Source organism: Macadamia integrifolia, unplaced genomic scaffold, assembly GCF_013358625.1.
Source record: "Macadamia integrifolia cultivar HAES 741 unplaced genomic scaffold, SCU_Mint_v3 scaffold1794, whole genome shotgun sequence".
NCBI lineage: Eukaryota > Viridiplantae > Streptophyta > Magnoliopsida > Proteales > Proteaceae > Macadamia > Macadamia integrifolia.
This window is the reverse complement of record NW_024868355.1, coordinates 56415-122690: the sequence shown is the minus strand read 5'-3', so window position 1 is coordinate 122690 and position 66276 is coordinate 56415. Positions and strand designations below refer to the sequence as shown.

Below are 66276 nucleotides of genomic sequence, written 5' to 3'. Positions count from 1 at the left end.
GTGGTGCCATTCTGTACTAAGCTTTAGACACTGGTGCTACTCTAGGAATCAAATCGATTGCAAACTCTAACTCCTTGTCAGGCGGAAGTCGGGTTAAATCATCTAGGAAGATATTGTGAAATTCCCTGACTACATTTAATTCCTCTAATGGTGTGACTTTTGCTTCTACATTTTGTACTGAAGCTAGGCAGCTCTGACATATGTCTTCCAATAACTTTACCGCCTGTAACGTAGAGATGAGTGCATCTCTAGGTTGTTTCATCTTATCCGCCTGATACACAAGCCCTTCACCATCATCATTCATCACTTAATTTGCTTCTCGGCACATATAACATTTGCCCGATGAGTAGATAGCCAATCCATGCCCAATATAATATCAAAATTTTGCATATTAAATTTAATAAGTTGGGCATCCAACTTCTTCACACCTATTTCAACAGAACATGGCCTATACACTTCATTCAACTGTGCTACCTTACCCATAGGTGTGCTAACAATCAATTTACTTTCTAGAGCCCTAGGTCATATCAATCTTTTTAGCAAATCTTTTTTATATAAAAGAATGTGATGCACCAGAGTCAAGTAATACATAAGCCGGTATACCCGAGATAGATAGGGTACCTACTACGATATCGGGGCTTACTACAACCTCTTCAGTTGATAATACATACATTCTTCCTTGAGGTGGACCACCTTGAGTCAAAGTAGGTCTAGGAACAAGAGGCTGACTCTGCACCACAGCTGGCTTGTATGGGTAATTCTTTACAAAATGCCCAAGTAAATGGCAACATAACACCTGTTTTGAGAGGCTAGCACTGGTGCTAGTGCCATCTGTATCTAGCCTTGTGCAGTAGGAGGACGAGGTGGCACCGGGACCGTAGGCACCGTGCTAGTATTCAGGCAGAAGAAAGTAGTACCCGGTCTACGGGTTAGCTGACCGGGGCATATAACCTTATGACCTATAAGGCTACTGATATGATGGGCCATAATTATACGGCCCACAAAAACTCTTATTCGGGCCTCCCCAATCTGTATAGGGATTGGACCTCTTCCACAGTCCAGGTGAGGTGGAAGATTCTCCCTTCTGCTTGTCTTCTATAGTTTGGCCTTCTAGACAATTTGAACAAAATCATTCAAGTCCATGGCCCCCAAAATTGTACTAATGGATACTTTAGCCCTTTTAGAAACTTCGTTGCCTTTTCCTCTGCTGTTTTCATTGTGGAGGGGCAAAGTAAAACAACCCCTCAAACTATTGCTGGTATTCAAGGACAGACTTGTTTCCCTAAGTCAAAGCTAAGAATTCAGTCTCCTTTCGATCTCTGAAGCTAGTGGGGTAATAGTTTAATAGGAACAATTCCTTGAACTGTTCCCATGTTGGTTCTAGATGGGTTGCACCAAAATGGGCTTAAAAGCCTTTCACCATGAATCAACTTCATTCCTTAACTGTAACCCAACACATATGAGTTTTTGACGTTCTGTACATTCTATCACCTCAAATATCTTTTTCATTTCTTTATTACCTACCTTGGTGAAGATAGGTGGCAAGTGTCTCTTAAATTATTCCACCAACCTCGCAGCAGTGGCTGCTAGTGGATAGTACGGAGGATAAGTTAGGTAATACTAGTACGGCGGTGGCACCATATATGGAGGAGTGCCATAAGGAGGGAACCATGGAGTAACCCCAGGTGGAGTACCTCCTGGTTGGTCCTGTGGTGGTACTACAGGTAGTACACTCCCTTGTGTCTCAATAGGTGGAGCCCGAGGAGAAACACCTCCCGATTGAACTCCAACACCGAGTACAGTAAGAGGATCTTGTGGAAAGGGTATTCCACGAGGATGCTGACCCATATGCATAGGGTGCAATTGTTGTTGCACAACATTCATGAAAGTCTGTTGTTATTGGAGTAATTGTTGGTGGAATGCCTGTTGTGACTGTTGGATAAGAGCTAAAACATCATTGGGAGTAACAATAGGAGGAGGATACGGAATTTCAGGTGTAGGTGAGTCCCCAACTACATCTTCTTGTCTAAGACTCACCCGTGGTCGAGGTTCCCGAGGGTTAGGTGGTCCTCCAATGGGACGTGAAACACATGAGGCCCCTCTTGCACCACAGCCGGATCTAGTACATACCATGACGCTTCGTACCTGGATTGCATCAAGATTAGGTACAATTAAGTGCCACATTCGTCTCATGTAAGTACAAGATCAAATCACATCATACCTCCCATTACACAATCATAGTGCATTCCATCATCATAGCACGCATCCCAGGCATTGAGTTCTATGAGGTAGCATAATTATTCCACATAAGCATGCATGAGGATTAGTTGCACATCAGCCCATAATTCTCATAAAAATGGGGTTTACGAGGCTTGAATATCAAATCCCCAAAAACTGAGGATTTTCGGCCCAAAACTCCATACTGGCGGGTTATACCGACGGGTGGGTCATTTTGATGACCCGCTGGTAGCGACCCCTAGGTCTTCGCGCGATTCTATTTTAAGGGCAAAAAAGCCCTTATTTTTAAAAACTCTTCGCTTTTCTCTTTTCTCTCTCTTCTCTAAATCGTCCAAGGCACCAAGAGAAGACCCAAAAGCACCATTACAAGCCCTACACACGCCTCTCACTTGGATTCAAAGCCTCTACACTTCATTCTCAACATCAAGTAAGTAGAGTTTCCCTTTTTCTCTTTGGGATTTTGGTTACTTTTTGTTCAATAACCTCAAAAACTCCATTTTCTTTTGATTTCCTCCAACTAAATTGAATGTAGTATGTGGATTTGTCATTTCTTTGATGTTTCTCATCTCTAACATCACATATGCCCTCTCTATGGATTGCTTAACCCCATTTTCTCAAAAAATTTGTTGTTTTAGGGTTTCTCTCATTTTCTCTTTTATTTCTTATGAAATGTTTGATTCAATGAGTCTATACACTCACATTTGATTACATAATAGTGGTAGGAGTGCCACATTGTACATATGCACCACTTTTCTCACTTTGGTATAAATTCTCCTTGTTTCTAGGTTAGTGTTCTTGGGAAATTTGGGGCTTCACTTGTTTGACCTCAATATGCCAATTTGTACACATTTTCTTGAAATTAAACCTCTTCTCATTCGTTATTGCCAGTAGTTTCCTCAATTCCTTTGATATGCTAGGTTTATGCCACTCTCTGTGAAATTTTACATTTCTTCTTCTTTTGAAAAAAAATCTATTAATTTCCTCAAATGGTTGGCAGCCTTGGTATTTACATGTATCCATGCCTTAAATAATGTCTCCATCTCTTGTCTTTTATTAGTGTATTACCTCAAGCATCGAAATTCTATAATGTTCATTTTTCCACATATGGTTCTTGCCATTTACCATTTATATATAGTTTCATTATGTCAATAGCATTAAACTCGTAGGGCTCTTCTCCCTCATTTGTCATGCGACATGCATTGCTCCCCTCATACACTTTTCCTGAATGTCATTTCATTTACTATCATTCTTTTTTTTTTCAATTTCCTCCAAGTACCTTTTCAGTTTCTCTTACATCTTTCTTTTCCAACACTTCAGGATGTCATCCCGAAAAGACAAAGGAGCAGCCTCCTTATCTAGAAGTGGCAAGCTTCTAATAGGAAGAAGAGGGGCTCTGCCTCCAGTTCTTCTACTTCCCAGGCTTGAACCACATGAGATCCCTCTGAGGATTTTGAGGATTATGACGATAACGTGTTCCGTAGTCTTAAGGATGCACGTTCTTGGGTCGACTTCACCAAGAGACCCGTATTGATGGAGATGTCGGTTGTGATGGAGGACTTTGCTCGAGTTCAGCTACTCAAGCAATTCACAACCCTGGGTTGGGAATCCATGTTAGCATTCTACCGTCAGGGCTACCCTAACCTTGTGTGGCTATTTTATTGCAACCTTGAGGTGGCCTACGACAATCAGATGTATACCCTCACCATCCAGGTAATGGTTCAGAACATCAAGCTCCCCATTGACTTACTGGCAGAGATCTTGGGCATCTCCTTAGAGCGTACATGGTACTATTTCCCTCCTAGGGGTAGGGCTTTGGGTCCCCACATAAGCGAGAGCTTCCAAAAGCACGTATACCAGACCATTTGTGGTAGCGAGGTCCATCCCGAGTCTGAGACATCATTCCATGCTGAGGTTCAAGTCTTCAGTCGCTTGGCACAGTTCAACCTGCTTCCCCGGGCTGGGCATTGGAACCAGGTGAATTCCATGGCTGCTTATGTAGCATATTGCCTCTACATTGCCTTGGAACATCCCCCCGCCTGTGCCTTCTATATATAATCATAAAGATAATAGAATACCATGCAGCTCACCCCGCAGACGGTAACTACCCCTACTCTCAGTCACTCACCAAGATTTTTGAGTATTTTCACATAGACCTTGAGGGTGAAGTGGGTAGTGCCCCCTCGGACAGATTTGCCTAGGGCATCTTACATAAGATGGAGCTACTCCATCTGATGGAGCCGGCGATGGGGGAGGCAGCCCAAGAGGAGGTTGATGATGAGGAGGACTATATCCTTGAGGAGGAGGATATAGATGTCGATGTAGAGATGGAGGATGAGGTCCCCATCAGAGCAGTTCCACCATCTCTGGGTGGAGCCTTTGATTTTCAGGGTATAATGGGCGGGTTGAAGGCACTACAGGAGGGTCAAGAGAAACTCCTGACAGGGCAGGCAGCCATGCAAGAGACTCAAACTAGCATGGTCATGGACATAGATGACTTGGATACTAACTTGGACTCAGCTACTAGAGACACAGTGAGGAGCCAGAGATACCTACAGGAGGATATGGATTTGGTGCACCACAGGTTTGATTACTATGACCAACACTTGGGTATCAACTCAAGGTCTCGGCTGGGGAATGTCATTGACATCGATGATGATTGAGTGGGGCATGGTTTTCTTTTCTTTTCTACCTTATGGGATGAAATTTGGGGGTTATGTCTTCTTCTCCTCTTTTCTTGGAAATGTGGTTGTGGAACTCTATTTTCTTTCTCGTTTTCTACTTATTCTCTGCTTGATTGTACTTTTGTGGATATGTGAACTTTTTGGTACCCCCAACATATGAATACATCAAGGAAAAATTTTTAAATTTTGTGTTCTTTTAGATTTAATTGAAGTCTTTTATAGTTTCCCCAACCCCTTGTCTATTTTTGGGTTCCTAAGAACTTAGTCTTCCAAGATGTGTGTGATTAGAGCATCGCGCTCTGATACCACCATTGTCATGCCGCATTCACATAGAACCGGATCGGTGACTGGGTTCCCTCCGGGTAACCTAAAACCACCAGGATCATCAGACACAGTAATCATAACACAACAAGCCACAAGTAATCATGAAATATAATATTCTAGTTTAACAAAAGTCTTGTCATAAATGATTATCTGTAATTTTTCATATACTCTTGATACCCAAATAGTTATACATAAAGTATTTACATGTGGGCCCATAGGCATTATATTTATACAAGAAACAGTAATGTAACTACTGAGAGTGCAAAAAGAAAATATACCTAAAGAATAAAAAAGAGTACAATAAATGGAATCTGTCACTGTTGCCCTGCAACACAACCCTCACATAGGCAGTTGTCACCATGTTCGAATTCTTTGGGGACCCATCAATCCCCCACTAGGGTTTCATCGGTAGGACCCGGCACAGGTTCCTCTACTTAATAGCCTGTAAAATCATCTAAAAAGGTATGTGCACGAGGGGTGAGCTCACTAGCTCAGTAAATGGAAAGAAAGATGCACACAAGCAAATGCAAAACAAATGATATTAGATGCATGATATTCATTTTAATCCTATTCCACCTAAACAATCATTACTAGGTCATAGGTAACATGCTACTCACAACCACAGTATGCGTATGCCTTGGGTTCAAGAGGCGTTCTCTATCCCGTGATACGCCCATAGGGTTGTCAGAAAAGGCCCGCCGTGAGCACTCAAAAAAATAAATCGTGGTTGAACCACAGCAGAAATTAAAAGCAGTATGATTGGCCCTCTTAATATATCACCAAGGTTTCCAACTATCCTAATGATCAGCCAGGCGTACTTCTAACCACCACGGCAGTCCGTGATCGACGCTTCCCCCCAGTGATAACCTAACACATAAACCCCTGTTGGGAAGGGTCGTAGCATGAGGGAATATAAAATCCTAACCACATGCTCCTACATGAGATAGTACAACTGCATAGTACTTTCGTGTCCCATTCCACAGTATACCAATGCATTTGTTTCTAAGTCGACTATGGCATCTAATATAGAAATCCCACACATGATCGAAAAACACCATCATCATAATCCATCATATAATAAATCTATTCTCAAGATTTCAAGCAAGTAATTATGCATATAGAATTTAAGATACATCATGTTCAGTTCTAAATGCATCATTCATTCATCAATCATATGCATGGAAATGGTCATAACGCGTATAATAGTGTGAAGAAGTTCATTGGTGAGTTTGAGTTCCATCGGAGCTCATTTGGGCAACAGGTGGGTCATACACATGGGTAGGAGAACCCACCTGTGAAATCTTCCTAGATCGATGGGTCATACTGGTGGGTGTGGCACCCGTCGGTCTTACCCTTCGATTGACCCAAAGGGAATAGGCGAGACTGGTAGGTTGCACCGGCGGGTCAGGCACTCGTCGGTCTTACCCGCCGGTTGACCCAGAGGGGACAGGTATGACTGGTAGGTCACACCGGTGGGTCAGGCACCCACTAATCTTACCCACTAGTTGACCTAGAGGGAATAGGCCAAACTGGTAGGTTGCACCGATAGGTCTTACCTGTCGATTTTTCTCGGGTTTTGTTATTCTCCTTCTTTCTTTCATTCCAACTCTTAGAACCCCAATAATGTGGTTCCCACTTCATTTCCCACACATTCTAAACCCCATCTACTTGATTGTACCATGGATCTAAGCTATTAACAAGATTTGGGGAAGAAATCATACCTTTGCTTAAAAACCCCAAATCTTAGGATTTCTCTCCTCCCAACCTCAAATACCACTTCAATTACTCCCAAATCCTTGTTTCCTTCTTAAATCCTTCAAGGAAATCACAAAGGGGTTTCATTATTCCCTAGATTCAACCGTACATACAAGGGTTTCATCATATTTCAAGGGTTTATGGCGATACTTTCCTTAAAATGTAGATCTCAAAACATTGGTGAAGATACCGGAGGTGGAAAGGTAAAACGTGTCTAGGGGATCCAAGGGGGAAGCCTCTTCCCTCTTCCTTCTTTCCTTCTTCCTCTTTTCTCCGTCTTCTTTACTCCACTCACCAAACTTAGCTGAAATCATAAATGGGAGAGAGAAAGGGGGTTTAAGTGCTATTTATACTTTGGTTCATAAATATCTTGTAAGATCTATTTGGTTTTGCCCATTTATTGACCAAAACACATTAATTTGCATTTTTGGTGAAGTACCAGACACCTTCGGGCATACAAGACCTCATCCATGCCGGGCATGTTGGGGTCCACGTTACCTCAACAAGTGAGCCACACTGGTGGGTCTCGCACCTACCAATGACACCCACCAGTTGGCCAAAACAAGCCAACCTTGCTGTATTTTTGGAGAAAAATGGAGTCTTAACATGTATCCTACACTTGCCATGTGTTGTGGACCAAGTTCCTATCATTCAAATATGATAATGTACCTTTCCTATCCATATATTGCCTCATGATATGTGCACGGGCATGGCTTAAACATGCAAATCATCTCGGGTACGGGGTCAATCTTATCCGACCACCCCGCATTTGTCGTCACCCTTGATGTCATGTACCATAAGGCACCAGCATCAACCATCTTCGATTTGGACCTTGCAAAACCAAACCAAACCGACCAGTCAATAAATCGGGTTTAAAGAGCAGGGCTCTACATTCAATCTAACTAAGATGTCAGAGCCAAATCTTTCCTGAAAACATATAATAGCAATGCCACCAGTCAAAAGGTATGTCAGCAACCTTAAATCTTTCCTAGAAAAATATTAGAGCTTCTAGGGCAGTGCTTCAACTTAGAAAAAAGCAAGATGTTCCTAGGAAGGATCCCTTCAAACAGAAGGCAGTAGCTTGCAGAGGAGCTAGCTATTCCTATTTGAAATTTTCCTACCAAGTATTTGAGTGTGGAAATCTTCCAAGGAAGCTTCCAAGGAAGAGTCAAGAGGGACCCCCTTTTATTTGTGATGGACAGAATCAAGGCAAAATTCGCTGCCTGGAAAGGTAAGCTCCTCTCTTTGGCTAGAAGGGTTGAACTTGTTCGATCAATGGTCTCTAGGCTGCCTTTGCATAACTTCTCAGTTTACTAGTGGCTATCATCTCTAATAAAGTATCTTGAGAAATGGATGAGGAATTTCATATAGACAGGGAGATTGATACCTCAAAGGCAATTATTGTGAGATGGGATATGGTGTACAAGCCTAAAAGGGAAGGTGGTTTGAGTTGAGAATAAGGAGACTCAGGGATGTTAACAAAGCTTTACTTGCTAAGCTAACTTGGAAGGTAAAACATGAAGACTCATATCTCAGTAGACTCCTTAGTGCTAGATTCTTATCTAGTCATGGGCGACTCAAGAAAGGCTACAAAGGTTCCTCTATTTGGCCTGGAATCAAGAGGATGTGGAATTTTGTTGCTAATAATGAGAGATGAACCATGGGTGACGGGAGAAATATTTGATTTTTGGAGACAGAACTGGATGGGTCCCGAATCTATTTATGACATATCTCGTCTTGGGGAGGATATCTTCAATAATCATATCCCTTTTGTGGCTCAGTTCATAGACAAGGGAGAATGGAAGCTGCCTTCGGTTGAATCAAGACTTATAAAGCTTGCCTTTAAGTCAATTAGAGCTATGCCTTTGAGTCAATTAGAGCTATGCCTCTCCCATCTGTTCCCTTGGCAGATAAATGTGTATGGAAATTAGATCCGATGGGGAGTTTTTCTGTTAAGTCTGCTTGGGAAAGAATCAAGGATCCGCCAAATTCAATCACTGACGAGCTACACCTAGATGAAGCAAGCCGCCCACGTTTCAGATTCTACAGATAGCGGTTGTGAGCCTCTGCTGATGGCAATGCCAAGGGTAGAGGCTCACTCCGTTTTTTTTTTTTTGGTTTTATCATGTACTTCTTTTTTATTATTTTTTCCCTTTTTTAATAAAATTTTGATCTTCTAGCCAAAAAAAAAAAAAGATTAATGTGGTGATCTTTAAATTTATTATACATACACCTCCACCAAATGTCGATCAAGGCATATGAATTTCTCTCTGTGCCACCAGTCAAAAGCCACATGTACATTTGCATGTGCATATTTTACTAGTATACACACACACACACACACAAACAGAGGTAAACAGAGAGATGGAGAGAATGGTGAGGAGGCACACCATTAGGATTTGAAAGCTGAAACGAGCAGATTCCTTGAGAGACCCTATGAGACTCCTCGAGACACCGGCCTTGAAATCTCCGATGCTGCTGATGAGACACTTTCTTCTTCTACTGATTTTGGGGTCTCTGATCTAGCTTTCCGACAACACTACGAACAAAGGCGGGAAGAAGATGGTTAGTGTTTGCGTGTCGGTCAGAAATTATATAGAATCAACAAACTTAGTCTTTTCCCAAGTTAAATGGGTCAGCCAAAAGTTACATAGAAATTTTTATTGATAAAAGGACTTTATTAATGACGGAGAACAACGTTACAATAAAGTCAGCAGGCAAAAGAGAAAAAGGGCAAGGGCAGGGGAGGAGAAAAAGAAAGGGATAAAAATCGTCTGTTTTTCCCTTTCCTGTTTTTCTTGTGTTTTGCTAGTTGCAGATGATGACACGTGTCATCAACGGTCAAGATTAATTCAGTTGGATGAGGGTTATTACATTTAGTTTGGTTTTTAACGTAATCTTGACCGTTCACTTAAAATAATACCACATGTCGTCTTCTGAAGGTAGCAAAACAAGAAAAACATGGATAAAGAAAAACAGACGATTTTTTTCCAAAAGAAAGGGGGGTCGTCCGGACGTCACTCTGCCCTCTTATATCTAATAAGGGATACCTCTCATTTTCGCTACCCTACCCCATAGAACAACTTTTTAGTTAATAGAGGTCCTGCGACTGCTGTTTAGGGCCCAAGCCTTTCAAGAAAAAAAAATTTTTTGATAGTTCTATTTGGAAATCAAAATTAGGCCTTCATCATATTCATGTGATCACAAAAATCAAAACTTATCCTGAAAGTAACACATTAATAAAAGCACATGATTCACTGATCTTCCCATTTAACATGATTAACATCGACAACATCAACGCAAAATTTATAAGGAAATTAAAAATCATCAATTTTTGAAAGGCTAGTAATACTGTGTAATAGCCACTAAAAACAAGTGGCAAGACTCCTCAATCATGGCCAAGTGGCAACCCCTTTTTGTACTCGAACGGGCCCACAGTGTACAAGTGCATCTTGTTATGGAGAAGGCGAGGGCCTGAAAGAGGGCATCCGGTAATCCCCTTGTTGACATTAGTGGGAATGCTGCATGAAATCGATGAAGACATGTCAAGGTATCCCTTGCACTGTGTGATGTTTCCCACTTCTTTGATCTCTGTCAAGGACATCTTTGCTAAGAAGTATCCTGATTTGTTTGTGTCACTCATCACAGTGTAGCTACCTGTCACAACTCCATGCTTGTCTACTGCCTTGCATGTTATCCTTGCCACAGCTCCTACAATATGATGATCAAGAATTAATATTTTATGCATGCGAAGAGTCTCTACTGATCATCAAATATACTCAGTAGGTTTGTGAGGGGTTTTTTTTATGGTAAACAAAACTTTACTCATGTATTGCAATGTATCAAATCAAAGAACAATGGATACCTTTATTCTAACAGTTGTCTTTCTTATGCATAGATTTTCTATTCCTAATTGTTGTGATTGTGTAATCGAAAACACTGCGACGAAAAGAATGGACAAAAAATAAAAATACCCCCTATTTTAATGGGAGAAAAAACCGCATTATACCCCTTACCTTCGGCCAAGGGTGGGGGGAGGGAATTGTCTGAACCATTTTAGTTAAGCGCAAGTCTGTCGGGAATAATATCCTACGACTAGAACACATTTTTTTTTTTAAACCTACCCTCACTCCTTACAAGGGCCTGACCTTAGATCCTAATTCAGCTAAAATAAATATCTATAAGTACCTTTAAGGGCCGTGAGGTTAGATCCGGCTTTGCAATAAATCATTCCCTGCACGCCAATCGACTTCACATCATTCTCTTCTTCTGGCGTGGGCAAGTGAAAGTGGTAGTGGGGTGGAGGATGGTGAGGAGGAGGTGGAGCATGATGAGGAGGTGGAGGAGCATGGTGAGGAGGTGGAGGAGGAGGGTGGTGAGGAGGAGGTGGAGGGTGGTGAGGAGGAGGTGGAGGGGAAGTGTAATAATAGTGTTTGGCATTGACTGTGAGTGCCAAGAGAGCCATGAAGGACAATAGGAGGATATGGTTCAAGCCTGCCATGACTGCTTGTTATCTTTCTTCTCTTCTACACCTTCTTGAATAGTTGGATTCTTGTTGATGATGAGATGACAAGTTGATCTATCCTGAGCCTTTTTATAGGGGATTGTTTGGATGACTAAATTAAGTGTCATAATGTATTCATAATTAACGAGGATGCACGATGGGGGAGGAAACATTTTGTGTCAATTGGTAGCATGCACGTTTGGGGCTTATAAGAGACAACATAAATAAAGAAGCACTTAAACTTGACCTGACAGAACGTTGTAACGCACTACTCACCGTCCCGTATGGAACCAATGTTTTGTTAAAAAAAGACCGGATTAGGACTGGTTCTTGTCTTGACCATTTAGGACTGGTTCTTCTTTTGATCTCTCTCAACAGTACTAAGAACGCCTACGACCTTGGACAAGGTCGTTGTTGACTTGTTGAGCTTAAGCCAAAGGGTCAACCAGTTCTGCGGTCCCAGATATGAACCGCCACGAATGGTCCACCGTCCACCGTCCAACCTTCAACGTCCAAATATGACAATCAATGAAAATTAATTAATAATCTTGAATTTGAGGCTAAACTATCTGCATTTCTGTCATGTGATATAATTGGTGGCTTCAAAATTTTGAGAGGTGGGTGAGGTCCGAAGTTCATGGGAGTGGCGGAGATCACGGGAAGAGCTGGTATAGGAGTCAGGTTTCCAGAAAATTGTTCTCTTAGATTCGCCATTTGGGACCAAAGAAATGAAACATGGTATCGAATATTTTCATGTTAATCATTGTCGATACGGATACCCAATGGAGGAGGGGTGGTCCTGCACGAGGGAATAGGTTGGGAGAAGGAGCCCAGGGTGGGGGTTGCGAGAGCCGAGAGGGAGGAGATCGGGTAAGTGGGCTGGGAAAGTAGCAAAGGGAAGGGTTGCAGGAGGTAGGAGAGGGCAGGCTCCAGGCAGGAGTAAACATCATTGCAAAGCCTCCCTTTTCTTACTTCTTATTCATGATGCACATGATTCGGATTGGTTTAGCATGCCCATGGTTGAAGTCTAGATTAACTGAGTGAGCCGTGATGTTTAACACCTTCCTCTGACTACAATCTGATATTTACCTGATCTTTGATTGGATCAGTTTGGAGAGGAATTAATAGGTTTCTTGTTTGTTATTATGTTTGGGTCTTACACACTAATTTAGGTGGCAATTCTTTGTCATTGAGACCTAGAGCAAAATCACTCCCGGTTCGGTCTAAGCCCTGTTTCCTGTAGTTTGGTCTAAACCTCCAAACCGGATCCCCCATCGTTTTTACACACACTACATACAAAATCATGCATCTCTCTCTCTCTCTCTCTCTCTCCAGATTTTGAGAGGTAGGGTTTGTAAAACCCTAATTCATGAAGAACATCTCTATTGCGTTGATTTCTATCGCCCACGCAAAGTACTTAGATCCTTCAGAGCACCTGTACTTATAGGTTTTGACCCCCATTGTATATATTTAATTTATTAAACTTGTAGCACATTTTATGGTGTGAAAATGCAAAATTTTTATTAAGCATTCCCCAACGCCAATAGGAGAAAAAAACTGAATTCATGATTAACATTCATGGTACTATGGCTTCTCACCCTAATGAGGTGGTTGATCATGTGGTGGAGTACTATGAGTCTTTTCATAAAGCCAGCCCAGTAGTTGAGCACGGTGAGCTCTTGGACTGCATTCCTCGTGTTCTGGATGAGTTGGATGTTAGCGGGTTGGAAGCCATTCCAAGTGATGATGAAATCAAGCTAGCAGTGTGGGACCTTGACCCTGACAGTTCTCCAGGGCCTAATGGTTTCTCTGGTGCATTCTTTAGACACTGTTGGGGGCTAGTATGTTTTGATGTTTGTAGAGCAGTGAAAGGTTTTTTCAGGTCTGGCATCCTTCCTAAAGGGATTAATAATAGCCTTTTGGTCGTTATCCCAAAAATTGAAGGTGCTAACTCTCTGGATAAGTTTAGGCTGCTTTGTATGCATAATTTTTTCTGTAAAATTTTGTCTAAGATTATGGCATCAAGACTCTCCTCCCTCCTTCCTAAGCTTATCGTAGAAGAGCAAGGAGCCTTTCAGAAAAGGCAAGGTGATCCAATCCAACATTTGCCTGGCTTCGGAGTTAGCTAACCTCATGTTTGATTGTACTAGAGGTGGCAGTAAGGGCATCAAAATTGATATTCAGAAAGCTTGGAGCTTTCTCTTCCAAGTTCCGAAAAAGTTCAGATTCTCTGACATTTGGATTGCCTGACTGCATCAAATACTTGTTTCTTCTAGGATTTCAGTGCTACTTAATGGTGGTCCTGTTGGCTTCTTTGGTGTTGAGAGAGGACTGTGCCAAGGCGACCCCATTTCCCCCCTTTTATTTATTCTTGCCGAGAAGGTTTTGTGTAGGGGGATCTATCTTATGCTTAAGAAAAAGAAGTTGCAGTCTCTCAAAGGCCCGCAAAGAGTTCAGATGCCTGGTTTTCTTCTTTTTGCTGATGATATTTTTTTCTTTTTGAATGGATCTATCAGATATGTCAGGCAGCTCCATAGTTTCTTTACAAAGTATCAATGGTTCTCAAGGCAAAAGATCAACCTGGACAAGAGTCAGCTTTTCCTTGGGAAAATGTGTTTGGATAGGAAGTAGCTCATCTCTGGAACGACATCCGTCACAGAAACCCTAAGGACGCTTTTGGTTGTGTAAATCTACAGAAAGTCTTTCTTTAGATTCAAAATTTTTTGTTTTTTGAAGTGTTTGGTTCAAATAGAATGTCGTTCACATGGGAGGGACATAGTTCTTAAGAATCACAAAATTGTAAAGGATGACATTCAGGGCTGAGTTTACCTCAGCATTTAAACTCATATATGGCATACATTTTTGGAAAATGGTATAAAATGGGTACTCCATATTTGAGTGAAAAATCGAGGGCTATTTCTCAAAACCAGAGGTGACTCCGTTACCTTCATACCTTTGAACATTCCAACCAAAGAAGGAAGACGTCCACTGCCAACCTACCTGGTCACTCTCCCATTGTCGAATGTATTCATTTCTCTCTCTTTCTCTTCCTCATGCGCACACACTCTCCCTCTCTCTCTCTCCATTTCTGTCAATCTTACTGAATATTTTCTGCAAAACCTTGGATTTGTTGAAAGATCTGGGAGGCTATTGTTCAGTGGAGATTTGGGAATTTCTTTCCTATTTTACGAAATTAGGTAAAAAATTGAAAGTTACGGAGATTAAAGATTAAATGGGGATTTCTTTCTTATTGAGCATGTCCGAATGTTCTTGGTGGGATTCCAGTGTTGCTGGGGTGTACTGAATGTTGCCCCATTTGTTTAAAATTGTGCAGGAGCAGATTAGGATGTCACCACCGGCTTGGATGGGCATACTTGCTAGTAGATTTCAATCATTTATATACTTCGGATTACATTTCTTGATGGTACAAAGAATTGGAAATGTAGGATAAGGTAGGATATTGTTTTGGGATAACAGTACTGTCATAGTTTTTGAAGAATGTTATTAACTAATTACTGATGCACAGGAGGGTTTGAATATTAGGGAATTGATATTACCATATTGAAGCATGCTTCTGGTTTGATATCTTCAACTTGTGGGGAAAATTCTTTTTATCTCTCGAATTCATTTTTTGTTTCTAGTTATCCCGGTCTTTGTACTTGGATTTGAGATCTTAGTGCAATGTTTTGAAGATTAAATGGGGACATAGTTCAATCCTCTTTATAATTTTTTCTGGTGATGGGGAAGAAATATTGCACTGGTTGGTAAGGGGGTGAAATGGGTAGTGAAGATGAATCACACACTGAATGAGGATAACCAAACAGTTTTTGAGGAAAAATCACTACATAGAATCAGGGTAACCAAATAGTTTTCTGGGAAGAAAGATGTAACAGACTGAAGGTAACCAACGATTTTTCAGTTACGAAGATTGTTTAAGAGAATGTCTCTCAAAAGATTGACATCCATGTTCGATACATGGACCATTAGATTTACACAACCAAATGCGCCCTAAGGTTCCATGGCATGATTTGGTTTGGATGAGAAGTCTCTCTCTCATAGTTAGTAAGTTCAAGAATGGCAATAATACGGGAGCAGATACATACAACAATTAAACGGGTCATACAGAAACAATACTTTTCAAAAATTTGGTGCAATAAAACGTGCACGGCAATGATACAGTACATGTTTAACACGGTTGCTATGCAAAAATCCAGGAGCAAAAATTCGGGTGTGTTTTGGTATTAAGATTGAACTAAAACTAGTTGTTTATAACTAAATTTTAATATCCCATGCTATTATAAACACCTAAATCCAAATAATAACATATATTGTCAAAATAATAATAATAATAATAATAATAATAATAGCATGTGGATAATCATTTAACAAATTAAAATATCATCATTGATATTATCTCATCAAATAAGAAAATCCACAACAACCCCTACTGATGTGGATTCAAACTCTAAAATTGGAATCAGATCATGTATAGGTTCAACCAGATATTCAATACTTCAATCGTAATAACATAGATTCATAATTAAGGTAAAATGGCAAAATTATAATTAAGTAGACTTAATAGGCTAATAGATAGGAAGAAGAGGGGGGACACATGATATTTGATTAATAGATTTAGGACAATTTGAGATGCAGGTAAATAAAGGGTATAAAGTAACAAAGGAGAGAGGGAGGGGTAATATGGAAAGAGGGGTTGGAATTAATGAAATAAGAAAGTGAGACACGTGTCATCCACATTTTTCTCAAAATTGAGAACCCTGCAGAAATTGAGAAGTGTCGTTTTGATTTTTGGGGTTGATTTTTTTTCCCAAACTAAGCGTATTAATAAATATAAAACGTATTATACGCGTTTAAAACACGTATAATATGAGTACCTATAAAATACGCTTATAATACATATTTTTCGGATTGATACGCCAAATTATGACTTTTTAATTGAAACGTTCGGATACGGCAAAAATCCACGTATTATATGCAAATTTACTAACTATGCTTTGTCCTCGGTAGTCAACTTTTGGATGGTGTTTGTGCCATGAAAAGCTACATATTGATGACAATATTAGGAAAAAAGAATTTCTTTAGCCTCCATGTGTGTTGTGTGAGAAGCGCACTCTGAGTCCTTGACCCATCTCATTTTAGATTGCAGTATCTCGCAGTAGATTTGGAATAATTTTTTGTCTTTTTTTGATCTCAGTTGGAAGGATCAAGCCTCCATTGCTGGAAGAGAAAAAGAAGAATTCTGTCAGTAAAGTACCCTTGGGCGGATGGCATGGTCATCATTGCTAATGTTATTTGGCAAGAAAAGAACCACAGACGGCATGGTGGAAAGGGTAGGGATGCCCCTCTACTGTTTAGCAAGGTGCTGAGGCCACTAAAAGAGACAAGTCTCAACTTGAAGGGAGTCATTCGGTCTGCCTTTGATCTTCTTTGTTGTAGGAAGTTGGGGCTGCACGTGACTCCAAGCAGTTCCCTCACCATCCTTGAAATCAATTGGAGTAAGCCTCCTTGCTCCAGGGCAAAGTTAAAAGTTGATGGTAGGTCCATGGGAAATCCTGGAAGTGCTGGAGGTGGAGGTGTTAAGCAAGATTACCAGGGGAAGGTTTCCTTTTCCTTCAAGCTCTACTTTGGTATTAATACAAACTATTATGCAGAATTCAGGAGCTTATTGGGGGGTATTCGTCATGCCATGAATCAAGGGATAACTAGATTGTCGATAGAGACAAACTCTATGGTTGTTGTCACTGCTGTTCAAGGTAGGTCTATTCTTGGTTTGCTCTTCAAGATTGGATCTTCCTGCAACACTACCTCAATACAATTTCCTGGAAGATTTCTCATTGTTACAGGGAAGCAAACCATGTAGTTGATTACTTTGCTAAATCAGATGCCAAAACTGGGGTTTCTAGAACCATGGAGGAATTTCCTTCCTATATTATAAAGGAAATTAGATGTGACATGTTTTCCAAGTCAAGGTTTAGATTTTGCATATAGCTTTGGAGGACCCTGCAAATGGCAATGCCGAAGGTGGGGTCCCTTCTTTAGCTAAGTTTCTTTTTGATGTACTTTATTTTTCATTCTAAGTTATAGATTCTATCAACGGTACCCTGTCCGTGAGTGAGGAACCGTTGAGTGTATTACAAATTTTTCATAAACCCCAAAATAACCTTAGTTTATAGGAGATGACGAATTTGCCCTAACTTTTTATCCTCTTCTTCCTTGAGAAGAAGATGGAGAGTTAGGGTTTATTCATTTTGAAATCTACAATCGAAGAGAGTGTTTTGGCGATCGATTCTTGTTCATCTTGTTGAAGATCAACTCTCAATTGCATCTTCTTCCTTGAGAAGTCGTAGAAAACGTGCGATTTATGGTTCTAAAGTTAGATTAAATCGTAGAGAGCGTGTTACCTTGAAGATCGAGGTTTTCTATTTCCTCTTATTACGGCTTCCCTTGTTAAATTTATATGATGTTCTTCTGTGCTTGAAACACTCTCCCAAAAGTCCCAACCCAAGTCTCCCCTTTCAGGTTTCTCTAAAAAATTTCTGCAGCTTCATAGACTTAATTGTCTGTGATCTCATCGAATTCCTCGATGATAATAGTGAGTTGGGAGGAGAACTGGTTCATGAATCTCCGAAGGTCAGAGGAGACATAATCTTAGACCTCATCAGGTAAGAGGTCCTGCACTATAGTCCAGATGAGCATCGTTGAAGCTACCACAGAGACAGCCATGGATAATATTGTTTTGGTAGAAGGCATATCAGTAGAAGATTCTCATCCCTAAACGAAAGGAAAAAAAAATCCTACCCACAACCTAAAACTTCAAACCCAGATCTCACACCAAACATATTCAACAGAACCCAACAAGAAATCAAAAAAACCCAATGAAGGAAACCAACAAGCATCCGATGTTTGTTTCCCTTTTACAAACAAACAGGAATGCTTTCTAAACTTCTAGATCTCAGGAACTCTTGTCGGCCTAGATAGAGAAATTAAAATACAAACAAACCAAAGTGGGGCGAAAAGAAACAGCTGTAACAAAATCGAAATTGATAGAAGAACGTACACACTGGTTTGGGCGAACGGGATTGAAATGCTCCAAAGGAGGCGAGAAAAATTTGCAGCTTTTGTTTCAACTTCTGGTCATCTTTGTTCTGGTGATTACAGAAAATCTCTGGTTCTGCATAGAGAGAAGATAATATTAATGGAAGAAAGAAGTTTCTATGAAGTTCCGGAGAGGTCCACATGTTGAGGCGGTTTTTGGAAACCGACCTCCACATTAGTAGCTGAATAAAGAGTTTTCATATCTTTGAAACTTCATATCGGATTTGTTTCCCATTATGCCTAGAACTCTTTAATCCTTACCATATGTGAGGTTCTAAAACTCTAGAACTGTTAGGAGATCGGTCGTTCTGCCCTAATCTAAATCGAATAGATTTACCTTAATTTTTCCAAAATTATTTCAAAAAGTTCACTAGGCTATGCTTAAGCAAAATAACTATACATCAACACTGAAGGCATTGACCAGTGTCTCACCTTTGATCTCACGAAATCAGCCTAGTAGTTCCTCGCAGTAGTTGCAGCTGCAGAATCAACTTCAGACTTCTGATTAGGGAAGAAGAAGGGGTTAAATGAGTCATTTAACATGAACTTCTAACAGAGTTAACAACATGGGGTGCGGTTGTAATGTCAAACTTCACTGGGGATCTAAGTGTAATACTTGAAACATACAGGGGAGGGGAGTGTAATTTCCTCTTCTCGTTTTTAATACAATTCTGACTTCTAGCAAAAAATAAAAATAAATAAAAGAAGAAGAATAACCAAGAATGAAGAAGATGGTTGGCTCCTTGTTAGTAAAAAAATGACGACTTTTACCCCTTGGATTGAAGTATTACAAGTAATGCAAGCAAGTTGTAGCCTGCAATCCGAACTGAGGACAGGTTTTGGAGTTAGCTCACCCTCACGGGATCACCACCCTTTGTCCTGTCCATTGTAGCTCGTGTGTTGCCTAGGCATGAGGGGCAGGCTGATTGACGTCTCCACTTCTCAGGCAATCAGGGTTCCATACCAAACTCAACGGTGACAACTAAACACGAGGTTGCCCTTGTTGCGCGACTTAACCCAACACCTTACAACACGAGCTGACAACAGCCATGCATAGCTAATCTTCACCTATAGAGGAGTCATTCAAATAAACCTTATTTTGAAATAGAAAATATTAGGTTCTAGGCTGTAGCACACACCTTTTCCAAATTCAAGCGTAGTTGCCTATTGTCATCTTCAAGGTGTTGTACACCGTGATTTGAAACCAAAGGTTTGGATTTACAACATATTTCTGATTATTAAAGGCAAACATAATTTGTTATGACACTTTATTATCTAGAATGGAATTCCCCATACTATTTTCACCTTCCTGCCTCCTACTAACTTTTCTTGTTCTTGAATATGCATCAGAATTTTCTCTTTACCACTAGAGATGAAGATGCTCCAATGAAGCTTATTGATTTCGGTCTTCTTAACTTTATTTGAACATGTAATGCTCAGAGATCTGTTATGATTTATCTTTATTGAAGTTCATTGATGAACACTCCTCTAGTCATTATGTATTGCATTGCAAGGAGAAATTGAAAATAATGATGGATCAAAACTTAGAGGAAGGGTGGTTTTATTCCTGTCAATCTTCTTGGAAGGCTAAAATCTTTGAAAGCCCTTCTCCCACGAAAGGAAGAATGAGGAAAGGAAATAGGTAGAATGAATAATTTGGATGTAGAAATTTTTATATGCTTAATTTTTTATGGTGGCAGATATGTTAAACAATTTATTCAATGTTGGTGGTGTTGTTTCATGGGTTTTGTTGCATTTGTGTTCCATGTAACCATAGCCATAAAGAGTTCATTGAACTTTGATTCTCAAGTCCTCCATACCAAGCTAGCTGATTCAATGATATGCATGAGGCTTTATTTTTTGAAACAGCCTCTCCTGCGAAGCAGGGGATAAGGTTGCTTATATTTGCCTTCTAGACCCTATAGTAGCAAGAGCCTTGTGCACTGGGTTGCTCTTTATATCATTTTATGGTAAAGAAAATTAGACTATGTTCTAAAGTAATTCCATTTTGAAGTCCTAAGTAGTCAATAAATTTTGACATCAGTAATTATGCATTCCCATGATTTTTGCTTCTGCCAATATTCTGCAGGGAATTCTATTGACAGGAGCACATAGAACTGGGAAGGTTCCGCTCGCCAAAATAAGTTCTTATTTGGATCTATATTCTGCTTTTTTCCGCCTGAGTAAAGACCATTTTAGATTGGGATGGCTACTGTTAGTTTATTTCAAGACTCTAAGATCCATTGTGCTCACTCTCTTTGGTTATAGACCAGGAGGCATTCTTTATTCTACTGTATTGTAAGGTCAATCACACCTGCTTAGACTTATGGATTTAGCCATAGTTGGGACCTGTTAGGATCTCCACTCAACTAGAATATTATCCCCATATAAAGTCTGGTTCCGAAGTTATTAAATTTCTCTCTTGCGTGCCTAAAATACCTTATTCTCAATTTTTTTTCCCTTCAATCTGTCTTATATAATACTAATCCTTGCTTGGCTTTGCATAGGGAACTCCTAATGATATCTACGAATTATTATGAAAACGAGTACCTTCAAGTGAAATGGCTCCATTCTGATGCGTTTCTTCTTTATATTAAAATTTGCCATTTTTTCTTGAACACCTCTGAGGTTTTACCAACTAATATATCTTGAACTTGTTTGACCATGGAGTTGAGACACATAGCTGGTATGTTCAAGGAAGGAAACTTTAACTAGATTTCTAGATGGTTTTAAAAATTTTCGTAATACATCTTTCCATGACACAAATGCTATTGTAGGAAAGGAAAAAATTATAGTTTTTGATCTGTGGTCTGAACTTCTCATTAGTTCCATTTTTCTCACGTGGATATACATATTCCAACTTGAGTTCTTCACATTTTTTGTTTTCAATTTTGTTAAATCATTGTCGACATTAATACTATTTCACTATTTTTTCTTTTCCCCAATCCATGATTGATGTTTAATGAATTGTGGTTTTATGACCTTTATTTACATGTTCAGGCCTAAGGGTACCAATTTATTGTGTGAGTGAACCAGGTTCACTATCTCCATATTATGGACCACCTCATCTTTTTACAATGAGGAAACCATCTCACTTGAAGTTGTTTTACTGCACCTATTTCAGAAAATTAGGCCTATCATTGTCAATTCAGCAATTATTTTGTGTTGAATGTTGCATTTTGTCTTTAGCCATGCCATCTTATAGATTGAATTCAATGATTAGATAAGTTGAGGCAACAGATCTATCAGTCAATCTTCTTACGGGTCAGCTTCTCCTAGCTTTTCCTAAAAGCCTTCTCGAACAATTTTGGTAGTATCCTCAACTATATTTGATTTCATTATTTCATCATCAACAGCAACAACAACTTAGCCTTATCCTAACTCAATGGGGTTAGCTATATGGATTCGATCAAAGACAACAAAAGGAAGAGTAGAAGTTTGTTGAACCATATGAATCGATAAATAGCCATTATTCAAGTCTATATTACAACAGTTCCCTAATGCCACCATGTTTCGGCCAAGGAGTCATATTGCACTTTGAACAAAATTTAAAATTTTCAACCTAATATCGATTCCTTACTCTTTGAATGCCTCTTATCACAATAGTAAGAAACAAGTTTCTATTGGTCTTTGAAATCTGGATCATCTCTTATCTATTTCTCTATGTCATTGGATGGGATGAGAAGAAATTTCATCTATCCCTTGTTTAATGAGGTTATTTCTTTTGTTTTCTTTCAGAATGTTTTAAAAGTGACCGTCAAAATATTTAATTCCGTACAACCATTGTTAATTTAAAAAAAAAAAAAAAATTCATAAGGTTCCTTTCTTCTTTCCTTAATCACAACTTTATAATTTAAAAATGAGTCTTTAGCTCAATTAGTAGAGTACTTGTGATGTGGAAAATGATTCCATATCTCAAGAGGAAGGTGGTTCGAATCCACCAAGTCCCTTCATTATATTTTCATTTTAACCTCAATGGTTTTTTTTTTTTTTTTTTTTCTCGCTAAAAGATCATGTATATTAAAATGAAAAAGAGAAAAAGAAAGAATACAGATATAGTACATCAAATGAGAAGGGCCAGAATGCCCAAACTCACACCTAGAAGAGTAGGGGATGCACATGTTCCACCTTCGGCATTGCCATCAGCAGAACAAGACACCCACACTACTCAACCAAAAAACATAAAAATCAAAAGACCTAGCACATTCTCGATCTTGGATGACAAGAAGCATCCATGGTAGTGTCACAGGAATATCTGGTTCTTAGACAAGAAAATCATAGTAGTTTTTTAAACGAATTCTGTAGGAGGGAAGTGGTTATGAATTTTTGCAATTATGCAAATTAACTAATGAATTAGAAGTCAAGCCCCAATATTTTGAGTATGTTTTAAAATTCTCATCTTTATTTGGGATAATTTGATTTTAACAAAAGATTTAAGTTGAAAAATTGATATATAAGTAGTGTAATTTTTTTTTTATGGGGATGGGAGAGGGGAGGGGTCGGTTTGCTTCATGACTGGCTATACTTGTAGTATACACAAATTAATGCACATGTATTTTACGTATTTCAATCCTACCAATATAAATAGAGGCTGTGATACAAGAGACTCAAGTGGTGGACTCACCAGGGGGAGCCAAAGTAGTGCTGCTATGGTTGGGTTTTGAGAAGGACTTTGGAGTCTACCTTGGATTTTCCTTCTTTCTCTTGGTAAGAAAAGTCACCAGAAGCTCATTCTACTCATAAGCGGCTCTAGAATAAAATGTGCAAGATAAATGTATGTATGATTTAAGTTGACCATGTCAGGGTTCTCATGAGCTTTTCCCTTTTTGTTTCTATGATATGACATCATCAATTAATTATGCTTTCTATAGTTATCTTCTCGTGTTGTTGAAGCTGAAAATGTTCTCAATTGAGGTTTTTAAAAGTTTACCTTCAAAGTAATGCATTTCCAACTAGGTGTTATTTCTTGAGGAATGTATTTTGAATGAGGTTGGGAGATTGAATAGGAATTCCACTTTTAAAAGGTGAAGTTCTGGGGACCAGAATTACAGGAAATAATTTCACTTTTTGCAGAGTCTCAGTGAAGATCTTATTGATGTGATGAGTAAAGATGGGTGGATATAGACTTCACATTAATTAAATAAGAATAAACAATGATAATTACTTTTTTCCATGTTCTCTATTGTTATATTATTTTGATTATATATGACATGAGAAACCCACATAGTTTCAATATGAAAGTTGGAGGAAGGAAGTTGCTGCTAAAGAGAACTATTTAAAATTTTCTTAATTTGATTAAATTACCAGGATTACCCATAGTGATTCTCTACAATGTCTCTGTTCACGCTTACGATTGGCTGAAAATTTTAGGTACCAAATCCTTGCCTGAAAAGATGACAAAAAGAGATTGGGTTGACATAGAATTTGGTCACAGGGAAGGTTCTAGAAGTGGCTAATGGAGGCAGCGGATCTGAAGGATGAGCTAGGATCCTAGAGTGAATGTCTTCTTTGATTAAAGCTATGTCTCAGCCCTTCTTCCCTCCTTCCTATGCTGATCCCAATTTTGAGGTGCTTGCTATCATATCCATATTTTTCTTTTAACACTTAAAATCCTTTTTTCTACAAATCATTGAAGTATTGTTTCCAATATGTCAAAATTTCACCTTTAATAAGCAGCGAATTATTTTCATAGATTTTAGCAATTTTGAATTGTTTCTATCAATTTTGGTAATTAAATCTACTTTCAATGTCACTCCTCGTTCACATAGAACTGGACCGTTGACCGGGTTCCCTCTGAGTAACCCAAAACCACTAGGATCATCAGACACAGTAACCACAACATAGCAAGCCACAAGTAATCATGAAATATAATATTTTAGTTCAGCGGAAGTCTTGTCATACATGATTACCTGTAATTTCCCATACTCTTGATACCCAAATTGTTATAGATAAAGTATTTACATGTGGGCCCGTAGGCATGATATTTACACAAGAAATAACAATTTAACTATCGAGAGCACAAAAGAGAAATATACCTAAAGAATCAAAAAGAGTACAGTAAATGGAATCTGTCACTATTGCCCTGTAACACAATCCTCACACGGGCAGCCATCACCGTATTCGAATTCTTTGAGGACCCACCAATCCCCCACTAGGGTTTCGTCGGTAGTTCTCGACACGAGCTCCTCTACTTAATAGCCTGTAAAATTATCTAAAAATGTGTGTACACGAGGGGTGAGCTCAGTAGCTCAGTAAATGGAAAGAAAGACGCACACAAGCAAATGCAAAACAAATGATAATATATGCATGAGATTCATTTTAATCCTATTCCACCTAAACAATCATTACTAGGTCATAGGTAACGTGCTACTCACAACCAAAGTGCGCGTATGCCCTAGGTTCGAGACGCGTTCTTCATCCTGTGATATGCCCATAGGGTTGTCGGAGAAGCCCCATCATGAACACTTGAAAAAGTAAATCGTGGTCAAACCATAGCAGAAATTAAAAACAGTACGATTGGTCCTCTGAATATATCACCAAGGTTTCCAACTGTCCTAATGATCGGCCAGGCGTACTTCTAACCAGTATGGTGGTCCGCAACCGATGCTTCCCCCCATTGATAACCCAACACGTAAACCACTATTGGGAAGGGTCGTAGCATGAGGGAATATGAAATCCCAACCACATGCTCCTACATGAGGTAGTACAACTGCATAGTACTTCCATGTCCCATTCCACGGTGTAACAATGCATTTGTTTCTAAGCCGACTACGGCATCTAGTCTAGAAATCCCACACATGATCAAAAAATATCATCATCATAATCCATCATATGATAAATCCATTCTCAAGATTTCAAGCAAGTAATCATGCATATAGAATTTAAGATACATCATGTTCAGTTCTAAATGCATCATTCATTCATCAATCATATGCATGGGAATGGCAATCAGAAATGTCAATACAGTCTATAAATGCATATGATGCCGAAAACACTCCAAAAATTAAAATCAAAGTCCTATCCCCATTTACTTATTCTTGTAGGAGAATATGCACTCACGGTATGGTTAAGATCCAGAGTGAGAAGATGAATTTCTCAAAACCTAGCACAGATAAGGAGTTTAGAAATACGTCCAATTCGGGACTATAAATGATGTAGGATATGGTCATGATGCGTATAATAGCGTGAAGAAGGTCATTGGTGAGTTTGAGTTCCATCGGAGCTCATTTGGGCAACTGGTGGGTCATATAGGTGGGTAGGAGAACACACTTGTGAAATCTACCCAGACCGACAGGTCATACTGGTGGGTCTGGCACCTGTCGGTCTTACCTGTCGGTTGACCCAGAGGGAACAGGCGAGACTGGTAGGTTGCACCGACGGGTCAGGCAACCGCCGGTCTTACCCGCCAGTTGACCTAGAGGGGATAGGCGTGATTGGTAGGTCACACCGGTGGGTCAGGCACCAGTTGGTCTTACCCGTCGATTGACCAAGAGGGAATAGGCAAGACTGATAGGTTGCACCGGCGGGTCAGACACCCACCGGTCTTACCCGTTGGTTTTCCTCGGGTTTTGTTGTTCTCCTTCTTTCTTCCATTCCAATTCTTGGAACCCTAATAGGGTGGTTCCCACTTCATTTTCCACACATTCTAAGCCTCATCTACTTGATTGTACCATGGATCTAAGCCATTAACAAGATTTGGGGAAGAAATCATACCTTTGCTTGAAAACCCCAAATCTTGGGATTTCTCTCCTCCCAACCTCAAATACCACTTTAATAACTCACAAATCTTTGTTTCCTTCTTAGATCCTTCACGGAAATCACACAAGGGTTTCATTATTCCCTAGATTCAACTGTACACACAAGGGTTTCATCATATCTCAAGGGTTTATAGCAATACTTACCTTAAAATGTAGATCTCAAGACACCGGTGAAGATACAGGTGGCGAAAAGGTAAAACGTGGCTACGGGTTGGTCCTTCCTTCTCTCCTTCTTCCTCTTTTCTCCCTCTTCTTTACTCCACTCACCAAACTTTGCTGAAATCATAATATGGGAGAGAGAAAGGGGGTTTAAGTGCTATTTATACTTTGGTTCATAAATTTCTCGTAAGGCTTCTTTGGTTTTGCCCATTTATGGATCAAAATATTTTAATTTACGTTTTAGGGCGAATACACGTGCTCATCCAAGCCAAGCATGTTGGGGTCCACGTTACCCCAACCGGTGGGTCACACTGGTGGGTCTCGTACCCACCAGTTGGCCAAAATAAGCCAACCTTGCTATATTTTTGGAGAAAATGGAGTCTTAACACGTATCCTACACTCGTCACGTGTTGTGGACCAAGTTCCTTTCAGTCAAATATGATAATGTACCTTTCCTATCCATACATTGCCTCGTGATATGTGCACGGGCACGGCTTAGGCGTGCGGATCATCTCGCGTACCAGCTCAATCTTATTTGGCCACCTCGCATTTGACGTCACCCTTGACGTCATGTACCATAGGGCACTGGCATCAACCCACTCCGGTTTAGACCCTGTAAGACCAAACCAAACTGATCGGTCAATAAATCAGGTTTAAAGAGTAGGGCTCTACATCTACCCCCCTCTTTAAAAATTTCATCCTCGAAATTGAAGTTACCTGGTAGTCTAAAAAGATGAGGATATTTAGCCTAGATGTCATCTTCTTTCTCCCAAGATGCTTCCTCAAGTGAACGATTGGCCCATCACACCTTTACAAAAGCAATGGATCGATTACGAAATGTCTTTATCTTCCGGTCTAAGATTTCAGCAAGCTAATCCTCGTAAGTCATATCCACCTCCAAGAACTCTGGTTCCATAGTTAGCACATGTGATGGATCATGTACATACCGCTTCAACATTGAAACGTGGAATACATTGTGCACGTTGCTAAAAGATGACAGAAGGGCTAGCATATATGCTACTGAGCCAACCCGTTTCAAGATCTTGAACAGGCCAATATATTTTAGACTCAATTTGCCCTTCCTATGCAACCTGTGCAAGCTCTTCATAGGAGAGATTTTCAGAAATACTTTCTCCCCTTCTTGGAATTCAATATCTTTTCTACGGTTGTCAACATAGCTCTTTTGACGGGATTGGGACACCTTGATTTTCTCGCAGATTACATCAACCTTATCACAAGTCATCTGTATCATTCTGGCCTGAGCATTCACCGTTCTCCTACATCATCCCAATGTAAGGGAGTTCTATGCCTTCTACTATACAATGCCTCGTATGGAGCCATTCCGATCATGGCTTGATAACTATTGTTATAAGCAAACTCCATAAGAGGTATGTTTTCTTCCCAGTTGCCACTCATTTCCATTGCACAAGCTTGAAGTATATCTTCTAGTATTTGTATGGTCCGTTCAGATTGCCCATCAGTCTGTGGATGGAAAGCAGTGCTTAGGTTCACCTGTGTTCCCATGGCATATAGGAGGCTCTTTCAGAATTTAGATGTGAACCTTAGGTCTCGGTCCGACACTATACTGACTAGTACTCCATGTGAGCAAACAATATTCTCCATATAAAGTTGTGCTAGCTTGTCTATGGAGTAGGTAGTCTTGATTGGAATGAAATGGGCAGTTTTAGTAAGCCTGTCAACTATCACCCAAATGGTATCCATACCCTTGGGTGAACGGGGTAGCCCGGTGATAAAATCCATAGTAACCATATCCCATTTCTACTCCAATATTGGGAGTGGCTGAGGAGTGCGATATAGTTGATGCCATTCTGCCTTGACCTTCTGACACGTGAGACATTGAGCAACATATAAAGCCACTGTAACCTTCATCCCTAATCACTAATAATTTTGCTTAAGATCTTTGTACATCTTGGTGCTTCCGGGGTGAAGCGTGTACTCAAAACTATGTGCTTCCTTAATTATCTTGTCTTGAATCCCCATGTCATTGGGTACACACAATCTGCCCTGAAACAATAGTGCTTCACCATTGGCTATTGTGAAATTAGGATCGTCCATCCTTTGCTCTTGAATTTTAACTATGATTTTCTACAACTCAAGATCTATGGGCTGTTTTATGATTATTTCATACCTGATGGATGGTTGTACTTGTAGGGCCACTAGAGATATAATTAATTGCTTGATATTTTATGACTGCTGATCAAGCTCTAAGTTCGATCCTTTATTCAAAATGATTTTATCCATCAACATGACTTCTTGCTTAAGTTGTGGGCTGGTGGCCAAATAAGCAAGTGATACAGTCTGAGCTTTCTGGCTCAATGCATCCGTCACCACATTAGCCTTGCCTTGATGGTACTGTATATCACAGTCATAATCTTTCATGAGTTCTAGCCATCTCCTCTGCCTCATGTTCAGATTCTACTGGGTGAAGAAGTACTTAAGACTTTTGTGATCACTGAATATCTCGCACTTTTTCCCATACAAGTAATGGTGCTAGATCTTCAAGGCAAAGATAACTGCCACCAGCTCTAGATCATGAGTGGCATTGTTCTTCTCATACTCCTTCAATTGTCTAGATGCGTATGCCACTACCTTGCCGTGTTGCATAAGAATGCAACCCAGCCTAATTCTGGAGGCATCTATGTAGACTATCATTCCACCGGTACCTTCTGGTATCATTAGTATTGGGGCTGACACTAAACGTTTCTTTAGTTCCTAAAAAATGTCTTCACACTCCTTTGACCATTCAAACTTCACTCCCTTTCCAATCAAACTGGTCATTGGGGTGGCGATTCGAGAAAATTCTCAATGAACCGTCGATAGTAGCCTGCTAACCCCAAGAAGCTCCTGATTTCTGTGGCATTCTTGGGGGCTTCCCACCCGACTACTGCTTTACTTTTCTTAGGTCAACTTTGATCCCATTCTCAAACACTATGTGCCAAGGAATCCAACTTGCTTCAACCAAAATTCACATTTACTGAATTTTGCATATAATTGTTGCTCTCTTACTCTTTGAAGTACGATTCACAAGTGTTGTGCATGCTTTTCTTCCATTTTCGAGTATAATGTCATCGATGAAGACGATGACCCACTTATCAAGAACATCATAAAATACTCGATTCATCATGTCCATAAAAGCTACTGGCGCATTAGTCAACCCAAAAGACAGCACTAGGAATTCATAATGACCATATCAGGTCTTAAAAGCTGTCTTGGGTATATCACTACTCTTTATCTTGAGTTGGTAGTAACCAGACCTAAGATCAATCTTTGAGAATACTTTAGGACCTTGTAACTGATTGAAAAGGTCATCTATGTACGGCAATAGATACCGGTTGTTGATGGTTAACTTATTTAATTCTCGGTAATCGATGCACATACATAAACTCCCATCCTTCTTTTTGACAAACAAAACTGGGGCACCCCAAGGAGAAACACTTGGGCGTATTTACCCTTTCTCTTACAAATCCTACAACTAAGTCTATAACTCCTTTAATTCGGGTGGTGCCATTCGGTACTAAGCTTTAGACACTGGTGCTACTCTGGGAATCAAATCAATTGCAAACTCTAACTCCTTGTCAGGCGGAAGTCGGGTTAAATCATCTAGGAAGATATTGTGAAATTCCCTGACAACATTTAATTCCTCTAATGGTGTGACTTTTGCTTCTACATTTTGTACTGAAGCTAGGCAGCTCTGACATACGTCTTCCAATAACTTTACTGCCTGTAACGTAGAGATGAGTGCATCTCTAGGTTGTTTCATCTTATCCGCCTGATACACAAGCCCTTCACCATCATCATTCATCACTTAATTTGCTTCTCGGCACATATAACATTTGCCCGATGAGTAGATAGCCAATCCATGCCCAATATAACATCAAAATTTTGCATATTAAATTTAATAAGTTGGGCATCCAACTTCTTCACACCTATTTCAACAGAACATGGCCTATACACTTCATTCAACTGTGCTACCTTATATATAGGTGTGCTAACAATCAATTTACTTTCTAGAGCCCTAGGTCATATCAATCTTTATAGCAAATCTTTTTTATATAAAAGAATGTGATGCACCAGAGTCAAGTAATACATAAGCCGGTATACCCGAGATAGATAGGGTACCTACTATGATATCAGGGCTTACCTCAACCTCTTTAGCTGATAATACATACATTCTTCCTTGAGGTGGACCACCTTGAGTCAAAGTAGGTCTAGGAACAGGAGGCTGACTCTGCACCACAGCTAGCTTGTATGGGTAATTCTTTACAAAATGCCCAAGTAAATGGCAAACATAACACCTGTTTTGAGAGGCTAGCACTGGTGCTAGTGCCATCTGTATCTAGCCTTGTCCAGTAGGAGGACGAGGTGGCACCGGGACCGTAGGCACTGTGCTAGTATTCAGGCAGAAGGAAGTAGTACCCAGTCTACGGGTTAGCTGACCGGGGCATATAACCTTATGACCTATAAAGCTACTGATATGATGGGCCATAATTATACGGCCCACGTAAACTCTTATTCGGGTCTCCTAAATCTGCATAGGGATTGGACCTCTTCCACAGTCCAGGTGAGGTGGAAGATTCTCCCTTCTGCTTGTCTTCTATAGTTTTGGCCTTCTAGACAATCTGAACAAAATCATTCAAGTCCATGGCCCCCAAAATTGTACTAATGGATACTTTAGCCCTTTTAGAAACTTCGTTGCCTTTTCCTCTGCTGTTTTCATTTGCGGAGGGGCAAAGTAAAACAACTCCTCAAACTATTGTTGGTATTCAAGGATAGAATTATTTCCCTAAGTCAAAGCTAAGAATTCAGTCTCCTTTCAATCTCTGAAGCTAGTGGGGTAATAGTTTAATAGGAACAATTCCTTGAACTGTTCCCATGTTGGTTCTAGATGGGTTGCCACCAAAATGGGCTTAAAAGCCTTTCACCATGAATCAACTTCATTCCTTAACTGTAACCCAACACATATGAGTTTTTAAGGTTCTGTACATTCTATCACCTCAAATATATTTTTCATTTCTTTATTACCTACCTTGGTGAAGATAGGTGGCAAGTGTCTCTTAAATGATTCCACCAACCTCACAGCAGTGGCTGCTGGTGGATAGTACGGAGGATAAGTTAGGTAATACTAGTACGGGGGTGGCACCATATATGGAGGAGTGCTATAAGGAGGGAACCATGGAGTAACCCCAGGTGGAGTACCTCCTGGTTGGTCCTGTGGTGGTACTACAGGTAGTACACTCCCTTGTGTCTCAATAGGTGGAGCCCGAGGAGAAACACCTCTCGATTGAACTCCAACACCGAGTACAGTAAGAGGATCTTGTGGAAAGGGTATTCCACGAGGATGCTGACCCATATGCATAGGGTGCAATTGTTGTTGCACAGCATTCATGAAAGTCTGTTGTTATTGGAGTAATTGTTGGTGGAATACCTGTTGCGACTGTTGGATAAGAGCCAAAACATCATTGGGAGTAACAACAGGAGGAGGATACAGAATTTCAGGTGTAGGTGAGTCCCCAACTACATCTTCTTATCTAAGACTCACCTGTGGTCGAGGTTCCCGAGGGTTAGGTGGTCGTCCAACGGGACGGGAAACACATGAGGCCCCTCTTGCACCACAGCCGGATCTAGTACATACCATGACGCTTCGTACCTGGATTGCATCAAGATTAGGTACAATTAAGTGCCACATACGTCTCATGTAAGCACAAGATCAAATCACATCATGCCTCCCATTATGCAATCATAGTGCATTCCATCATCATAGCACGCATCCCAGGCATTGAGTTCTATGAGGTAGCATAATTATTCCACATAAGCATGCATGAGGATTAGTTGCACATCAACCCATAATTATCATAAAAATGGGGTTTACGAGGCTTGAATATCAAATCCCCAAAAACTGAGGATTTTCGGCCCAAAACTCCATACCGGCGGGTTATACCGACGGGTGGGTCATTTTGATGACCCGCCGGTAGCGACCCCTCGGTCTTCGTGCGATTCTATTTTAAGGGCAAAAAAGCCCTTATTTTTAAAAACTCTTCGCTTTTCTCTTTTCTCTCTTCTCTAAATCGTCCAAGGCACCAAGAGAAGACCCAAGAGCACCATTACAAGCCCTACACACGCCTCTCACTTAGATTCAAAGCCTCTACACTTCATTCTCAACATCAAGTAAGTAGAGTTTCCCTTTTTCTCTTTGGGATTTTGGTTACTTTTTGTTCAGTAACCTCAAAAACTCCATTTTCTTTTGATTTCCTCCAACTAAATTGAATGTAGTATGTGGATTTGTCATTTCTTTGATGTTTCTCATCTCTAACATCACATATGCCCTCTCTATGGATTGCTTAACCCCATTTTCTCAAAAATTTTGTTGCTTCAGGGTTTCTCCCATTTTCTCTTTTATTTCTTATGAAATGTTTGATTCAATGAGTCTATACACTCACATTTGATTACATAATAGTGGTAGGAGTGCCACATTGCACATATGCACCACTTTTCTCACTTTGGTATAAATTCTCCTTGTTTCTAGGTTAGTGTTCTTGGGAAATTTGGGGCTTCACTTGTTTGACCTCAATGTGCCAATTTGTACACATTTTCTTGAAATTAAACCTCTTCACATTCGTTATTGCCAGTAGTTTCCTCAATGCCTTTGATATGCTAGGTTTATGCCACTCTCTGTGAAATTTTACATTTCTTCTTGTTTTGAAAAAAAATCTATTAATTTCCTCAAATGGTTGGCAGCCTTGGTATTTACATGTATCCATGCCTTAAATAATGTCTCCATCTCTTGTCTTTTATTAGTGTATTACCTCAAGCATCGAAATTCTATAATGTTCATTTTTCCACACATATGGTTCTTGCCATTTACCATTCATATATAGTTTCATTATGTCAATAGCATTAAACTCGTAGGGTTCTTCTCCCTCATTTGTCATGCGACATGCATTGCTCCCCTCATACACTTTTCCTGAATGTCATTTCATTTACTATCATTCTTTTTTTTTTCAATTTCCTCCCAGTACCTTATTAGTTTCTCTTACATCTTTCTTTTCCAACACTTCAGGATGTCATCCCGCAAAGACAAAGGAGCAGCCTCCTTATCTAGAAGTGGCAAGCTTCTAATAGGAAGAAGAGGGGCTCTGCCTCCAGTTCTTCTACTTCCCAGGCCTGAACCACAAGAGATCCCTCTGAGGATTTTGAGGATTATGACGATAACGTGTTCCGTAGTCTTAAGGATGCACGTTCTTGGGTCGACTTCACCAAGAGACCCGTATTGATGGAGATGTCGGTTGTGATGGAGAACTTTGCTCGAGTTCAACTACTCAAGCAATTCACAACCCTGGGTTGGGAATCCATGTTAGCATTCTACCGTCAGGGCTACCCTAACCTCGTGTGGCTATTTTATTGCAACCTTGAGGTGGCCTACGACAATCAGATGTATACCCTCACCTTCCAGGTAATGGTTCAGAACATCAAGCTCCCCATTGACTTACTGGCAGAGATCTTGGGCATCTCCTTAGAGCGTACATGGTACTATTGCCCTCTTAGGGCTAGGGCTTTGGGTCCCCACATAAGCGAGAACTTCCAAAAGCACGTATACCAGACCATTTGTGGTAGCGAGGTCCGTCCCGAGTCTGAGACGTCATTCCATGCTAAGGTTCAAGTCTTCAGTCGCTTGGCATAGTTCAACTTGCTTCCCCGGGCTGGGCATTGGAACCAGGTGAATTTCATAGCTGCTTATGTAGCATATTGCCTCTACATTGCCTTGGAACATCCCCCCGCCTGTGCCTTCTATATATAATCATAAAGTCAATGGAATACCATGCAGCTCACCTCGTCGACGGTAACTACCCCTACTCTCAGTCACTCGCCAAGAGTTTTGAGTATTTTCACATAGACCTTGAGGGTGAGGTGGGTAGTGCCCCCTCAAACAGATTTGTCCAGGGCATCTTATATAAGATGGAGCTATTCCATCTGATAGAGCCGGCGATGGGGGAGGCAACCCAAGAGGAGGTTGATGATGAGGACTATATCCTTGAGGAGGAGGATATAGATGTCGATGTAGAGATGGAGGATGAGGTCCCCATCAGAGCGGTTCCACCATCTCTAGGTGGAGCCTTTGGTTTTCAGGGTATAATGGGTGGGTTGAAGGCACTACAGGAGGGTCAAGAGAAACTCCTGACAGGGCAGGCAGCCATGCAGGAGACTCAAGCTAGCATGGTCATGGACATAGATGACTTGGATACTAACTTGGACTCAGCTACTAGAGAAACAATGAGGAGCCAGAGATACCTACAGGAGGATATGGATTTGGTGCACCACCGGTTTGATTACTATGACCAACGCTTGGGTATCAACTCAAGGTCTCGGCTGGGGGATGTCATTGACATCGATGAGATTGAGTGGGGCATGGTTTTCTTTTCTTTTCTACCTTATGGCATGAAATTTGGGGGTTGTGGAACTCTATTTTCTTTCTCCTTTTCTACTTATTCTCTGCTTGATTGTACTTTTGTGGATATTTAAACTTTTTGGTACCCCCAACATATGAATACATCATGGAAAATTTTTTAAATTTTGTGTTCTTTTAGATTTAATTGAAGTCTTTTATAGTTTCCCCAACCCCTTGTATATTTTTGGGTTCCTAAGAACTTAGTCTTACAAGATGTGTGTGATTAGAGCATCGCGCTTTGATACCACCATTGTCATGCCGCGTTCACATAGAACCGGATCGATGACTGGGTTCCCTCCGGGTAACCTAAAACCACCAGGATCATCAGACACAGTTATCATAACACAACAAGCCACAAGTAATCATGAAATATAATATTCTAGTTTAACAAAAGTCTTGTCATAAATGATTATCTGTAATTTTTCATATACTCTTGATACCCAAATAGTTATACATAAAGTATTTACATGTGGGCCAATAGGCATTATATTTATATAAGAAATAGTAATTTAACTACTAAGAGTGCAAAAAGAAAATATACCTAAAGAATAAAAAAGAGTACAATAAATGGAATCTATCACTGTTGCCCTGTAACACAACCCTCACATAGGCAGTCGTCACCATGTTCGAATTCTTTGGGGACCCATCAATCCCCCACTAGGGTTTCATCGGTAGGACCCGGCACAAGCTCCTCTACTTAATAGCCTGCAAAATCATCTAAAAAGGTATGTGCACGAGGGGTGAGCTCACTAGCTCAGTAAATGGAAAGAAAGATGCACACAAGCAAATGCAAAACAAATGATATTATATGCATGATATTCATTTTAATCCTATTCCACCTAAACAATCATTACTAGGTCATAGGTAACATGCTACTCACAACCACAGTATGTGTATGCCTTGGGTTTAAGAGGCGTTCTCTATCCCATGATACGCCCATAGGGTTGTCAGAAATGGCCCACCGTGAGCACTCAAAAAAATAAATCGTGACTGAACCACAGCAGAAATTAAAAGCAGTATGATTGGCCTTCTGAATATATCACCAAGGTTTCCAACTATCCTAATGATCAACCAGGCATACTTCTAACCACCACGGCAGTCAGCGATCGACGCTTCCCCCCAGTGATAACCTAACACATAAACCCCTATTGGGAAGCATCGTAGCACGAGGAAATATATAGTACAACTGCATAGTACTTTCGTGTCCCATTCCACAGTATACCAATGCATTTGTTTCTAAGTCGACTATAGCATCTAATCTAGAAATCCCACACATGATCAAAAAACATCATCATCATAATCCATCATATGATAAATCTATTCTCAAGATTTCAAGCAAGTAATTATGCATATATAATTTAAGATACATCATGTTCAATTCTAAATGCATCATTCATTCATCAATCATATGCATAGAAATGGTCATAACGAGTATAATAGTGTGAAGAAGTTCATTGGTGAGTTTGAGTTCCATCGGAGCTCATTTGGGCAACAAGTGGGTCATACACATGGGTAGAAGAACCCACCTGTGAAATCTTCCCAGATCGACGGGTCATACTGGTGGGTCTGGCACCCGTCGGTCTTACCCTTCTATTGACCCAGAGGGAATTGGCGAGACTGGTAGGTTACACCGGCGGGTCAGGCACTCGTCGGTCTTACCCGCCAGTTGACCGAGAGGGGATAGGCATGACTGGTAGGTCACACCGGTGGGCCAGGCACCCACTGATCTTACCCACTAGTTGACCTAGAGGGAATAGGCCAGACTAGTAGGTTGCACCGATAGGTCTTACCTGTCGATTTTTCTCGGGTTTTGCTATTCTCCTTCTTTCTTTCATTCCAACTCTTAGAACCCCAATAATGTGGTTCCCACTTCATTTCCCACACATTATAAACCCCATCTACTTGATTGTACCATGGATCTAAGCTATTAACAAGATTTGGGGAAGAAATCATACCTTTGCTTAAAAACCCCAAATCTTAGGATTTCTCTCCTCCCAACCTCAAATACCATTTCAATTACTCCCAAATCTTTGTTTCCTTCTTAAATCCTCCAAGGAAATCACACAGGGTTTTCATTATTCCCTAGATTCAACCATACATACAAGGGTTTCATCATATTTCAAGGGTTTATGGCGATACTTACCTTAAAATGTAGATCTCAAAACATTGGTGAAGATACCGGAGGAGGAAAGGTAAAACGTGTCTAGGGGATCCAAGGGGGAAGCCTCTTCCCTCTTCCTTCTTTCCTTCTTCCTCTTTTCTCTGTCTTCTTTACTCCACTCACCAAACTTAACTGAAATCATAAATGGCAGAGAGAAAGGGGGTTTAAGTGCTATTTATACTTTGGTTCATAAATATCTTGTAAGATCTATTTGGTTTTGCCCATTTATTGACCAAAACACATTAATTTGCATTTTTTGGTGAAGTAGCAGACACCTTCGGGCATACAAGACCTCATCCATGCCGGGCATGTTGGGGTCCACGTTACCTCAACAGGTGAGCCACACTGGTGGGTCTCGCACCTACCAATGACACCCACCAGTTGGCCAAAACAAGCCAACCTTGCTGTATTTTTGGAGAAAATGGGAGTCTTAACATGTATCCTACACTTTCCATGTGTTGTGGACCAAGTTCCTATCATTCAAATATGATAACGTACATTTCCTATCCATATATTGCCTCATGATATGTGCACGGGCATGGCTTAAACATGCAAATCATCTCGGGTACCGGGTCAATCTTATCCGACCACCCCACATTTGTCATCACCCTTGATGTCATGTACCATAAGGCACCGGCATCAACCATCTTCGATTTGGACTTTGCAAAACCAAACCAAACCGACCAGTCAATAAATCGGGTTTAAAGAGCAGGGCTCTACATTCAATCTGACTAAGATGTCAGAGCCAAATCTTTCCTGAAAACATATAAGAGCAATGCCACCAGTCAAAAGGTATGTCAGCAACCTCAAATCTTTCCTGGAAAAATATCAGAGCTTCTAGGGCAGAGCTTCAACTTAGAAAAAAGCAAGATGTTCCTAGGAAGGATCCCTTCAAACAGAAGGCAATAGCTTGCAAAGGAGCTGGCTATTCCTATTTGCAATTTTCCTACCAAGTATTTGAGTGTGGAAATCTTCCAAGGAAGAGTCAAGAGGGACCCCCTTTTATTTGTGATGGACAGAATCAAGGCAAAATTCGTTGCTTGGAAAGGTAAGCTCCTCTCTTTGGCGAGAAGGGTTGAACTTGTTCGATCAATGGTCTCTAGGCTGCCTTTGCATAACTTCTCAGTTTACTAGTGGCTATCATCTCTGATAAAGTATCTTGAGAAATGGATGAGGAATTTCATATAGACAAGGAGATTGATACCTCAAAGGCAATTACTGTGAGATGGGATATGGTGTGCAAGCCTAAAAGGGAAGGTGGTTTGAGTTGAGAATAAGGAGACTCAGGGATGTTAACAAAGCTTTACTTGCCAAGCTAACTTGGAAGGTAAAACATGAAGACTCATATCTCAGCAGACTCCTTAGTGCTAGATTCTTATCTAGTCATGGGCGACTCAAGAAAGGCTACAAAGGTTCCTCTATTTGGCCTGGAATCAAGAGGATGTGGAATTTTGTTGCTAATAATGAGAGATGAACCATGGGTGACGGGAGAAATATTTGATTTTTGGAGACAGAACTGGATGGGTCCCGAATCTATTTGTGACATATCTCGTCTTGGGGAGGATATCTTCAATAATCATATCCCTTTTGTGGCTGAGTTCATAGACAAGGGAGAATGGAAGCTGCCTTCGGTTGAATCAAGACTTATAAAGCTTGCCTTTGAGTCAATTAGAGCTATGCCTCTCCCATCTGTTCCCTTGGCAGATAAATGTGTATGGAAATTAGATCCAATGGGGAGTTTTTCTGTTAAGTCTGCTTGGGAAAGAATCAGGGATCCGCCAAATTCAATTACTGACGAGCTACACCTAGATGAAGCAAGCCGCCCACGTTTCAGATTCTACAGATAGCGGTTGTGAGCCTCTGTTGATGGCAATGCCAAGGGTAGAGGCTCACTCCGTTTTTTTTTTTTTTTTTTGGTTATCATGTACTTCTTTTTTATTCTTTTTTCCCTTTTTATAAAATTTTGATTTCTAGCCAAAAAAAAAAAAAAAAAGATTAATGTGGTGATCTTTAAATTTATTATACATACACCTCCACCAAATGTCGATCAAGGCATATGAATTTCTCTCTATGCCACCAGTCAAAAGCCACATGTACATTTGCATGTGCATATTTTACTAGTATACACACACACACACAAATAGAGGTAAACAGAGAGATGGAGAGAATGGTGAGGAGGCACACCATTAGGATTTGAAAGCTGAAATGAGTAGATTCCTTGAGAGACCCTATGAGACTCCTTGAGACACCGGCCTTGAAATCTCCGATGCTGCCGATGAGACACTTTCTCCTTCTACTGATTTTGGGGTCTCCGATCTGGCTTCCCGACAACACTACGAACACAGGCGGGAAGAAGATGGTTAGTGTTTGCGTGTCGGTCAGAAATTATATAGAATCAACAAACTTAAGTCTTTTCTCAAGTTAAATGGGTCAGCCAAAAGTTACATAGAAATTTTTATTGATAAAAGAACTTTATTAATGACGGAGAACAACGTTACAATAAAGTCAGCAGACAAAAGAGAAAAAGATCAAGGGCAGGGGAGGAGAAAAAGAAAGGGGGGTCGTCCGGACGTCACTCTGCCCTCTTATATCTAATAAGGGATATCTCTCATTTTCGCTACCCTACCCCATAGAACAACTTTTTAGTTAATAGAGGTCCTGCGACTGCTGTTTAGGGCCCAAGCCTTTCAAGAAAAAAAAATTTTTTTGATAGTTCTATTTGGAAATCAAAATTAGGCCTTCATCATATTCATGTGATCACAAAAATCAAAACTTATCCTGAAAGTAACACATTATTATTCAAAAGCACATGATTCACTGATCTTCCCATTTAACATGATTAACATCGACAACATCAGCGCAAAATTTACAAGGAAATTAAAATCATCAATTTTTGAAAGGCTAGTAATACTTTGTAATAGCCTCTAAAACCAAGTGGCAAGACTCCTCAATCGTGGCCAAGTGGCAACCCCTTTTTGTACTTGAACGGGCCCACAGTGTACAAGTGCATCTTGTTATGGAGAAGGCGAGGGCCTGAAAGAGGGCATCCGGTGATCCCCTTGTTGACATCAGTGGGAATGCTGCATGAAATCGATGAAGACATGTCAAGGTATCCCTTGCACTCTGTGATGTTTCCCACTTCTTTGATCTCTGTCAAGGACATCTTTGCTAAGAAGTATCCTGATTTGTTTGTGTCACTCATCACAGTGTAGCTACTTGTCACAACTCCATGCCTGTCGACTGCCTTGCATGTTATCCTTGCCACAGCTCCTACAATATGAAGATCAAGAATTAATATTTTATGCATGCGAAGAGTCTCTATTGATCATCAAATATACTCAGTAGATTTGTGGGGGGTTTTTTTTTTGGTAAACAAAACTTTAGTCATGTATTGCAATGTATCAAATCAAAGAACAATGGATACCTTCATTCTAACAGTTATGTCTTTCTTATGCATAGATTTTCTATTCCTAATTGTTGTGACTGTGTTATCGAAAATACTGCAACGAAAAGAATGGACAAAAAAAAAAAAAATACCCCCATTTTAATGGGAGAAAAACCGCATTATAACCCCTTGCCTTCCGGGGGGGGGGGGGGGGGAGGGGAATTGTTTCGGGAATAATATCCTACGACTAGAACACATTTATTTTTTAAACCTATCCTCACTCCTTACAAGGGCCTGACATTAGATCCTAATTCAGCTAAAATAAATATCTGTAAGTACCTTTAAGGGGCGTGAGCTTAGATCCGGCTTTGCAATAAATCATTCCCTGCACGCCAATCGACTTCACATCATTCTCTTCTTCTGGCGTGGGCAAGTGAAAGTGGTAGTGGGGTGGAGGATGGTGAGGAGGAGGTGGAGCATGATGAGGAGGTGGAGGAGCATGGTGAGGAGATGGAGGAGGAGGGTGGTGAGGAGGAGGTGGAGGAGCATGGTGAGGAGGTGGAGGTGGAGGGTGGTGAGGAGGAGGTGGAGGAGAAGTGTAATAATAGTGTTTGGCATTGACTGTGAGTGCCAAGAGAGCCATGAAGGATAAGAGGAGGATATGGTTCAAGCCTGCCATGACTGCTTGTTATCTTTCTTCTCTTCTACACCTTCTTCTTGAATAGTTGGATTCTTGTTGATGATGAGATGACAAGTTGATCTATCCCGAGCCTTTTTATAGGGGATTGTTTGGATGACTAAATTAAGTGTCACAATGTATTCATAATTAACGAGGATGCACGATGAGGGAGGAAACATTTTATGTGTCAATTGGTAGCATGCACGTTTGGGGCTTATAAGAGACAACATAAATAAAGAAGCACTTAAACTTGACCTGACAGAACGTTGCAACGCACTACTCACCGTCCGGTATGGAACCAATGTTTTGTTAAAAAAAAGACCGGATTAGGACTGGTTCTTGTCTTGACCATTTAGGACTGGTTCTTCTTTTGATCTCTCTCAACTCAACGGTTCTAAGAAGAACGGCTACGACCTTGGACAAGGTCTTTGTTGACTTGTGGAGCTTATGCGAAAGGGTCAACCAGTTCTGTGGTCCCAGATATGAACCGCCACGAATGGTCCACATCCACCGCTTTATCAAAAACAAAAAAAAAAAGTCCACCATCCACCGTCCAACCTTCAACGTCCAATAATGACAATCAATGAAAATTAATTAATGGGTATGTCTAAATGTAACTGATCCGATTACAAAAACCTTGTAACCTAAATTATTGTGTCACCATTATTTTATCATTTTGTAATTACTTTTATGGTCAAAAAAGTAAATTATTTTATCATTTTGTGATTGCTTTTAAGATCAGAAAAGTAAATTATTGTGTCCCATTATTTTTCATTTTGTGATTGCTTTTAAGGTAAAAAAAATTAAATTCAACCTCAATTTTTTGAATCGTTATTTTGATTTAAACAACAAAACGAGGAGTATTTTTGAGAATGAATACATTCTTCCCAAACAACCTGAACAACCCCTTGTCCCAACTAATCGTCTTCCTCCTCCGCGAGTCTTTCTATTACCTTTGCTAGTTTTTGTGGTATAAAGTTCAGCGAGATCATCTCTAGTGAGTTAGGTAAAGGCTCTTTGTCTTCTCCACGTGTCCAATGCTTTTCTGGGTTTTAGGATTTAAAACTTGTAGTTGACTTCATTTTTGTTTTTTGAAGTTTGAAAACAAAACCTCTTCTCAAAAATTCATGTATCAATTATATTGCAATAATTTCTATTGTTGTGCATTAGAGATTAGGTCGGTAAGATAGTTCTCATCATGTCTCTCTCTCTCTCTTCAAAGAAATCAATTATATTAAATATACTAGTGTTTTCAAGAAAGTTAAAATCCAAGAAGATGACAAATGGCAATATTGTAGGCTTTTTTTTTTTTGTAAAGCAATATCGTAGGCTTGGTACTACTATAATGATGACATGTGAAAACTTATAATTATAATATATTTTATAGGTTGATTCTAAGGGTTTTCGGATTGATTATGGTCAATTCCAATTTGATTTGGATTTGGATTGATATTGGCAGTTACTGATTTGATCTCTGATTCTGTGTTTAAAATCGATTATAAGGTTTATAGGACTAGATCGTGGGTCTTAAGATTTAAGGGCAATTCTAGGGTTCTTTTCAGTCCGATTTTGATTCAATTGGATCAAAATTTATAGGAATCAGTTCCAAGAATGTTGGGGACGGTATTAGTATCGGTCTCTATCGATGCCGATTCGATAACAATATGGATCAGATGGGATCGGTGGGTATCGATCTATTTTACCCCTGATTTTTATAAAAGTACTACTTTTTACCTATTTTACCCCTGAAACAATCTGGATAACGGATCCAGATTGAGGATCGGTCTCAGTCGATACAATCGATCCCAGACCAATACTTGAAACCATGATCAGTTCGATCTCCAATTCCAAGTTTAAAATCTCTAGTTGATTTGGCTAGTTCAGATCAATCCCAATTCTGATGATTATAGAATGACATATCTAGGATTTTTGGGATTGGGCTGTTGGTTTTTAGAGTTTAGTATCAATTCTAGCATTTTGTGATTGATTCGGATCTGATCCAGATTGGAATCATTAGGGACCAATTTACTCTTTGATTTTGAGTTAAAATTCTGGTGTTAGCCGATTTGGATTAGAATTGGTCATGAACTATTCAACTCCGGCTGTTCTAGAATGGTCAATTTAGAATTGGAATCACTAGAGGGATTGTTTTGATACTCAATTTCGAGTTTAAAATCATTGGTTGAATAAACCAATTTTGATCTAAATCTACCATAGTAATACCTATCCAGGCTGTTTCAGAATGACTGATTATAAGGCTTTTGTGAGATTTGATCCATTTCCGATTTTGGGCACTTTGATCTAGATTTTATCTAGTATTAGGCCAAACTGAAATCAAAGTTCAATTTCAATTCAGACTGGTTCGGTTTTTATTGAGTTGACTTAACGGCCTCTTGTAGGTTATATGTTCTCTTTTAATAATTTTTTAAAGTTGTTATAAAGTTTTTTACGGTTTCGATTCGCTTAATCTGGTCCAATTCAATTTTTTACCTATTTGATAAAAACTCAAATCGATAAAGGTTCGTTTCACGTTTCTCTTGATTAGTCCAACCCGCTTGGACTGAAAATGGACACTCTTACTCAAAGCAATAGACCCAATCACCCAATGGCTAGTATAATTTTTTTTTTTTTTCTTTTTTTAAATCCCATGTTGGACTTTAGAGAGACGAGGAATTGAGATTTGAGATTCCAAACGTAGTGATGGGTCTATTTGAGGATAAAATTCTATTTCTACCCTTTTTGAACACTTTGTCATAAAAAGTTGCAACAGCTTTTAAGTTTTTATTGGGAATATAAACACATGAAATTACTTTTTGAATCCTCTTGAACCAATCATTTCTTTCACATTATAGGACTTTTAGGTAACTAGAAGTGGGTTACAAGCCTTTTGTAACCTACCTAGGTTACAACTAGACAAACCCTTAATTAATAATCTTGAATTTGAGACTAAACTATCAGCATTTCTGTCATGTGATATAATTGGTGGCTTCAAAATTTTGAGAGGTGGGTGAGGTCCGAAGTTCATGGGAGAGGCGGAGATCACGGGAAGAGCTGGTATAGGAGTCAGGTTTCCAGAAAATTGTTCTCTTAGATTCGCCATTGAAATGAAGCATGGTATCGGATATTTTCGTGTTAATCATTGTCAATATGGATACCTAATGGAGGAGGGGTAGTCCTGCACGAGGGAGCAGAGTGCGCGGAGGGAGAAGGTTGCTAGAGAAGGACCTCTGGGTGGGGGTTGCGAGAGGGGGCAGAGGGTGAGTGGGTTGGGAAAGGAGCAATGGGGGGTTGCAAGAGGTAGGAGATCAAGGTAGGTTGCAGGGAGGAGTAAACATCATTGCAAAGGCATCTTTTTTTTAGGCTATGTTTGTGGTAGTTATTCAAAAAAATGTTTCTAACGTTTTTTGTTCTACGAAAATAAGAAAATGAAATCTTCTTTTTGATGTCCCCAGCTCGTTTCTTCATTTTTTATTTTTTTTAACAAATCAGGTAAAAAAATGGGAATTTGAGAAACGTTCCATTTGGAAAAAAAATCATTTGCCCTCGATAATTTTCCTAAGGCCAAAACCTTCTCTGTCTCCTTGAAACTCTGAAGAATCAAAACCTTCTCCATCTCCTTGAAACTCTGAAGCAATGGAGTGGCAAAGAATCTATGAAGAACTTTAGCTTGATCCCTACTCTCCCTCAACATTGCTGATCATTGGTCTCCCTCATTCATGTCTCGGTGGAATTGGATTGATAAACCATTTTTGTGAAGAAAAAATCTCATTTGATTCCCTCTCTCTCCTGCATCCCTATCTCGGTAAAAATGTTTCTGAAACAAGTTTACCCAGAACTTTTTTTTAGGAAAAAATTGATTTTTTTTTAACACAAATAGAAATTTCTGGTTTTGACAAAAGACACCATTTCTGGAACAGAAACGTTACCAAACTCAACGTTACTTTTTATTCATGATACACATGGTTTGGATTGGTCTAGCATACCAATTGTTGAAGTCCAGTTTAACAGAGTGGGCCATTATGTTTAATATCTTCCTTTGACCACCACCTGACATATACCCAATCTTTGGTCGGAGCAATTTGGAATAGATCGAATCAATAGTTTTCTTGTTTGTTATTATGTTTGGGTGTTAGACACTAGTTTAGGTGGTGCTTCTTTGTCTTGGAGACTCATATCATAATTAACCCTAGTTCAGTCTAAGCCCTCTTTCCCGCGGTTTGGCGTAAACCTCCAAAACCTAAATCCCCATCATTTTTACACAGACTACATATTATTTAATCACCAAAATCATGCAACTCTCTCTCTCTCTCTCTCTCTCTCTCTCTCTCTCTCTCTCTCTCTCTCTCTCTCTCTCTCTTTCTCTAGGTTGTAAGAGGTATGGTTTGTAGAAATCTAATTCGTGAAGAACTTCTACATTGCATTGATCTCTATCACCCCGTAGATTTCATAGCCAGTTCAAGGGTTGCAATCCTTAGGAGCACATGTACTTGTGGGTTTTGAGGTAACCCTAAACCCCTATTGCATATATTTAGATATCAAACTTGTAACACATTTTATGGGGCGAAAATGCAAAACTTTTATTGGGCATTCCCCACCACCAATAGGAGAAAAGACTAAATTAATGACTGGCATTTTAACTACACTGAACCTCTTCTATTGCTCGGTGTCTCATCCATGGAGGTCTTCCAACAAATGAGAAGGTGTGCAAAAGAGTTGTGCCTTTGGCATCTTGATGCAACTTATGTTATTCTAATGGTGAGACTACAAATCATATTTTCCTCGATTGCAATTTCTCGCAGCAGGTGTGGCTAGGCTTCTTGAATTTTTTCGATCTTAGGTGGTCTGGTTTCCCTTCCATTCAAGAACTTTTCTTTTGCTAGAAGAGGAAGGCAAGTGTGGTCCCAATTAAATTTCTTTGGCAGGTAGCAACTATCATTATCCCTTATCAGTTTTGGAGGGAGAGGAATCTACAAAGGTTCGAGAATATTTGTAGAAATTTGAAGATGGCGATTCAAGCTATTGTGAATGAGATTCAAGGATTTTCTTCTTGTAAGAAGATTCACATAAGATCTATGGCTGACCTTCTCTTATCTAGGAAGTTGTTCTTTTGTTGTTCTTCGTAACCCCACAAAAGTATTTTTGAAGTTGGTTGGGCTCGCCGGGAAGAGTGTCGTCACACCCCGTTCACATAGAACTGGACGGGTGATCGGGTTCCCTCCGGGTAACTCAAAACCACGAGGATCATCTGATATAGTAACCACAGCATAGAAAGCCACAACTGATCAATGGAATATAATAATATGATACAGCGGAAGTCGTGTCATAAATGATTACTTGTAATTCTTATATACTCTTGATACCCAAATTGTTATACATAAGGTATTTACATGTGGGCCCGTAGGCATGATGTTTACATAAGAAATAGTAATTTAAATATTGAGAGCACAAAAGGGGAATTTACCAAAAGAATCAAAAGAGTATAGTAAATAAAATCTATCACTGTTGCCCTACATCACAACCCTCACACAGCAGCCATCACCGCGCTCGAATTCTTCAGGAACCCACCAATCCCCCACTGGGGTTTCGCCAGTGGGACCCGGCACAGGTTCCTCTATAAAATATCCTACAAAATCATCTGAAAAGGTGTGTACACGGAGGATGAACTCACTAGCTCAGTAAATGGAAAGAAAGATGCCCACAAACAAATGCAAAGCGAATGATATTGTATACATGGGATTCATTTTAATCATATTCCACATAAACAACATTACTAGGTCATAAGTAACGTGCTACTCACAACCACAGTGCTCGTTTGCCCTGGGTTCGGGATGCGTTTTTCATTTTGCAATATGCCCATAGGGTTGTCGGAGAAGGCCCACCACGAGTAATCAGAAAAGTAAATCATAGCCGAACCACAGTAAAAATTAAAAGTAGAACGATTGACTCTCTGAATATATCACCAAAGTTTTCAACTGTCCTAATGATCAGCCAGGAGTACTTCTAACCACCACAGTGGTCCGCGATCGACGCTTCCCCCCAGTGATAACCTAACACATAAACCCCTATTGGGAAGGGTCATAGCATGAGGGATTATGATATCCTAACCACATGCTCCTACATGAGATAGTACAACTACATAGTACTTCTGTGTCCCATTCTACGGTGTACCAATGTATTTGTTTCCAAGCCAACTATAGCGTCTAATCTAGAAATCCCACACATGTTAGGTAAGCTGGCATCATAATCATCACATGATAAATCCATTCTCAAGATTTCAAGCAAGGAATCATGCATATAGAATTTATCATACATCATGTTCAGTTCTAAATGCATTATTCATTCATCAATCATATACATGGGAATGGCAATCATAATATCAATATAGTCCATGAATGCATAGGATGCCAAAAACACTCCAAAATTAAGATCAAAGTCCTCTCCCCACTTACTTATTTTCATAGAAGAATTAATTAGCACTCGCGGTACAGGTAAGATCTGGAGTGAGAAGATGAGTTTCTCGAAACCTAGCACAGATAAAGGATTTAGAAATACTTACAAATCAGGACCATAAATGACTTAGGATATTGTCACTATGCATATAATAGAGTGAAGAAGGTTGTCAGTGAGTTTGAGTTCAATCGGAGCACATTTGGGCTACAGGTGGATCATACAGGTGGGTAGGAGGATCCACCTGTGAATTCTGTCTGGACAGGCAGGTCACACTGGTAGGTGTGTCACCCGTCGGTCCTAGCCATTGGTAGACACAGAGAAGACAGACGGGTCACACTGGTAGGTGTGGCACCCACCTGTCCTACCCACTGGTAGACACAGAGAGGACAGACAGGTCGCACTGGTAGGTGCAACACCTGCCGGTCCTACACGTCGGTATTCCTCGGGTTTTGTTATTTTTCATCTTTCTTCCATTCCAACTCATGGAAACCCCATAGAGTGCTTCCCACTTCATTTCCACACATTCTAAGCCTCTTTTACCCAACTATTCCATAGATCTAAGCCATCAACAAGATTTGGGTAAAGAAATCGTACCTTGGCTTGAAAACCCCAAATCTTGGGATCCTCTTCCACAAACTCAAATGCCTCTACAAATACTCCCAAATCCTTGTTTCCCTTCTCAAATCCTTCAAGAAAATCACACAAGGGTTCCATTACCTTTTAGATTCAACATACATAAAGAAGGTTTCATCATATCTCAAGGGTTTATGGGGTTTCTTACCTCAAAAGATAGATCTCAAGACACCGGTAAAGACACTGACGGCGAAAAGGTGAACCATGGCCACGGGACCCAAGGGAGTAGCCTTCACCCTAGTCTTCCTCTTCTCTCCCCCTTCTTTACTCCACTCACCAAACCTTGCTGAAAATCATAAATGAGGAAGAGAGAGATATGAAGGCTATTTATACTTTGGTTCATAAATATCTTGTAAGGCATGTTTGGTTCTATCCATTTATGGACATAAACACATTAAATCGCTTTTTTGGGCAATGTAGCCGACATCATCAGGCATACAATACAACAAGGAGGTCAAAATACATGTGTTCATCCAAGCTAGGCATGTTGGGGTCCACAATACCCCAACAGGTGGGTCACACTGGTGGGTCTCACACCTACCAGTGACACCCACTAGTTGGCCAAACAAGCCAACCTTGCTGTATTTTGGAGGAAAATGGAGTCTTAATACGTATCCCACACTCGTCATATGTTGTGGACCAAGTTCTTATCATTCAAATATGATAACGTACCTTTCCTATTCATACATGGCCTTGTGATATGTGCAAGGATACGGCTTAGACATACGGATCATCCCGGGTTTTAGCTCAATCTTATCTAGCCATCCCGCATTTGATTGCACCCTTTCCGTCATGTACTATAAAGCATTGGAATTAACCCATTCCGGTTCAAACCGTGCAAGACCAAACCGAACTACCAATCAATAACCCAGGTTCAAAGAGAAGGGCTCTACATCTACCCTCCCCTCTTTAAAAATTTCATCCTCGAAATTGAAGTTACCTAGTAGTCTAATAAGATAAGGATATTTAGGCTGGATATTAGCTTCATTCTCCCAAGATGCTTCCTCAAGTGAACGATTGGCCCATCGTTCCTTTACAAAAGCGATGGATCGGTTACGAAGAGTCTTTAACTTTCGGTCCAGGATTTTAGCAGGCTACTCCTCATAAGTCATATCAGCCTCTAAGTATTATGGTTCCATGGTTAGCACGTGTGATGGATCATGTACATACTGCTTCAGTATTGAAACATGGAATATATTGTGCACACTACTGGAAGATGGCGGAAGGGCCAGCATATATGCTACTGAGCCAACCCATTTCAAGATCTCGAATGGGTTAAAATATATTGGACTCAACTTTCCCTTCCTGTGGAACCTGTGTAAGCCCTTGGTAGGAGAGATTTTCAGAAATACTTTCTCCCCTTCTTGGAATTCAATATCTTTTCTGCGGTTGTCCACATAGCTCTTTTGTAGGGATTTGGCCGTTTTGATTTTCTCGCGAATAACCTTGACTTTATCGCAAGTCATCTGTATCATCTCTAGCTCAAGCATTCATCATTCTCCTACATCATCCCAATATAAGGGGGTTCTGCACCTTCTACCATACAATACCTCATAAGGAGCCATTCCAATAGTGGCTTGATTATTGTTGTTGTAAGCAAACTCCATAAGAGGTATGTTTTCTTTTCAACTACCACTCATTTCCATTGCACAGGCTCGAAGCATATCTTCTAGTATTTGTATGGTCCGTTTAGATTACCCATCAATCTGTGGATGGAAAGCAATGCTTAGATTCACCTGTGTTCCCATAGCATATTGGAGGCTCTTCCAAAATTTAGATATGAACCTTGGATCTCGATCTGACACAATACTCACCGGTACTCCATGTAAAGCTACTAGCTTATCTATAGAGTAGGTAGTCTTGATTGGAATGAAATGGGCTATTTTTGTAAGTCTATCAACTATCACCCAAATTGCATCCATTCCCTTGGGTGAACGGGGTAGCTCGGTGACAAAGTCCATTATAATCATATCCCATTTCTGCTCCGGTACTGGGAGTGGCTAAAGAGTGCCATATGGTCGGTGCCATTCTACCTTGACCTTCTGACACGTAAGGCACTGTGCAACATATAAGGCTACTGTGATCTTCATCCCTAGCCACCAATAACTTTGCTTAAGGTCTTTGTACATCTTCGTGCTTCCGCGGTGAAGCGTGTACTCAGAACTATGTGCTTCCTTAATTATCTTGTATTGAATCCCCATGTCATTGGGTACACACAATTTGCCCTGAAACAATAGTGTTCCATTATTGGCTATTATGAAATCAGGATCATCCATACTTGAGACTTTGTGATCATTGAATATCTCGCACTTTTTCCTATACAAGTAATGGTGCTAAATCTTCAAGGCAAAGATAACTGCCACCAACTCTAGATCATGAGTGGAATAGTTCTTCCATACTCCTTCAATTGCCCAGATGCATAAGCCACTACCTTACTGTGTTGCATAAGAACACAACCCAGCCCAACTCTAGAGGCATCTGTGTAGACTGTCATTCCACTAGTACCCTCTGGTACCGTCAGTACTGGGGCTGACACCAATCGTTTCTTTAGTTCCTAAAAACTATCTTCACACTCCTTTGGCCATTCAAATTTCACTCCTTTTCTGATCAACTTGGTCATTGGGGTGGCGATTCGGGAAAAATTCTCAATGAATCACCGGTAGCAACCCGCTAATCCCAAGAAGCTCCTAATTTCTATGGCATTCTTGGGAGCTTCCCATTCTATGACTGCTTTTACTTTCCTCGGGTCAACTTTGATTCCATTCTCAGAAACTATGTGCCCTAAGAATCCAACTTGCTTCAACCAAAATTCACACTTGCTGAATTTTGCATATAAATATTGCTCCTTCAATCTTTGAAGTACCATTCGAAAGTGTTGAGCATGATCTTCTTCTATTTTTGAGTATATCAAAATGTCATCAATGAAAACGATGATCCACTTATCAAGAACATCATAAAATACTTGATTCATAAGATACATAAATACTGACAGTACTAGGAATTCATAATGACCATATTGGGTCTTAAAAGCCATCTTGGGTATATCACTGCTCTTTATCTTGAGCTGGTAATAATTAGACCTAAGATCAATTTTGGAGAACACTTTTGGCACGTTGCAACTGATTGAAAATATCATCTATGCATGGCAATGGATACCGGTTCTTGATGGTTAACTTGTTCAATTCCCAGTAATCGATGCACATATGCATACTCCCATCCTTTTTCTTGACAAATGGAACTAGGGCACCCCAAGGAGAAACACTTGAGCATATGAACCCTTTCTCTAACAAATCCTATTACTAAGTTTGTAACTCCTTTAATTCAGGTGGTGCCATTCTGTATGGAGCTTTAGACATTGGTGCCGCTCCGAGAACCAAATCAATGACAAATTCTAACTCCCTGTTAGGCAGAAGCCGGGTAAAATCATCTGAAAAAACATCGGGGAACTCCCTAACTACATTTAATCCTTTAATGGTGTGACCTTTGCTTCTACATCTTATACTGAAGCTAGGTAACCCAGACATTCGTCTTTCAATAAATTTACTGCCTGTAATGCATATATAAGAATCTTTCTAGGTAGTTTTATCTTATACGCTTGATACAAAAGCTCTTCACCATCGTCACTCACCACTTTAATTTGTTTCTCGGCACACATAATATTTGCTTGGTGAGTAGATAACCAATCCATACCCAATATAACATCAAAATTTTACGTATTAAATTTGATAAGTTGGGCATCCAGCTTCTTCCCACTTATTTGAACAGAACATGGCCCGTACACTTCATTCAACTGTGTTACCTTGCCCGTAGGTGTGCTAACAATCAATTTAATTTCTAAAGTCTTGGGTGTCACATCAATCTTGCTAGCAAATCTTTTAGATATAAAAGAATGTGATGCACTATAATCAAATAATACATAAGTTGGTATACCTGAGATAGGTAGGGTACCTGCTATAACATCGGGGTTTGCCTTAACCTCTTCAGTTGATAATGCATACATTCTTCCTTAAGGTGGGCCACCTTGAGTCAAGGGGGATGTAGGAACAAGAGGCTGACTCTGAACCACAACTGGCTTGTATAGGCAATCCTTTGTAAAATGCCCAAGTGAATGGCAAACATAGCACCTGTTCTAAGAGGCTAGCACTGGTACTGGTGCCCTCTGTATCTGACCTTGTCCAATAGGAGGACAAGGGGGCCTTGAGGCTATAGTCACCTTCCTAGTATTCAGGAAAAAAGAAGTAGTACCCGATCTACTAGCTGGTTGGAGCATATAACCTGATGACCTATAGGGCTGCTAATAAGATGGACCACAATTATATGACCCACAGAAACTTTTGTTCGGGTTGCCTGAGTATGCATAGGGATTGGATCTCTTCCAAAGTCTATGGGTAGTGGAAGACTCTCCCTTCTACTTGTCTTCTATAGTCTTGGCCTGCTGAACAATTTGAGCAAAATCAGTCAAGTCCATAGCCCCCAAAATTGTGCTAATGGATACTTTTAGCCCCTTTAGAAATTTCTTTGCTTTTTTCCTTACTGTTTTCATGTGTGGAGGGGCAAAGTAAAAAAATTCCTCAAACTATTGTTGATACTCAAGGACAGACTTATTTCCCTGAGTCAAAGCTAAGAATTCAGTCTCTTTACAATCTCTAAAGCTTGAGATGTAATAATTTGATAGGAACAATTCCTTGAACTCTTTCCATGTTGGTTCTGGATGGTTTACCAACAAGATAGGCTTAGAAGCCTTCCACCATGAATCAACTTCATTCCTTAACTGCAACCCAGCACAGTTGAGCTTTTGAGGTTATGTACATTCTACCACCTCAAATATCTTTTCCATATTTTGGATCCATCGATCCAGCTCAAGAGGATCACTACCCACCTTGGTGAAGATAGGTGGCAAGTGCCTCTTAAATGATTCCACTAGCCTTGCAGTAGTGGCTACTGGTGGATAATATAGAGGATATGTCGGATAATACTAGTATAGGGGAGGCACCGTATAAGAAGGAGTGTTATGAGGAGGAAACCGTGGAGTAACCCCCGGTGGAGTACCTCCTGGTTGGTCTTGTCATGGTACTGCAGGTAATGTACTCCCTTGTGTCTCAATAGGTTGTGCTTGAGGAGGAGCACCCTCGACTGTACTCCAACACCGGGTACTATAGGAGGATCTTGTGGGAAAGGTACCCCACAAGCATGTTGACCCATGTATATAGGGTGCAACTATTGTTGTACAGCATTCATGAAAGTCTACTATTGTTGGAGTAGCTGTTGCTGGAAAGCCTGTTGAGACTATTAGATAAGAGCCACAACATCATTGGGAGTAACAATGGGAGGAGGGTCCAGAATTTCAGGTATAGGTGAGTCCTCAACAACATCTTCTTGTCTAAGACTCACCCATGGTCGAGGTTCCCGTGAGTTAGGTGGTCGTCCAATAGGACTGGAACCACGTGGGGCCCCTTTTGCATCACTGTCAAATCTAATACGTACCATGATGCTTCGTACCAGGATTGCATCAAGATTTGGTACATTTAAGTGCCACATTTATTTCATGTAAGTACAAATCAATTTCACATCATGCCTCCCATTACACAATCTGAGTGCATTTGATCATCATAGTACGCATGCCACATATTGCATTCCATATGGTATCATACTCACTTCATATAGGTATGCATGGAAATTACTTGCACATCATCTCATAATTTTCATAAAAATAGGGTTTACAAAGTTTAAAAATCAAAACCCTAAAACTTTTTGGGATTTTTGGCCAAAAACCCACACCAACGGGTTATACCGGCGGGTGGGTCATTTTCATGACCCGCCGGTTGTTCGCGCGGTTCTGTTTTAAGGGTAGAAAAGCCCTTATTTCAAAAACTGTTCATTTCCCTCTTTTCCCTCTCTTCTCCAAATCGTCGAAGGCATCCAAGAGGAGGGTCTAGGAGCCCTTTCAAGTGTCTTCCACCCTTGCATTTGGTTTAGAAGCTCTCCAGAACCGCTCTCCATCTCAAGTAAGTGGTTTCCTCTTCTTTTCTTTAGAACTTTGGTTGTTCTTGTCTAAAAACCTCAAAATTTCATTTTCTCTTGATTTTCTCCAACTAAAATCAAATGTGGCATGTGGATATTATGCTTACTTCATGAATCTCTACTTTAAGCATTCATATGTGTCATATCTATGAATTGATGACCCTATTTTCCCCAAAAATTTTATTGTTTTAGGGTTTTTCTCATTTTCTCTTTTCTTCCTTGCACATGGTAAGATTAAATGAGTCTCCACTCACATTTGATTACAAATTAGTGTTAGGAATGCTACATTGTACATATGCATCATCTTTCTCATTTTGGCATGAAAATTCCCCATTTCTAGGTTATTGTTCTTGGGAAAATTGGGGCTTTCACTTGTTTGACCTCAATATGCAAAATTACACATATTTTCATGAAATTGAACCTTCCCTCATATGTTATTGTCATTAATTCCCTCAATACCTTGAATATACTAGGTTTATGGCACTCTCTGTGAAAATTTCAATTTCCACATTTTTTTTTGAAAATCTGTTATTTTCCTCAAATGGTTACCAACTTGGTATTTGTATGTATCTATGCATTTCATAGTTGCTTTCCTCTCTTATCTCATGTTTGTATGGTTCTTCAAGTATTATGATTTCATGATGTTTACTCATCAATTGCGTGGTTTTGCAAATCTACCACATATATATGATTACATTATGATTGTGGCGCTTCACTATATACTCTCCCTTCTTTGTCAAAACACCATTTCCCACTCAATGTATTTTGTTAGAGTTGTCATATCCACTGATCATCCCTTTACAACTTTGGACTTGTACCTTATTTTCATATTTTGCTTCACAATTTACATTTTGTACTTTATCAATTCTCTTCTCATATTTTCCTTTCAAATATTCAGGATGCCTGCTCATAAAGGAAAGGGAGCTGCTTCTTCATCCAGAAGTGGGCAAGCTTCCAGTAGGAAGAAGAAAGGTGCCACTTCCATTTCTTCAGCATCTCGGGCTAGATCTTCCAGAGACTGATCCGTGGATATAGAGGATTATAATGAATATGTCTTTTGTAGTCTCGAGGCTGCACTCTCTTGGGATACCTTCACCAAGAGACTTGTGTTTATGGAGAAATCTATGGTGGTAGATGATTTCACTCGAGTTTGGTTGCTCGAGAGATTCATGGCCCTGGGTTAGGAGGCTATGCAACCTGTTGATCATCAGTGCACCCCAATCTCGTCCGATTATTCTACTGCAACCTGTAGATGGCTTATGATAATAGGATATACACTCTCATCAGCAAGGTGAAAGGTTGAGATATTAGGCTACCACTCGACTTATTAGCGGAGATCCCAGGTATCTCCACGGAGGGTACCTGGTACTACTGCCCTCCGAGGGGTAAGGCCTTAGGTCCCCATATGATCGAGTCTCTCCAAAAGCACATCTACCAAACCATTTGTGGTAGCGTCATTCGCCCTAAGTCTAAGAATGCTTTTCTTCCAGAGGTCTGAGTTTTCAGTCGATTGGTATAGTCTAACCTACTTCCCCAAGCCGGGCACCGGAATCAAGTGAACTTCATGGCTACATATATGGCCTACTGTCTCTACACTACTTTGGATCATCCTCCACGTCTATGCCTTCCTTATATGATCATGAAGACTATGGAGTTCTATGAATCCCATCCAGCTGATGGCAACCACCCCTGTGCACAATCTCTCACCAAGGTATTTGAACACTTCTAGGTAGCACTAGAGGGTGAGGTGGGTAGTGCTCCTATGGATAGATTCGATCGGGGCATCTTGTATAAGATGAGTTTGTTTCATTTGATGGAATCAACTATGGGGGGAGGCAGCCCAAGAGGATGGTGATGATGAGGACTATATCCCTAAGGAGGAGGAGGAGGATATAGAGATGGATGTTGAGATGGAGGATGACGTTCCGATTAGAGCAGTTCTGCCATCTCCAAGTGGGGCCTTTGACTTCCAGGGCTTGATGGTTGGATTGAAGTTACTACAGGAGGGCTAAGAGAAGCTTCTGATGGGATAGGCAGCGATGAAGGAAACCTAGGCGAGCATGATCATAGACATCGATGATATAGACCATGCTGTAGACTTAGCCTCTAGGGACATGGCGAGGAGTCTAAGGTACCTTCAGGAAGATATGGATTTAGTGCACCACCGATTCGATTACTATGATCGCCGTTTGGATATTAACCCAAGAGAACGGGTGGAGGAAGTCATTGACTTGGATGACATTGATGATGAGGACCAGTGATACTGTTGCTATTTTTTTTTTCTTTTCTTTCTTATGCGATGTAATATGGGAATTTTGTCTTCTCCTCTTTCTTTTCTATTCTCTTTTCTTCTGTTGTTATTTTGTGGATTCTATGTTATGTAAAGAAATATTTTGTGGTTATGAAATTTCTCTTCTTTGTGTGAACTTTTTTTTTGGTACCCCAAACTTATGAATGCATCATGGTAAAATTTTTAAGTTTTTTTGTTCTTTTAAATTTTATTTAAAGTCTTTTATGTTTTCCGTAACCTTTTGTCTAAATTTGGGTTTCTAAGAATTTAATTCTTGCAAGTTGTGTGTGATTAGAGCATCGTGCTTTGATACCACATTGTCACGCCCCGTTCACATAGAACCGGACCAATGACCGGGTTCCCTCCAGGTAACCCAAAACCATCAAGATCATCTGATACAATAACCACACATAGCCAACCACAAGTGATCAATGAAATATAATAATATAATACAGTGGAAGTCTTGTCATAAATGATTACCTATAATTTTTCATACTCTTCATACCCAAATTATTATACATAAGGTATTTACAAGTGGGCCTATAGGTACGATATTTACACAAGAAATAGCAATTTAAATATCGATAGCACAAAAAGAGAATTTATCAAAAGAATTAAAAGAGTACAGTAAATAGAATCTGCCATTGTTGCCCTGCAACACAACCCTCACACAGGCAGCCGTCACCATGCTTAAATTATTCAGGAACCCACCAATCCCCCACTGGGGTTTTGTCGGTGGGAACCAGCACAGGTTCCTCTATAGAATATCCTATAAAATCATCTAAAAAGATGTGTACACGAGGGGTGAGCTCACTAGCTCAGTAAATGAAAAGAAAGACGCACACAAGCAAATGCAAAGTAAATGATACTATATGCTCACTTTAATCCTATTTCACCTAAACAACATTACTAGGTCACAGATAACATACTACTCATAACCATAGTGGGCATAGGCCCTAGGTTTGAGATGCGTTCTCCATCTCACGATAAGCCCATAGGGTTATCAGAGAAGGCCCACCATGAGCACTCGAAAAAGTAAATCATGGCCGAACCACAACATAAATGTAAATCGTGGCTGAACCATAACAAAAAAGTAAATCATGGCCGAACCACAGTAAAAATTAAAAGCAGTACGATTGGCCCTCTGAATATATCACCAAGTTTTTCAGTTGTCCTAATGATCATCCAGGCATACTTCTAACCACCATAGTAGTCTACGACCGACGCTTTCCCCCAGTGATAACCCAACACGCAAACCCTATTGGGAAGGGTCGTAGTATGAGGGATTATGATATCCTAACCACATGCTCCTATATGAGATAGTACAATTGTGTAGTACTTTCGTGTCCCATTCCACGGTGTACCAATATATTTGTTTTCAAACCAACTATAGCGTTTAATCTAGAAATCCCACACATGTTCGGTAAGCCGGCATCATAATCATCACATGATAAATCCATTCTCAAGATTTCAAAGAAGTAATCATGCATATAGAATTTATGATACATCATGTTCAGTTCTAAATGCATTATTCATTCATCAATCATATGCATGGCATGGGAATGGCAATCGAAATGTCAATATAGTCTATGAATGCATAAGATGCTAAAAACACTCTAAAATTAAGATCAAGGTCCTCTCCCTACTTACTTATTTTCGTAGAAGAATCAGCACTCGCGGTACAGGTAAGATCCAGAATGAGAAGATGAGTTTCTCAAAACCTATCACTAGTAGAGCATTTAGAAATATATACAAATTGAGAACATAAATGGCGTAGAATATGGTCACTATGCATATAATAGTGTGAAGAAGTTTATCGATGAATTTGAGTTCAATCGGAGCTCATTTGGGCTACAGGTGGGTTATACTGGTGGGTAGGAGGACCCACCTGTGAATTCTATCTTGATAGGTGGGTCACACTGGTAGGTGTGTCACCCGCCAGTCCTACCCACCGGTAGACATAGAGAAGATAGGCAGGTCACACTGGTAGGTGTGGCACCCGTCTATCCTACCCTCTGGTAGACACTGAGAGGACAGGAGGGTCACACTGGTAGGTGTGACACCCGTCGGTATTCCTTAGGTTTTGTTACTTTTTATCTTTCTTTCATTCCAACTCATGGAAACCCCATAGGGTTCTTTCCACTTCATTCCCCACACATTCTAAACCTCTTTTACCTGATTGTTCCATAAATTTAAGTCATCAATAAGATTTGGGTAAAGAAATCATACATTGCCTTGAAAATCCCAAATCTTGGGATCCTCTTCCATAAACTCGAATGCCTCTACAAATACTCACAAATTCTTATTTTCCTTCCCAAATCCTTTAAGAAAATCATGCAAGGGTTCTATTACCTTCTAGATTCAACATACACAAAGAGGGTTTCATCATATCCCATGGGTTTATAGGGTTTCTTACCTCAAAAGATAGATCTCAAGACACCGGTGAAGATACTGACGATGGAAAGGTGAACCATGGCCATGGGACTCAAGGGAGTAGCCTTCACCCTAGTCTTCTTCTTCTTCTTCCTCTTCTCTCCCCCCTCTTTACTCCACTCACCAAACCTTTTTGAAAATCATCAATGAGGAAGAGAGAGACATGAAGGCTATTTGTACTTTGGTTCATAAATATCTTGTAAGGCCTATTTGGTTTTGTCCATTTACGAACACAAACCCATTAAATCGCATTTTCAGGTGATGTAGCTGACATCATCAGGCATATAAGACCTCATTACGATGAGGAGGTCAAAATACACCTGTTCATCCAAGCTAGGCATGCTCCCCAACAGGTGGGTCACACTGGTGGGTCTCACACCTACCAATGACACCCACCAATTGGCTAAACAAGCCAACCTTACTGTATTTTGGAGGAAAATGAAGCCTTAACACGTATCTCACACTCGCCACATGTTGTGGACCAAGTTCCTATCATTCAAATATGATAACGTACTTTTCCTATTCATACATGGCCTTGTGATATGTGTAAGGGCACAGCTTAGGCATACGGATCATTCTGAGTATGGGCTCAACCTTATCCACCCATTCCTCCATTTGACATCACCCTTGTCGTCATGTACCAAAAAGCACCAGCATCAATCCATTTCAGTTCAGACCCTGTAAGACCAAACCAAACCAACCGGTCAATAACCTGGGTTCAAAGTGCAGGGCTCTACAAGTGTTGTATTAAGATCAATTTTAATGGATGCTCTAGGGGTAATCGAGGTCATTCAGGATTGGGTGGTGTCCTATGGAATCATTCGGGAAGTCACCTTCGATGCTTTGCAATTTATGAAGGTATTGCTACCAACTTTTGGGCAGAGTTCACTACGTTCTTTAAAGGAATTAAATTGGCAATGAACATGAATTTGGATGTTATTTGGGTGGAAGGGGATTCAAAGGCCACGATTCAGTGCATTAGGAATGGTAACATCCCATGGTATTTCCAACAAAGATGGCTCCACTACAAAAGATATCTAGATCGAATCTCATGGAGAATTACTCATAATTTTCGAGAAGCAAATTCAGTTGTGGATGGTTTAGCAAATCATTCAACGGTAATGAGAACCTCAATGATTTTGATGAATCCTACTCGTTTTTCTTTGGAGAATCTTAGTTGGGATGCTCAAGACCTTTCGAGATTTAGATTCAACTGATTTATTTTTTATTTTCTCTCCTAGTTGATTTAGATTGTTAGTTTACCGATGGCCATGCTAAAGATGGATTGCAATCCAAATTTATTTTCTTCTATGGTATCATTATGTATTGCATTCATTCTTTTCTAATAATATTCTTTGCTGATCTTTAGCAAAAAAAAATTGACTACACCGAAGAAAAACCAAGAGGAGAAATGGTTGGCTCACTATTACTAACAAAATGATAACTTTTACCCATTGGATTGAAGTATTATAAGTATTCAATATATGAAGGGTGAAATTTGGATCGAGTGAGTCATCCTATTGCGAGGAAGACTTCCGAGGCCAGCTCTGGACGAAAAAGTAGATGGTGAACAGGGGAGTTATAGAAGGAAGGAGATCTAATGAAGAGATTACTGATAATGGTGCTAGGGAAACCCTAGATCATGGACTTCCTTTGCAAGAATAGGCGATGGATCCACCTCAACCTAGTGCACCCAAATGATCATATGCCAAAGCTTTGATCCAAGTCCCTTCCTCTGGAAGGAAGTTTACTTGGACCAATAACCAAAGAAGGGGTAATGTTGCTGCGGTTCTCGATAGGACTTTTATGAATGAAGAATAGATGAAGGTCTTTGATGATTGCATGCAAAAGGTGCTGACTCATGTTGCTTCAGATCATGCTCCTCTCCTGGCATGTTCCCATTAAGCCCAAAAACTGCCCTTTCAGATTCAATAATTTTTAGATGGATCATCCTCAGTTTTTAGACATGATAAAGGATGCTTGGAGGAATAATTTTTCATGGTCCCCCACTTTCATTTTTGCTCAGAAGCTAAAGGCTCTGAAGCTTGTTATTAGGTCCTGGTCTAGGGAGGCCTTCCCTAATCTGGATCAAGATGTGTCTACTTCCAAGGCTAAGCTAGAGAATATTCAGGGATGCATTGAGGAAGAGGGTCGCTCTGAGCAGCTTTTAGATCAAGAAGCTGCTACCAAGACTAAATACTAGAAAGCAATGGAAAATCGAGAGAAATTATGGATTCAAAAATCTAGGGTCAGATGGATTAAGGAAGGAGACGGGTGTTCCACATTTTTTCACATCATGGCCAGGATCAAAAGATCCAGAAACACTATCAGATGCATTACTACTGAGAATGGGGTTGATATCAGTGATCAAGATGAGTTGGGATCCTGTTTAGCTAACTTTTATGAGAATTTTCACAAAAATGTGGACCTAGATGAACACCCTCAAATTTTTAATTACATCTCTAGAATTCTTCAGGATTCAGATCAAGAGATGTTGAATGCCATTCCCTTTGAAGATGAGATCAAGAGAGTGGTGTGGGACCTTGACACGGATAGCTCTCTAGGCCTTGATGGCTTCACGGGTGCTTTTTTCAGAAAATGCTGGGAAATAATTCATGCAGATGTTTGTAGAGCAGTCAAAGGATTTTTCTCCTCAGGTATTCTTCCTCATGGTATTAATAATAATTTCTTGTTATTAATTCCTAAGGTGGAGGGGGCCAAATCTTTAGACAAATTCTACCCATTGTGTATGGGGGATTTTTTTATAAAATTCTATTTAAATATAAGGCCTCTCGTATCTCTAGTGTTTTGCTGAAAATTTTTTCCCAGAAGTAGGGAGCTTTTCAGAAAGGGAAGCTTATTCAGACAAATATTTGTCTTGCTTCGGAGTTTGTAAACTTAATGGGGCAGACCTCGAGAGGGGGCAGTCTTGGTCTAAAGGTAGACATCAGAAAGGCATTTGACACTATTTCCTAGGATTTTCTGTTCCAAGTGCTCAGATGATTTGGCTTCTCTAAAAATTGATTGGATAGATTCACACTATTCTTTAGTCGGCCAGGATTTTAGTGCTTCTAAATGGTGGACCTGTGGGTTTTTTTTAAGCTAGCAAAGGGCTTCGTCAAGAAGATCTCATCTCCCCCATCCTATTCATTATTGTCGAAGAGGTCCTTTGCCGAGGCATGAGCAATTTAGCTGCTAAATCACAGATAAAGCCTCTATCAGGTCCTCGTGGTGCTAACCTCCCTATTCATCTTTTATTTGCTGATGACGTATTCATTGTCATGAATGCTTCTAAGAGGTACGTTAAAAACCTGAACTCTTTCTTTGCTATCTACCAGCAATGCTTTGGGAAGTTTTTTAACTTAGAGAAAAGCAAGTTGTTTTTGGGGAAAATTTCTTCAGTTAGGAAGCAGTGGATTGCAGATGAGTTAAACATTCCTTGCTGTAATTTCCCAACCAAGTACCTGGGCATTAAGATCTTCTAAGGCCTAGTCAAAAGAGACCCCCTTCTCCCCGTAATGGATAAAATTAAAGCCAAGCTGGCTGGCTGGAAGGGCAAGCTCTTGTCTATGGTAGGGAGAGTTGAACTTATAAAGTCTGTTATCTCTGGAATGCCAATGCACAACTTTTCAGTATACCAGTGGCCTGCACCCTTAATTAGGAATCTTAAAAAATGGATGAGGAATTTTATATGGACTGGTGAGATAGATTCTTCCAAGGCTACGGCTAGCAAATGGGATACGATTTGTAAGCCTAAGGATGAGAGGGGTCTCAGCATCAGAAGGTTGTGCGAGGTTAATATGGCTCTGATAGCTAAACTAGCGTGGTCGATCAAGGTAGAAGATTCTCAACTGAGCAGACTATTTCGAGCAAGATTTTTATCTGATTAGGGCAGATTTAGATGCTCTTATAGATGCTATTCCATTTGGCCAGGTGTAAGAAGAATGTGGAGATTTATTTCGGACAATAAGCCATGGATTATTGGTAGCGGAAGAAAAATTAATTTCTGGAAAGATAACTGGCTAGGGCCTAAACCCATAGGGGTTCTTTGTAAGCTGAATGAAGGGTTATTTTCTAATCTTGATCAAACTGTGATTGAATTTATTATTAATGGTTCTTGGGCGCTACCTCTAACGCACTCTGTTTTTCTTGCAGAGATCTTTCAAAGAATTGAGGCCATCAATTTGCCTTCTCTTCCTATGAAGGATAGATGCGTGTGGAGCATAGACCCTGTGGGGATTTTCTCAATCAATCCAACTTGGAATGGTTTGAGATCCACAAACCCCAAGGTTCCTTGGTCTTCTTTTGTTTGGAGGAAGCACCTTCCCTCAGGACTATCCCTTCTGGGCTGGCATCTGATCCATGGGAAAATTCTGACTGATGACCAAATTCAAGCTAAGGGTATCCAATTCCCATCTCTCTATGACCTATGTGGCTCTTGCACTGAGTCCATATGTCACTTATTTCTTTATTGTAATTTTTCTTCTGACTTATGGAGAATGATTGCTGGTCTTTTTAAGTTGACTTGGTCTCCTAAAGCTTCAATCGTTGATTTGGTGTTTTGGTGGAAAAACAAAGCTAATATTTGGTCTCTGATAGAGGCATGGGTGAAAGCCTTGTTCTCTTCCCTTGCTGCAATCTGGAATGAAAGAAATCTAAGGTGCTTTGAATGGAAGAAAATAAACTTAGCTATGATTTTAAGCAATATAAAAGGGGACATCCACTTCATATGTAGCAGTCAAAAATTTTCTCCCAAGACCATTGAAGACCTTATCCTGTGCAGAAGATTGCAACTTACTATGTCCTCTCAATGCCCAATTCCTATATTGGAAGTTCACTGGCGTAAGCCCATGCATGATTGGGTGAAGCTAAACACAGACGGTTTCTCTCTTGGTAATCCAGGGCGACAGGAGGGGGAGGAGTATTCAAAGATCATGATGGAAGGATGCTTCTCAGTTATCAGACTTTTCTCTATGTCACTGGCAGCTTCACGGCGGATATTTAGAGTATAATTAAGGGGATTTCAATTGCTCGTGATAGGAATATCCATCACCTTTGGATTGAATCTGACTCTTCTGTGGCTTTTGGGATTTTCCACCATAGGCTCATTCCTTGGTTTGTTTGGCAGGAATGGAGTCACCTTCTCAGTTATCTAAATATTATTATTTGGAAGATCTCACATTGTTACTCGGAAGCTAATCCGATTGCGGATTATTTGGCCAAGGAAGCAGCCAAGACTGGGACCTCTTCTGACGATGTTATTCTCCCCCATCGTATCATGAGTGAGCTATTTTTTTATGAGGTAGGTAGAACTAGATTCAGATTTATGAGATAACGGTTGTGAGTCTCTACTGATGGCAATACCAAAGGTGGAGACTCTCTTCTGGCTTTTAAATTGTATCATATTTTTAATTTTTTCTCAATTTTAATATATTCTGATCTTCTAGAAAAAAATATTCTTGGCCTTCAATTGATTCACTTCCTGAGCCAATCCAAGCAAGAAATATCACAAGTATCATCATCCCATAGAAGGACAATGAACCAAAGAGGCAAATCTTTAGGTTTGTGCTCATCGGTAGGGTGAACTTTTGCCTAATTTCATTAGATGAGTTGCGTCAAGAGGCAAAGAACAATTGGAATCTGAGTCAAGGGATGGTGATGCATCCCCTGGGGAAAGGTTACATTATTTTTCAGTTCCATTGTGAAGGCGAAAAGGCGGCTGTTTGGAGAAGAAGCCCTCTGTGTGTGGGAGAGCAATTGATTAGGTTTCAACACTGGCAGCCATATTTCAATATCCACGAGAAACAAAATTTCATAAATTTGGTTTGGGTTCGCTTTCCAGATCTCCCGTTGGAGTATTGGCATGAGAATGTGTTGCTTTCAATCACGAAAGTTGTGGGGCGCCTTGTTGCACTAGATAGAATTACCAGACAAGGTATTCTAGACTATTTTTCCCGTGTGCTGATTGAGGTGGACATTTCTGAATCTGCTACACGTGTGGAGGAAGTTCAGGTAGAGCGTCTAGAGCCAGGGGCTGATAAGATATTTGGTTTCTGTCAATAGGTGGTCTATGAAGACAACAGTGTCAAATGTGGTTGTTGTAAGAGAATGGGTCATCATGTGGCTGCTTGCCATCAAAAGAAGGTGGAGGATGAGAGGCAGAATGCACTGGACAAAGTGGGGATTCCTGGTGCAGTGTATAAAGAAGATGGAGTTGACTCAGCCAGGGCCAACTCGGTAGGTCGATCCTCTCCTATTTTGGAAGGAAATCGATAGGAGTATTCTTAGCAATATCCAAATGATGGAGAGTAGGGTAATGATGTCAATCTTTTCTTGAATAGCTATCCCCAGTTACCTAACGTGGAGGAGGGAGAGATTCAAATCGATTTGGGCTCTCTTAATATTCAAATCTTCCTAATTTAGGTAAGAATGGAGTAGCGCATGAGGGTGTGGATATGGATAGGGATTTGAGTCAAAATGATGTGGACCGGTCTAGCCCTGAGACCGATTCAGAGTATGGGTCTCTCTCAGACCAAGATGATGTGGAAGATGGTGAATTGAACTAGAATGGGAATTTCTCTGATTCTAGATGGTTGCATACAAAGAACCAGGATGATGTGGCGTATGCCCCTCCATGGACCCTGTGCATCTTTCCTCACGTCCCAAGAGGACGGGGGTAACTTTAGGGCCTGGTCATGGGAGTTTGGTAGGTAGGGGAGGCCGATCTTCCTCTAATAGGGACCTTCAATCCTCTGTTAGAGCTCCTGTGAGTAGAAGGGATACAGGTGTGATGGGAGTTGAAGTGGTGGATGATGCGGCTGCTACTCTCGAGAAAGGCATAGAAGTGGGGGAAAAAAAGGGGAAGGGAGAAAAAACAGAGTGGTCAGGTTTCAAAACTTGACAAAGGTGGATGTAAAAATTGTTAACCATGCATGTTCTATTCTGGAACATTTGGAGTGTCAGAAAGGAGGCTGGTAGGAGGGCGTTGAAATTTCTTCTAAGAGAGTCTTCCCTAAAGATTTTATGTGGCTGAACTAATGGTTCAGGTTAGTAGTTTTCCTTCATTATTTTTTGATAAATTGGGTTATACTGCTGAGGTGATTCACAATACTGGTCAAGATAGGGTGCCTAATATCTGGCTTATTTGGAAACATGGTCTGGCTTGTCCTTCCTTGGTTTCAACGTCAGACCAATAGATCACTATTGAAATTGACTGGATGGGTAAAAGA

The 66276-nt window shown here is 40.2% G+C and overlaps 1 protein-coding gene across 2 annotated transcripts; it reads right to left on the bottom strand.

Moving 5' to 3' along the window:
- Positions 1-10227: 10227 nt before the first annotated feature.
- Positions 10228-41250, bottom strand: LOC122064849 (protein SEED AND ROOT HAIR PROTECTIVE PROTEIN-like). Of its 2 annotated transcripts, none has more exons than XM_042628635.1 (2): positions 40881-41250; positions 10228-10709 (listed from the first exon to the last, which is right to left on the bottom strand). In XM_042628635.1, the coding sequence occupies exons 1-2, from the start codon at positions 41218-41220 to the stop codon at positions 10387-10389; spliced, it is 663 nt and encodes a 220-aa protein (XP_042484569.1). In that variant the 5' UTR covers positions 41221-41250; the 3' UTR covers positions 10228-10386. The 2 variants fall into 2 exon arrangements, with proteins under 2 accessions (XP_042484569.1, XP_042484568.1); XM_042628634.1 differs by lacking the exon at positions 10228-10709 and adding an exon at positions 39986-40426.
- Positions 41251-66276: the final 25026 nt, after the last annotated feature.

Bases quoted from the DNA above. Each gene is read 5' to 3' on its own strand.
- LOC122064849 (XM_042628635.1), bottom strand. From the start codon at position 41,220: ATGGCAGGCTTGAACCATATCCTCCTCTTATCCTTCATGGCTCTCTTG. The intron at 10,710-40,880 runs GTACTTACAGAT...ATCATATTGTAG, and splicing joins TAAGCTCACGCCCCTTAAAG to GAGCTGTGGCAAGGATAACA.